This window comes from Kogia breviceps, chromosome 3 (assembly GCF_026419965.1).
Source record: "Kogia breviceps isolate mKogBre1 chromosome 3, mKogBre1 haplotype 1, whole genome shotgun sequence".
Classification (NCBI taxonomy): domain Eukaryota; kingdom Metazoa; phylum Chordata; class Mammalia; order Artiodactyla; family Physeteridae; genus Kogia; species Kogia breviceps.
This window is the reverse complement of record NC_081312.1, coordinates 148,046,960-148,119,048: the sequence shown is the minus strand read 5'-3', so window position 1 is coordinate 148,119,048 and position 72,089 is coordinate 148,046,960. Positions and strand designations below refer to the sequence as shown.

At 45.0% G+C, this 72,089-nt stretch overlaps 1 protein-coding gene across 1 annotated transcript; it reads right to left on the bottom strand.

The window, feature by feature from the left end:
• Nucleotides 1–32,997: 32,997 nt before the first annotated feature.
• On the bottom strand, nucleotides 32,998–66,417 carry ONECUT1 (one cut homeobox 1). The gene is made up of 2 exons (XM_059056272.2): nucleotides 65,313–66,417; nucleotides 32,998–33,287 (listed from the first exon to the last, which is right to left on the bottom strand). Exons 1-2 carry the CDS (start codon nucleotides 66,415–66,417, stop codon nucleotides 32,998–33,000), a joined length of 1,395 nt encoding a protein of 464 aa, XP_058912255.1.
• Nucleotides 66,418–72,089: the final 5,672 nt, after the last annotated feature.

Genomic DNA, 72,089 nt, shown 5'->3' with positions numbered 1-72,089 from the left:
CTGTTGCTAATACTGGTAGAACTGAGGCAAGAGTGCAGAGGCCCTGGGCTTCCCTGGTGGTGCAGTGGTTGGGAGTCCGCCTGCCGATGCAGGGGACACGGGTTCGAGCCCCGGTCCGGGAAGATCCCACATGCCGCGGAGCGGCTGGGCCCGTGAGCCGTGGCCGCTGAGCCTGCGCGTCCGGTGCCTGTGCTCTGCAACGGGAGAGGCCACAACAGTGAGGGGCCCGCGTACCGCAAAAAAAAAAAAAAAAAAAAAGAGTCCAGAGGCCCATACACCATATGTCAAAATATTTAAAAGTTGCAGACAAAACTGATCGATTGTTAAGTAAATTATGTTTTATCTTCTGATCTTGACAAATACACATTCATAACAATCTGAAGAGCCAGGTTCGAATTTTAAATTCTCGGAAACTCACATCAAAATATAGTATCGCAGAGAGAGCTGGCCGTGGCCCCCAGCCCTGCCCCAGCACCCGGTCCCCTTTTCTTCATCTGAGATGCTCCAGCTCTGTGACTGCCACTCCAACATCCAAACTGCACGTCCACACCCCCCTCCAACAGCTACCCTCAGGCCACCCTTTAGATCCAGGGCTGTGCATACTGGTTACAACATTCACGGCTGGGAGGATGGATGCCAGGAAAAAGCCTGCACAGGCTCTGGAAGTAGGCTTAGGACTATTTGGACAAGAAATTCTAGGACAGTAGCATTCCAACAGTGGCCTGGAAGTGGGGGCTTGGACTTGAAGTGGTGTATCCCTCAGCTCTGCAGTATCCTCTTTGTGCAGGAGGGCACAGCCAGAGGAGGGCCAGGGCCAGGGACCCTTTTGCCTAGGTCCAAGAAGGGCACTGCAGTTAGAAGCCTCTTGAAAAAGTCGCAGTGAAGGGTGACAAGGCTGTGACCAAAGGAACGAGAAAGAGACAGCAGTTGAGAAGATCACACAGGGAAGATTTCCAGCTTCTTAAAGACTACCAAGATGTGGGAGAACAAAAAAGAAAGAAGACAACAGAAGATGCCAGATTTTCAGTCCTGGGTTCTCGGTGGAGCTGGGGCGAACCCTCTGACCTAGGAAATCTCGGATGTTTGTGAGCATGTATGATTTTTTAAAAAATATTTGTTAAAATTAATTATTTATTTTTGGCTGCGCTGGGTCTTCGTTACTGCGTGCAGGCTTTCTCTAGTTGGCGTCGAGTGGGGGCTACTCTTTGTTGCGGTGCACGGGCTTCTCATTGCGGTGGCTTCTCTTGTTGCGGAGCACAGGCTCTAGGCGTGAGGGCTTCAGTAGTTGTGGCATACAGACTCTGTATTTGTGGCTCGCGGGCTCAGTAGTTGTGGCTTGCGGGCTCTAGAGTTCAAGGCTCAGTAGTTGTGGTGCATAGGCTTAGTTGCTCCCTGGCATGTAGGATCTTCCTGGACCAGGGCTTGAACCTGTGTCCCCTGCATTGGCAGGTGGGTTCTTAACCACTGTGCCACCAGGGAAATCCAGCATGTATGATTTTTTGTGTGACTGAGCAAAACCCTTCCTCAAAGATTTTCATCCAGAATTTTCACTCATTCATATGTGTTCATAATAGTGCAGAAATTTAAGCATTTGCTCCAACCATCAGATATAAGAATACTTTTGCTTAGAAATGTTTATTAACAGCAATATCTTAGAGCAATAGACTTTAGGAAAATGTGTGCTTTCTATTTAAATATTATGTTACCTCAAAGTATACAAATTAATTTCATTTGATAGTTTTTATGGCTTAGAATTTGATCAGCTGCAAAATAGAGCTATTAAAATTGCTTTATTATTAATTTTTAAAGTCCACTGCCAGAATAGAATGGGGTGGTATTTTACTCAGCCTGAGTCCTCAGAAGTCTGAGACATGACTTTTTCTATTACAGGTCAATCCAAGATGAATTATAGGTGGAAAATATGTAGATGGAATATAATTATTCTAATAGGAAAATGGTCATGACAGCTCGCTAGCCAAGCTTCCAGTCATAAAAACAATGGTTATTTTTTTTTCATTTCATTGCTTTTTATGAGCCATTGCAATAATAGTTTGTGTCAGACAACTCTGACAATGTAATTGAATTCTGGAATTATTGTTCTAAACCTACTTTGTAATATGAGAAACAAAAAGTGTCTTTCTTTAAAAGTAATCCATCAGGGCTTCCCTGGTGGCGCAGTGGTTGAGAGTCCGTCTGCTGATGCAGGGGACACGGGTTCGTGCCCCAGTCCGGGAAGATCCCACATGTCATGGAGTGGCTGGGCCCGTGAGCCATGGCCGCTGAGCCTGCGCGTCCGGAGCCTGTGCTTTGCAACGGGAGAGGCCACGACAGTGGAAGGCCCCATGTACCGCAAAAAAAAAAAAATAAAATAAAATAAAAAATAAAAAAAAATAAAAGTAATCCATCAAATGTTTGCTTGAAAGATAAAAATATTTAGGGTTATGAAAGGTCCCATTGATAAATAATAATGGTATTCCCACAGTGGTTTTTCCTAAAGGATAGTAAGGATTTTTAAAATGGTCCACTCTTTTCTCTTAATATTGATAACTATGCAAGGAAACCATATAGACTTAAGTGTATCTTGGGGTGTGGGCTCTTAGAGCATTTGAAATATCCTGGTGATCCACGGTGTGCCCCAAATCAAAGCCTGTAGGACACTGGAAGGGAGTGGAGCAGGATATAACTTGTGAATGACTAGGTCCTCATCTCCAGCTGTAGGTGTTCTCTGGCCCACAGAATACATTTGACAAACCCCAGGTCCAAATGGGGATGGGGGAAGGTGAAGGCTAGGGGTGGAGGTGAGGGGGGCGGGCAAGATCGCTAAGAAAATGTATCAGAATAGATGCCTGTTCTTCAGGGGGCACTGAGAAGCAAGGGGGTAGAATTCTTTGCCAAGCATGTCTCCTCAAGTTGTCATTGACATCTTAGGGATGCCAGTCAAACGCATGCTTCCTCCCTTCAGGCTCTGAATCAGTTGAGAGATAGGCACACAAATCTAGTGGGAATAAAACCACACCTCTACTAATGCTGAAGCTGGACTAGAGAGCACAGCTTGCACCTGTGGCCTAGGTAGGGCCTTCAGCTCTACCTGTGGGTAGAGGGAAATGCTCTGCAGGAAAGGGAGTTTCTGTCCTCACTCCCTATCAGATTCAGAGAGGAGGCCCGGGAGACACTGGCCTCCAGAAGACAGGCCCCTGCCCAGCTCTGCTTGCCTCATGGGAATAAAGGCAGAGAGGAGAATGTGCAGACAGGTTTCAGCCAGAGAGAGCAAGCAAGTGGTGTGACCTTTACCCCCATCTTCCAGGTCATATCAGTCACTCCTCCCCAAAGGGCAGAGCTGGGAGCAGCTGTCTCGTTTCCCTGAGACGACAAAGTGTGGGCAGAAGTCACTATTTTAGAGGTCAACAATGGAGCATGAGAAGAAGGAGAGACGTGTTCCCTCGGTTGTCATGTGACTCAGTCTTAACCTCTCCGAACAGTTGGTTCCTGAAAGTTATATATATATATATGTTTGTTTGTTTGTTTATTTATTTTTGCGGTACGCGGGCCTCTCACTGTTGTGGCCTCTCCCATTGCGGAGCACAGGCTCCGGACGCGCAGGCTCAGCGGCCACGGCTCACGGGCCCAGCCGCTCCGCAGCATGTGGGATCTTCCCGGACCGGGGCACGAACCCGCGTCCCCTGCATCGGCAGGCAGACTCTCAACCACTGCGCCACCAGGGAAGCCCGAAAGTTATATTTTTAAGTGAGCCCAAGTTTGAATCAGGAGCCGGGGGACATTCACTCGTTGTTGCTCCTGGGTGAGTGAGTCAGGAGCGCAGATGGAATTTGTAGTTGGAGCATTTGCAACTGAAACTCTGAGATCAATCTTGAAAAGGAGCCAAGGAGTTCCTTCTGAGAACCCCACAGGACTTGTTTGAGGGAAGAAAGTCATTTATATTTCTTTTTATTGGAAGCTGCCTCTCCCTTCTGAGGCTGTTTGGGGAGAAAACCCTGCAGTGGGGGTGAGGGGCTGGAAGGGGGAACCTGGATATATGTGCACCGGCAAGGCTGAGGTTTGAAAAATTTTGAAAATTACGTTCATCTTTGTTATCCTCAATCTGCTCTTGAGCCTGCTGCCCTATGATTCCTTCATCTTCCAGATGTCCTTTCCTTCCTTCTAAACTTGTCAAAACAAGCATTCCTTCATTCCTTTAAGTGCAGCTCATAGGTAGACGGTAGGAGAAAAATAAATTAATTAAAATAATTAACAATGAAGTGTGAATCTTAGCCCTCCTTAGCCACCTTGGATGCATTTGAATTTTAAAGGAAAACACTGGTTTACAGGTATAGATGTCTCAGTGGTTTAAATTTCAGGCAGAATTCTGAAGCTCTTTGCCTGGGAATCGGGGATGGAATTGTTCCCAGTGCTGAGCCAGACAATACAGTCTTCAGTGAACACGTGGCATGAGTAAGGACCAGGCACAGATTCGGCAGAGGTCAAGGATGAAGACAAAGAAATGACCCTTGGTTGGCATCGAATGAGGTCATTGGTAACTTAAAGGAGCCAGGGAGCAACAGTGGCAGTGACGATGAAAGATAATACAGGTGGCATGGGTTCAATCCAGCCAGTTAGATTCAGGATACTAATTATCTGCTAAGCCTTGGGCTGGATACAACTAAAGCCACAGGAAAAGAATACACTCACTTGGAAGTACAGGACAGTGCTTGGGAAGGGTAGTAGAATGAGCGTTTTAATTCTCTGGACATGGGAACTGGTAAATATTCTTTGCTTTTTCTAAGCAAACCCCTAGTCTTGAACAATGGAAATGCTGACTTCTCCCCTTCTAGCTGTAGGCCTCATGCTCTACCGTGATGGTAAGGTCTGCCCTGGGTCAGTCTCCTCATCCATCCAAATATGTGTTCTGTTCCTCCCCACGGCAATCCTTCTGTGCAGCCAGGTGGGCACCTGATTGATGCCTCACATCCTTCACATTCTCTCCTTGACTCTGCTCTGCTATTCTTCCCGCCACCCCGAGGTGTTCGTGTCCCTTCTGAATCCTGCACATCCTTCCAGGCTGGCTCAGGTTTCCAGACACTTCCTTCTCTGAGCAGGCTTCGCTGAGTACCAGGACCGCTCCTTTCTCTGATCTCCAAGTATTGTAATCATAATCATAATGGCAATGATCACAGCAATAATAATAAAACCTTACATTAGAATAGTACTAAGAATTTTTCAAAGTGCTGACACATACTGTGTTATATTTGTGCATCCCAGGATCATTCAAAAGATGCTAAGGGATTAATATTATGCTTACCTAAAAACAAAACAAGACAAAAATCAACAAGGAAACTGAGGTCCAAAAAGAGTAAATGCTTCTCCCCAGACCATATACCCCAGGATGCATTATAATTTCTGCCATTTTGGTCTCTCTGATTTAAGTTATGATTTCTGATTAAATGTTATCTCTCACTGTTTTTCAATTCGTTTCCTGTTGCTAGTCTTGGCTCTCTAATAAGATTATGCTTTTCTTCAGGGCAGGAAAAATCTCATGCATTATGGTATTTTTTCAACACCTAGAACACAATTTTGAGTACACAATTTTGGCCTAGAAAATGCTGCATTGATGATGTGGGGGGTCACATGTTTATATTCCTGCACATTGTGTGAGTGTGGACATGGCCCTGTGATTCCATTTGACCTTCCTTTGGGCGTTGGAGATCATGGGGCACACATAGACCACACATAGAGGAGCTCTCTGAGACGGTAGCTACCATAAGTAATCTAAAAGGCCTTCAGTATTGGTATAAAGTTGGGAAGGAATGAAATATCTCTGTTTAATGTGTCACCTCCATAGTTCCTACATTATTAAGCTTAATTTGGAAACATGCATCCTGCCCTCATCTGATCTGAAATTCCTTGCTTCCCTCTCTCCCATCAATAGTGGTATCTGATGAAAACACTAATTCGAAAAGATACATGTACCCCAATGTTCACTGCACCACTATTTACAAGAGCCAAGACATGAAAGCAGCCTAAATGTCCATCGACAGATGAATGGATAAAGAAGATGTGGTACATATATACAATGGAATACTACTCAGCCATAAAAAAGAATGAAATAATACCATTTGCAGCAACATGGATGGGCTAGAGATTATCATACTAAGTGAAGTCAAAGAAAGACAAATATATGATATCACTTATATGTGGAATCTAAGAAAATGATACAAATGAACTTATTCAAGATTTACAAAACAGAAATAGACTCATAGACATAGAAAACAAACTTATGGTTACCGAAGGGGATAGTGGGGGTGTTGGGAGGGATAATTTAGGAGTTTGGGATTAATGGATACACACTACTATGTATAAAATAGACAAACAACAAGGACCTACTGTACACCACAGGGATACAAGGTATAGTCAATATCTTATAGTAACCTATAATGAAAAAGAATCTTAAAAAGAATATATATATATATATAAATCACTTTGCTGTACACCTGAAACTAACACAACATTGTAAATCAACTATACTTCAGTAAAAAAATAGTGGTATCTGACCTGTACCAGGTTCAGTGGGGAAGACGAAAATCTCTGACTTCATGACTGACAGTGATAATGCTGGTGAAGAGAATGAGCTGGGAAGGTTAGTGACTGTTCTGGCAGCTTTGGCTTTCTTAGAGGCAAACTGGGGAGGCACAGGCTGGCTCTCTCTCTCTCCCAGGGCTTTGAGGAGGAAAGATGGTCTATGGGTTACAGCTCTGGCTCAGTGTTTGACCCCTGAGGGAGAGGAAAGAGGAGATCTGCACAAGGTCCAAACCAGATTTCTGGAAGTTGAAGCTACTGAAGATGGTTGCAGGAATACAGTCAGGGCAATTGGGGTTTCAGTTCAGGGATGGGCCAACCCCACCTCCCAGGAGTGATGGATGCACTGGTTGATGTATCTGCTGGCTTGTTGCCACATAGATTTATGTCCCACACTTAGGGTATGCGATCTCAAGATATAATGATATCGGAAGATTTGCTTAAATTTACATCTGAAAAAAATATAGTGGGACATTGTAGTTTCAATACTTGGAGCAAATCCTACCAACTATTGATTACTGTATAAACTGTTAATTTAAAACAGCATTCAAACTCAAGTATGGAAGCATGCCAGTAAGATTTTTGAGGCCAAAAATATCAATGTATGACTTTTGGTTTCTGAGTCAATCTTGTGGATAACTTGTAATAAACACATAACACCTACTTCATCTCTAAGTAATGACATCAAATGTTCCAGGGAGTTTGACCTTCGTCAGAGGGAAATCAATCAAACTATGATAATATAACAAACATCCTGAAACAAACATAAGAGCAAAGGAAATAAAAAGAATATTTATTATAACAATTATTTCTTTTTCTAGAATTATGACCCTCTGATTTATCAGACTAAGAAGCCCTAGAATAGGCTGTGAAATTAAAAACAAAGAATAGTTTTTAAATTCTGAGTAAGAAAATATTCATTTTATTCATATTAAAGTATAAAATCTTATTAGAGAACCAAGACTAGCAACAGGAAATAATTTGAAAATAGTGGAAGATAACATTTAGTCAGAGACTAAGCTTAGAGAGACCAAAATGGCAGATATAATGCACAGATGCTGGTACATAGTTAGAGTTTAACTCATAACTGAAAGTAAAATAGCAAATACTCATGTAGCGTTAATTATATCCCAGGCACTGCTCTAAGTGATTTAAATATATTAATGAATTCAATTCTCATAACAACCCAGCAAGATAGGCTTTATTATACTCATTTTACAGATGAGGAAACTGTGGCACAGATCTGTTAAGTATTTGCCCAAGGTCACACAGCCAGTCAGTGACAGTGCTGAGGATCTGACCTCAGGCAACTTAGTTCCGAAGTCTGTGATCTTAAGCACATGGCTTCTCACACTTCTTCTGCTGTTAGTAGTAATAATCATAGTAATTTAAAATTGTTTTTTCTTATGTTAATACCTTCAGTAAAGCTTCGGGTGTTAAGTGAAATACTTGCCGGCATGTCACTGGCCTTTGCTTTATAAGAAGCCACATCCAGAATATCCCGTCTCCCAGACTGTAATGGATAGACTGTATGAGCGGCTGGCTCACTGCCCAGCTCACTTACACAAAACCTCAAGTTGTTTGTAGGCCCACAGCCCGATGAGTTCCTTTGGTTGCTCCCCAGGAATCTTTTTTTTTTTCGGTACGCGGGCCTCTTACTGTCGTGGCCTCTCCCGTTGCGGAGCACAGGCTCCGGACACACAGGCTCAGCGGCCATGGCTCACGGGCCCAGCCGCTCCGTGGCATGTGGGATCTTCCCGGACCGGGGCACGAACCTGTGTCCCCTGCATCGGCAGGCGGATTCTCAACCACTGCGCCACCAGGGAAGCCCCCCAGGAATCTTGATTGCATAGGTTGCTCTCATTTGTGCCTTGGAGACATGACCTACCACCCCAGGCGCGAACACCTGCTCCAAAGGCAACCATCGAAAGACTGGCCGGTGACCTACGGATGTGGCCTCCCCTGAGACCTTCAGCCAACACTGTGGTGACTGGACCAGTCAGACTCTCTCCCTTCAAGACATTTAATGTGAGGCAGAGCGGGGATGCTGAGGGAGTGAACTGGTGTTGGGTTAGAGAGAGACACAGAGAAACCAGCAGAAGGCAGGAGGCACAGAAACTGACTCTGCAGGAGCCATGAGGTGGGCAGGGAAAGTAGGGGAGTCGGTCGGCTGTGCGGGAGGAGTGAAGAAACAAGAGGAGAACAGGCTCAGCTTGGAGGAACTGAGTCACAAACTTGGCCACTGATAAGGATTTCAGCTGAGCCCTGAATTAATACTGGATCACCAGGGCCACATGGTATCTTGAGATGACATGAGTGACATTTTCATGAAGCCAGAGATGCAGTTATGGAGATGGTTTCTTGTCCCCTTTAGGGTTCCACGTATCCTTATAATCCACCCCCATTCGCAGAGGTGTTTCGATTATATTTTTTCATCTTGCACCCTGAAAGGACCTGACTAGCCCAGGGATTCCAGTCCTAGCTTCTCCTCCGTTTTCCCCCTCCTCCCAAATGCCATTACCAACTCCTGCCACATTTGTCCCCAGGCCCCTCCTCTCCACACCTTCCTGTTGACGAGAGGTCCGTAATCTTCCTATCCACACAGCTGCAGTGACCTCCTGGCAGAGGTGGCTTTCAAAACTCAGAAATATAATTTTCTAATTTGTTTAAAATTTGTTCTGATAAAGATTTTCAGTGGAGTTAAAAGATTTTCATTTGTTAAAAGAAAAAACAAAAAGCAAAAACAAACCTGTAAATCAGCCCCTTCTGATTAGTATGCTATTACCACTGATTGAAATCAGAGAACATGGAAATTTTCTAGCTGAATTTCAACAAAAATGCTTGCATCATGGGTATGTGGGATTGAAAAAAAAATTATCATGATTTATAAGCACGCTTCTTCCTTTGGGTCTGCTTTACTTTGGTGAGGTGTCTTTCATCAGCCATGACAACCACTAAAACCCAATGTCAGAATATACCCATCTTCTGTAAGTCATGATTTCCAAAATAATGAATCATAGCCCATCTTATTGCTCAACCTAAATTATTAATTTTGTTTTTAGGAAAAACAAATATTAAAAATTATTTTTAAAATGCTTAGTTAACTAATCTACTTCATTACAAATTTTTTGAGTGTATGTTTTATAATGTACCTATTAGTAGAGAGTACAAATGTTATACACGGGGCTACAAGCTTAAAACATTTCATTGTGATTTTAAAAAATACCCTGGCGTAAAGAATAAAATGCTAGGTCTTCAAAACTTTTCTCCAGCCATGCTCCCCTCGCCTCACCTCTGAAGCCTTATCATACCACACTTGCTCCACTCCAGTCAAGATTGCCATTTCTGGAAGGTTGTGCTCCTCCAAGTTTCCCTCCAAGCTTCTCTTCCATAAGGCAACCTCAGCTGACATAACTTTATCTGCCTTCCACCAATCCGGATGGTGAAATTTCATTCTTTTAGAAAAACCTTATGGTTCCTAATTTTTAATTCCTTGCCCATAACGCAGACTGTAGTTTAAAAAATGTTATTATCCAATATTGTGGTTACATTCTATTTCATTTTGTGTTGGACTACAAATTGGATATTAACATTATAATGTTACAGTAACAGTGTTTGTTTGGATATACCTACATGGTTGCCGACTTATTGACTCATCATTCTTTATAGCACACCAGACCTTTCCCATCCACAATCATTTTCCAGTTTTCCTGCAGTACATTGGTAGCGGGGCTTTGCCAGTGGCCCTTCATATCCCCTCAACACTTACCACTTCCAAGCTTGGCCAGGCCTACTTCCAACTCTCAGCACCTGTCACTCATCGTGAGGGCTCTGTTTGGCTGCTACAGCCCAGCTACTCCTACCAGGTGCAGGCAAGGAATACATGGGGAGTAATGCCTCCTGGGAGCAGCCCTCCAATGAGGTCTGAAGGGAAATGGTAGATTGCCAGATCTCTTGCCCTTTGGGGAGGAAAACTGAGACACTTTCTACACTGGCCCCAGGGTCCCTCTATGGGATGAAGCTCCCATCCCCCATGGTGGTGACTTGCTTGATGGTGCACCTTTTCTGGCTTGCTTTTCTTTCCTCTCTCACCTCCCCACTTGCCTACAACTATTTCCTAGGGTCACTTTTCAAATAAACTACTTTCACTCCAATCAGAGTATACTCTTGGAACCCAAACGAAGACAAGATCCTTTAGAAGTTCCCTTAATGCAGGTTTATTGGTGGCAAATTCCGTTTTTGTTGATTAAAAACACCTTCATTTCATTCTTGTTCTTGGATAATGGTTTTGCTGGATACACGATCCCAGGTTGTCAATTGTTTTCTCTCAAACTTTGAAGGTATTATTTCACTGTTTATTGTCATTCTAATTACTGTTCTTTTGTAGGTGATCTGCATTTTCGCTCTGAGAAAAGATATCTTCTTTGTTTCTGGTGTTCTGCAGATTTCATTATGATACAATTAGGCTTAGATTTTTAAGAAATTTACCTTGCTTGGCATAGATTGTTCTTACTGCATCTGTGGATTCTGATCTTTCATCATTCTGGAAAATCCTCAGCAATGATCTCTATAAATATGCCTCTCTTGCAGTCTCTCTTACTGCTTCTGCTCTGGTTAGATATATGCTAAACATTGTCCTTTTTTCTATGTCTTTTCTTCTGTGCTACATGCTGGTTAATTTCTCAAGATTTTCTCTTCTAGTTAGCTTATTTTTGCTTCATCTTGCTATTCAATTTCTTCATTGAGTTTTAAAATTTTCTATAGTTATATTTTGTATTTTAACAATTCTATAGAATTCTTTTCCCAAACCCATCATGTTTTATTCTTTTTCCCACTTTTGTGGTTCTAACTTTATTTAGATGCTTTGTATATTATTATTTTATATTGTTTATTTGATAACTCTAGTGATGAAATAAAGTTTATATTTTAAGGCAGGTCAAGAAAAAAATTAGACACAAAATTCTCTCTGTGTGTTTGTTTGGGCCTCCTCCCTCCCTCCCTCCCTAATGTGCAGTGTGCATCTGCATTAACCAGAGCTCCTCAAAAGTGCGAGTGCCTGCTCAGTCAAGAAGAGCAATTCTTTTTCTTTCTTCTGATGCTAGCAAGACAACTTCTTAAAAGAATAGAGTTCTTTCCCAGCTCTGTAGGGGGTCATGTTGACTTGCTGCTTGCTTTGTGCATGCTTATGTGGACTATGTATCCTTGGTCAACTTTCTGTAAAATATAGCTTTCTGTAAAATATAGCTGTATAAAATATAGCAGTATGTCATTTTGATATACGATCCTTTGTCTTGAAAATGTATAAATGCAGAGCTTTCTAAGAATCTGCTTCCCAGGTTATAATCCTCAGTTTGACTTGAACAAAATTCCCTTTTTTTCCTTCTTGATAATTAACTGAATGTTCATGGACACTAGTATTTAAAGTTTGGGGCGGTTCTAATTGTTGTCTGTTGTTTTTGCTGATGCTCACTCATTGTGCCTTTTCTTCTTATTGATCTTTGGTAAGGAGCACATTTGTATTTGCTGTTAACCTACAGGGACCCTTAGGGCCTAAGGTTGGGTTACTTTCTTTCAGGGGAAATTTTCATTTACATCTGCATACAGGGGGCACTACCTACTGGGACCTTTTGGCCCCTTCCAGGATTCTTGGCTTAATCTGGAGTCATGACCCAAAGCGTAGACTCTATTATGGGCTAGATTGTGCCTCCTTGCACCTCCCATTTCCTATGTTGAAGTCCCAATTCTCAGTACCTCAGAGTGTAACCATACTAGGAGATAAGGTCTTTAAAGAGGTGATAGGAACTTCCCTGGCGGTCCAGCAGCTAAGAAGACTCCAAGCTCCCAGTGCAGGGGGCTTGGGTTCGATCCCTGGTCAGGGAACTGGATCCCACATGCCACAACTAAAGATCCTGCATGCCGCAACAAAGATCCTGCATATAGCAACAAAGATCCTGCTTGTTGCAACTAAGACCCAGTACACCCCAATAAATAAATAAATAAATAAAACATTAAAAAAACAAAGAGGTGATAAAGTTAAAATGAGACTGTTAGGATGGGACCTTAATCCAATATGACTGGTGTCCTTATAAGAAGAAAAGATGCTAGGGAGGCCTGAGTACAGGGATAACCATGTGAAAAGGCAGCAAGAGGGAGACAATCTTCAGGCCAAGGAGAGGGGCCTCAGAAGAACCCAATCCTGTCAGCACCTAGATCTTGGACTTCTGACCTCCAGAATTGTGAGAACATAAATTTCTGTGTTTCAGCTCCCTCCCAGTCTGTGGTCTTTTGTTATGGCAGCCTGAGCTGACTGATACAGGCCCCATAGCGCCTTCATTAGGATTTGTCCTTTGGGTAGCTGCAATTTTCCTCCCGTGTGCTTATTATTACTCCCCACTTTGGTTTCAGCCAGCATTTTAATCTCTGCTCCAGGGAAATTTCCCTTACTTCCTAAAAGCTCACAGATGCAAAGGAGAGTATATTTCATTGCAGGTCTAGTTGTTTTGTTGGAGGATCTATTCAGAGCATCTAGTCTGCCGTACTGCCAGCAGTGCCTCAAATTCTATTGTTTTCTTAAGTACCAACTTCCATGTTCTTTCTTCTACATCTTCTTGAGTCATCTCCCACAGTAATCGCTCCCCTCCTTAAACTCTTAGCGTGTATACATACTCTATTCTTTGCCATTTATGCTACCTTAGAATTAGTTGCCAACTATTTCCTTGAAATCAGAGGTCAAATCCTATAGCTTCTTCTCTCCCACAGCTCATAATGCAATCCCAGATACCACAGGCAATGATTTCATGTTTATGAAATGAGTGAATATAAAATGAGAAACAAAGGACCAAAAAGCTGTCAATACTACATTGAACAGACTACATGAGCCACAGAAATGACTGTGGCTATTAAGTGGTCCAAATATGTTTTAACAACAAAAAGATCACATCTGAGGCCTGATTCACAGAGTCTTTGAGGAGTTGATGAACAGACCTTCCGTTATTCCTTAGAAACAACCCTGAAGGAAATGAAAATTGAAGTAAATCAGATCTGTAAACCTAAGCTGTTTTGCAAGTCCTGCTCTTCCTGAGAAACAATAAAAACAATAGAAACGAAATTTATCTCGCACTGCCTCACACCAGAAAGGAAAATACAGTCACCTGTTGTAACTCATGCAGCCTATTTGGCAATGACTTCCAGATTCCTCTTCCAATTAAGAAACAAGAGAGAAGAACCAAGGTTGTTTAGTTAAGTCTGTGTGGCCATAGATATTAGACTGTAACAACATGAAGTCCCTTGCAATATGGGGGCTTACTCTATAAATGAATTCTGGGTTTTAAAGTTACTGAGATTTCAGGCTTCTTTCATCAATTCTGTTATTTCATATTGCTGAAGGAATAAAAAAGAGTTAGGGGAAATATAAAAATTTAAAAGTTATATAGCCACATGGTCAAAATTATTTTATGATTCTAGAGTTAGATTTTTAAAAAGCTAAGAGATAAGACCCAACGTGAAGAAGAGGGAAGAGCAGTTGCAAAGCAGGAATGGAGCTGAGAGATGGAGAGGGGCCACAGCTGAGAACAGTTGGGTACCAAGGCTACCTCTCTGAGGTGACTCAGAAGACTGAAAGTGACCTTCCTCCCTTCCAGCCCTGAGGACTCCTTGAAGGGTTCCAAAGAAGCATTTGGAATCTGGAACAAGACAGAGAGCTAGACAGTATATATTACCCTGCCCTGGCTCAAAACTGGGAGCATTCCATGTCAGTGACATGAGTGCAGCCACTGCTTAGTTTACCATGATCTGAAAGGCTGCTAGGAGCAAGCTTATCCTTAGACCAGTGTGAACCACAAAATCCTGCACTGAATTTGATTTAGATTCTTCAAGGGGTGCCATTTTCTGGAAGGCTGTGGAATTTAAGGATCACATAGCCTTGTAATCGGAATTTTGGTGGTCTCTATAGGTTTATAACTTCCAATTGTTTCTTTTTCAAAACAAACTCACTACCTGCTTAAGTTTACCATCCTTTCTCCTGAGGCAAGGAGTGATAATCTCCAAATGGGCCCAGACAAGTTCCTATCTAGCCCAGCACCTGTGTCACTAGTGGCTTACAGGGATATATATTTACCTAAGTGATCTGTCTGTATCCCTCTTTTGTTAATAAATCTGTAAATCAGTATCGCTTCGCTCTCTCATTTGGTGAGAAAAAAATTCACGATCCTTCAATTTCCTAAGACTCTTTCTGTGTAACACACATGCTTCAACTTTTGTCTTCATCTCATAGACACCACGATCAATTTCCTGTTGACTTGATATTTCTCATGCATGTGCCATTAGATCTTACGACTAGGGCACACCACCTTCGGAAGAGGACCTAAACAGCCTACCTGTGATTCTAGTTCTTCTGTAATAGACCCACATCTGGTTTGTCTTCCAGGTGTAGCTAAGATGATATGGAGGTAATTTTTCCATCCCTTTTCCCATGGGGGTGGGGGTCTGGTGAGCTGCCCATCCCTGCACTTTCTTTTGTCAGAAACAAAAGAAAGACGATATCCAAAGGGTTTTGGGGGGGCAACATAATAAATAGTTTTTACTTATTACAGCTTTTACAGTCCAGTTCTCCAAGGAGCATAAAACCAGCACACTGAGGTAGGGCAAACGAGTCTAAGAGTCGTATCTCAGCTTTCTTGTCTCACAGTACACCCTGGAGAATACCTGAACCGCTGTGTAAGCCAACACCAAGGTTAAAAATACCTCTCTCTGCTCTGGATGGGGGAGAGCAGGGCTTTACTCTGCAGAGGGGCAGTAAAGGCCCAGCCACCCCTGGCTGACCAGGGCATCCTCCTTCTGGAAAGCTGCCCAAATGCAAGCATAACTCCCACCAAGTGTGGTGAGGCCTGTCCTGAGCTGTCGTCATAATTTCAGAAGAGTTGGGACAGACTTTCTTCTGGGTAAAATACTTTCCCTTCCCTGATAACCAGCCACCTGAAATGCTACCGCTGACAGATGCCTTTAGCTGAAGACATGGGGAAAAGCAAATCCTCCTGAGAACGGTTACCCTATGGATCAATGTGTTAAACAAACAACCAACAAAACTGTGGTTGGTGAAAAAGTCATACGTGCACACGGTAAAAAATATTCAAATAGTGCAAAAGGTTATCCAGTAAAATTAGTCTTCCGCCCCGTACCCTCAGTCTTCCTGCAGTTATACCCATCAGACTCTTATCTATCCTTCCAGAAATAGCCCATATATATTCAGGCATACGTAAAATAGGTGTCCCCTTACAGCACCCCACCACCAGTTTTTCACCTGCTTGTGAGCACACAGGTGTGGCTCCTTGCGTCACTCCCACCTTTGTTTAACAGACTGATTTACTCTGAGAGTAACTTAGCACTTGAAGACGGAGCGTATCCTTCCCAGCAGCTGCCCAGTATTCCATGATCACCATCACAGAGGGCACAGCTGACCTGTCTTAAGGAAGATCCAGAGGCTCACATTTCCTAGAACAGAAGAAATGGCTGAGATCACTTTAAGGTGGCTTGTTAATGGAAGACACAAGCTCGTAGAACAAATTATTCCACAAAACATGGGAAATTATTTAGAATTTGGGGTAAATAAAGTTTTGAAATGAGAAGCCCTTGTAAACTGTGAGAACAAGGTAGAATTTCAACCTGGATTCGTTGTCGCTGCTGTTGATCTGTCACCTGTGGGGTTAGGGCTGAGGCAGGGACCGGGCAGAGCAGACATGAAGTGGACAGGGACCAGAGCCTGGAAAAAAACTGGAAACAGATCCATTTCCCAAGACAAAACAGGGGTGTTTCCTGATTTCTTTTATGTTGATATCTTCTAAGTCATATTTGACCACATGTTTGTGACTTACAAGATTTTAAAGGTAGAATTATAAGTAGATTCCCATCCATACAATGGATAAGTAAGTAGGTTTTGTGGTTCATGAGATTAAGATAAAGGTGGCCTAACTGAGCAGTACCACTTCATACACGTGTGATACTTTACGTAATATATGATTGTCATTTATGCCATTCAACTTTTCTGTGGGACACTTTCTCCATTTTATAAAATACATTTAGTTTCAGGTTTCACCTGAATCTCTAATTTTTAGATATAACTTCCAGCTTACAGGAAAGTCGAGGGATAGAGAAACAGGCAAACCACATCTAGAAGAAGTTATCAGACACACCCAGGAGGCAGGCATTCTGCAGGTCATCTGACCCCAGGTCTCCAAACGGTCAGTCAGTAGCATGAGAAAAGGGAATGATGTAGATTAAGAGACAATAGGCACATAAGAGCAGGTGCAACGTAGGATCCTGTTATATTGGATCCTAGTTTAGACAAACCAGCTTTAAATGACATTTTTAAGGACAATTTGAGAAATTTGAATTTTAACTGGGAATTATATATTAAGGAATATAATTATATAATTTAATTTGGCTAAATGTGAAAATGTTCTTTTGACTATAAAAAAATATTATTTTAAAAAGATGTCAGGACTTCCCTGATGGCACAGTGGTTAAGAATCTGCCTGCCAATGCAGGGGACACAGGTTCGAGCCCTGGTCCAGGAAGATGCCACATGCCACGGAACAACTAAGCCCATGCACCACAACTACTGATCCTGCACTCTAGAGCCCACAAGCCACAACTACTGAGCCCATGTGCCACAACTACTGAAGCCTGTGCACCTAAAGCCTGTGTTCTGCAACAAGAGAAGCCACCGCCATGAGTAGCCCTAGCTTGCTGCAAGTAGAGGAAGCCCACAGGCAGCAATGAAGACCCAACGCAGCCCAAAAATAAATAAATAAAATAATTTTAAAAAAATGTGTACTGAAGTTAACAAACTGTTTTTGTTTGTTTGTTTTTTTGTTTCTCCCAGACCTTGAAGCTCTTAAAATGAAGGTTACCAGATCAGGGTAGGGTAATAGGGCTGGGCTACATTTTCACTTTTGTTCTGGTTAAAACAAGTGTCACCACTGGCAACCAGGGCACTGTGGGCTGTGTTTGCAGCCAACCATGACTGTCTTTCTTGAGCTGCCTCTTTGCGGGGGTTGAGTTCTTGTATTAAGTTTTGCACATTCAGCAGAGCGGGCATGTGTTATGTAAAGCCGGGGCTTGTTGCATCACAGTCGTCAAGCCCTCTTACCCACATCCTGTCACATTCAGCTGCAGATGTGGCAAGAGGCTCCCAGGCAGCACAAAAGGCTTGGGGCTGCAACCTGTGCGCTGGGCCTCAGTCTGCTGTAGGTCAAAGTGAACTGTGGGGACTGAGCCGTGTGGGACTTCAGTGTCGCCCAAGCAGACAGACATCAGAATTGTCTGCGCCTTGACATTCTAAGTAAGGAGTCCTTTCTCAGGCAGTGCCAATGAGAAGGACTACCTGTGATCTGGGCCCTCCAGCTCTGTGATGGCTGGTTTGGACTAGACCTTGAGACTCCCGCAGAGACAGCTGCCCCTCAGTGGCCTCTACCTGGACTGGACCAGAAACTCAAGAACAGCTCCTACTGGAACTGATTCCTGAAGCTCATCCTTGTCAGTCCTAATATCTCTGAAACTGAGGTCCCTGCTGGTTCTGGCTGATTCCACACATCCTTCTAACCTTCTGCTTTGCTGAAGAGGCTGGTGGTGGGGCGTGGGGCAGTTGCAGGAGGCCAGGTGGTGAGTGCTCACCGAGCAGGCAGCACGATGTCCATCTGTCCATTAGCAGTAGGCTATGGATTAGGTGTGGTATAAAGGGTATCTTTAAATAGATTTCTCTTTTGTTTGTTTGGTTTCAGGCCTAGTGATTGAGGTCACTCTGGGAGAAGCTTCAGAAGTAGCAGGAAGCCCTGGTCAGAATTTTTGGGTTTTATGTTTCACAACCATCGTCCATCCTCCCACTTCAGTGGGGGAAAGAAAAGGTTAGTGAGGTTAGATAGTGGAATAAGGAAGGAAAGCTCTCAGTCTAGAAAAATCAGAATATAAAGTATTATTAAAATATATATTTTAGGGACTTCCCTGGCAGTCCAGTTGTTAAGACTCCACAATTCCACTGCAGGGCGCGTGGGTTCGAACCCCGGTCGGGGAACTAAGATCCCGCATGCCGTGCAGCCAAAAAAACCAAGACGAAACAACAACAACAAAATATATACATATTTATATGTCTTAACAATTACAGGTAGAGTTCATCTTAGCACAGCTCAGCTTCATCGGGGACTCCTTGGTGCCCAGTACGGGACACCATCCCACCCCTGTCGCCTGGGAGCCCACGCCTTCACACATGAAAGGCAGGGGCTTAGGATGGGTTTCCACCCCATGGAAGGAGGACTGGACTTATCAAAGTCTTGGGTTGAAGTCCTAGTTCTGGCACTTGCTGGCTGTGGTCTCTCCTGACCGCCTGAGGTTCTGAGGTCGGGTGTTAGACTCTGATGGGAGCAGTTCTGGGGTTTGGGAGAGAAGACAGCAGAGAGAAGAAAGAGAATGAGTGGAGTTCCTTCCAGGCCCACCATTCTCAGAAAAACCAAAAAGAAATTTGGTAAACAGTCTTATTTTAAAATGATTAAACTTTTATACTATTAATGATTTATAGTTTCTTTGTAATTCATTCTTTAAAAGTCTCACAAAGTCACCCGTTGTTGTCCTTTCAATAGTGTGGCATTAGCACCTGGTGGAGGCAGTGTGGAGGGCTTCTTCCTGATGCTCCAGGCTGGGGTGGGAGCCCGTGGGGATAGGGTGGGGTGGATGATTTTGCCTCCAAGCCTTACATCACTGTTTACAAGTTCTTTCCTCCATGCCTCATCACTTCAGTGCCCATAAAAATGGATCACGGGCTTCCCTGGTGGCGCAGTGGTTGAGAATCCGCCTGCCGATGCAGGGGACACGGGTTCGTGCCCCGGTCCGGGAGGATCCCACATGCCGCGGAGCGGCTGGGCCCGTGAGCCGTGGCCGCTGAGCCTGCGCATCCGGAGCCTGTGCTCCGCAATGGGAGAGACCACAACAGTGAGAGGCCCGCGTACCACAAAAAAAAAAAAAAAAAAAAAAAAAAAAAAGGATCACCCTAGAGCGACTGTACATCAGATAATGACAATGTCACCTTTACCTCCTGTGTGTGTCCAGGACGTCTCATGTTTCACCCCCCTCGCTTCAATCTCGTCGCTCGTTCTTCCTGGGTTTGGCCGATGAGAAACTGGTCACGTGCTGCCACCTACTGGCCAAAATGTATATAACTAAGGCGCTGTGTCCCGGAAAACGTTAAAACCTAGGGTTTGCAAGACAAGGTGCTTTGTTGTAAGTGACTGGGCTGCTGCTATTCACGTTATTCTGTTAGCAACCTATAAAGCAAAGAAGGGGTCCACAACTGGACTTTCAGGGAAAAATGAATTTGGGCAAAGTTGTTTAAAGCAAAGTTTTTAAACCTTTTATGTTGAAATAATGTTAGACTTACAGAAAAGTTGCACAAATAGTACAGGGAGTTCTGTTTACCCTTTATTCAGCTACGCCTAATAGTCACCTTTTACATAACCATAGTGCAATTATTGAGACCAGGAAACTAACATCGACACAATACTTTTAGCTACTCTAAAGACCTAATTTGAATTTTGACTGTTTTCCTACTAATACCCTTTTTCTTGTCCAGAATCCAGTCCAGGAGCTCTCATTGTCAAGTCTCCTGAGTCTTCTCCAATAGTGACAATTCCTCAGTCTTTCTTGACCTTAACACTTAAAAAAAAAAAAGTTTATTTATTTATTTATTTTTGGCTGCGTTGGGTCTTCGTTGCTGTGTGCGGGCTTCCTCTAGTTGCGGCGAGTGGGGGCTACTCTTCGTAGCAGATCGCGGGCTTCTCATTGCAGTGCCTTCTCTTGTTGCGGAGCATGGGCTCTAGGCACGCAGGCTTCAGTAGCTGTGGCACGCAGGCTCAGTAGTTGTGGCGCACGGGCTTAGTTGCTCTGCGGCATGTGGGATCTTCCCGGACCAGGGCTTGAACCCGTGCCGCCTGCACTGGCAGGCGGATTCTTAATCAGTGTGTCACCAGGGAAGTCCCAACCTTAACACTTTTGAAGAGTACTGGCCAGTTAATTTTGTACAATGTTCCTCCGTTTGTCTGATACTTCCTCATGATTAGATTGAAGAAATATATTTTGGGTGGGGTACTGATGTTGATATGTCTTATTTATAAATAGTGATGCTAACTTTGATCTCTTGGTTAAGGAGCTGTCAGGTTTCTCTGCTGTAAAGTTACTATTTTCCCCTTTGTAATTAGTAAGCATCTTCTGGGAAGATACTTCGAGGTTTTGCATGTATCCAATTTCTCATCATACTTTTACCTACTGATTTTAGCATTCATCAATACTTGTTGCCTGCAGCACTTATTACGGTGGGGTGGTGTTTGCCTAGTGGTGATGATCTATTTCAGTCTCTCCTTCTACATTTTTTTAATTGGAATTCTACTGTAGAGAAAGGCTGTCCCTTCCTCCCATTAATTTATTTATTCAGTTATGTATTTATATTAGTATAAACTCATGGATATTTATTTTATTGTATGGGTTAAAATCCAATACTCTCATTATTTATTTTGTAGTTCAGATTGTTCAAACTGAAGCCTTTGGGAGCTCTTCTGAAGTCTGCTCCTGTACCCTTCGACGTGCCTCATTATTTTAGAAATAACAGAATTATTAAGATATAATTCACATAAAATTTACCCTTTTATAGTGTACAATTCAGTGGTTTTTCATATATTCACAAGATTGTGCAACCATCACCACTGTCTAATTCTAGAACATTCTAATCACCCCCCCAAAGAAACCCCATACCCATTAGCGGTCACTCCCCATTTCCCCTTTTTCTCAGGCCCTCGCAACCACGAATCCACTTTCTTTTTCTTTTTTTTTTAAATTTTATTTTATTTATTTCGCGGTACACGGGCCTCTCACTATTGTGGCCTCTCCCGTTGCGGAGCACAGGCTCCAGACACGCAGGCTCAGCGGCCATGGCTCACGGGCCCAGCTGCTCTGTGGCATGTGGGATCTTCCCAGACCGGGGCACGAACCCGCGTCCCCTGCATCGGCAGGCGGACTCTCAACCACTGCGCCACCAGGGAAGCCCTACTTTCTTTTGCTATGGACTTGCCTATTCTGGACATTTCATATAAATGGAATCATACAATATTTGGTCTTTGGTGTCTGACTTCTTTCACTTAGCATAACATTTTTGAAGTCCATCCATGTTGTAGCATGTATCAGTTCTTTTTATAGCTGAATAACAGTTCAATACATGGACGTACCACATAGTTTATCCATCTATCCAGTTAATGAACATTTGGGTTGTTCCCACTTTTTAGCTGTTATGATTAATGCTGCTATGAGCATTTGTGTACAGGTTTTTGTGTGAACATATGTTTTCAGTTGTTCTGGTTATATACCTACTAGTAGAATTGCTGGATCAAATGGTAACTCTAAGATTTACAGTTTGAGGAACTGACAATTTGTTTTCTGAAGTGGCTGTACCTTACATCCCCATTGGTAATGCAGGAGGGTTCCAATTTCTCTCATCTTTTGCCAACACTTATTATCTTTTTTAATATAGTCAGTCTAGTAGGCATGAAGTAATATTTCCTTGTGGGTTGGATTTGCATTTTCCTTATGACTAATGATGCTGAGCATCTTTTCCTGTGCTCATCTTCCCTGCCATTTATCATGTTTAATTTACTTAGATCATATTTTTCTTTCAATGATGTGTTGCAGTTTTCAGTGTACAAGTCTTATACTTTCATGAAATTTATTGCTAAGTATATTATTCTTTTTGTTGTTAATGTAAATAGAACTCTTTTCTTAACTTCATTTTTAGATCGTTCATTGCCAGTGTATACAAATACAATTGATTTTTGTATAATGATTTGTATCCTGCAAGCTTGCTGAATTTACTTATTAGTTCTACTAATTTTTTGTAGATCCCTTAGGATTTTCTAAATACAAGACCATGTCATCTGTGAACAGAGATAGTTTTACCTCTTCCTTTCCAGTCTAGATGCCTTTTTCTTTTTCATGCCTAATTGCCCTAGCTAGAAACTCCAGTACAATATTGAATAGAAGTGATGATCCTATGCATTCTTGTTTTGTTCCTGATCTTAGGAGGAAAGCATTCAGTCTTTTGCCATTAAGTACGATGTTAGCCGTGAGTTTTTCATAGATGTGTTTTACCAGGTTGAGGAAGTTCCCTTCTACTTCTACTTTGTTGGGAGTTTTCATCATGAGAAGGTGTTGAATTTTGTCAAATGCCTTTTCTGCATTCCATTAATATGATCATGTGGGTTTTGTTCCTTACTGTATTAATGTGGTATATTACATTAATTGATACTCAGGTGTTAAATTAATCTTGCATTTTCAGGATAAACCCCCCTCAATCATGGTGTATCATCCTTTTTATAGGTTGCTGAATTCGGCTTGCTGGTGTTGCCGTGGAGAGCAAAATCATGCCTGGTTGAAAATCACTGCTGGAGGAAGGACTAAATTATCTTTCTATTCTTTTTATAGTGAACATTTATGTAAGGAGGAAATCTAAGAGTATGTAGCCAATGCCTTGGCCTGATGGAAGTAGACTTTATATGAAGAAAAAGACTTCCCAGCCCCTCCTTCCAGTGGGCACAGCTGTATATGGCAGCCATAGATGCTATGGCACTGAGGACAGATCGGGCAATCCTTGAGTCAGGCATAGGCTGAGGAGGCAATCAAATGTGTGTATCACCCGGGAGCTGGAAATGTTAAATCTCAGATCCTGCTTCAGAGGTTCAATCAGAATATGCAGGCTCCGGGCGCGCAGCCTCAGCAGCCATGGCTCACAGACCCAGCCGCTCCACAGCATGTGGGATCTTCCCGGACCGGGGAACCAACCCATGTCCCCTGCATCGGCAGGCGGACTCTCAACCACTGCGCCACCAGGGAAGCCCCAGACTATGCATTTTTAACAAGAACCCCAGGTGATGTGTGTGCACGTTAGTCTGAGAAGCACCAAGCTGAGACACTTGTTGAAGATCGTAGAGTCAAAAAAGCCAAAAGTGGGACCCATATCTCCTGACTCCTGCCTATTGTGTATTTATGTGTGTGTGTATTTGTGTGTGTGTGTTGTTTGTGAGTAGCCATCGTGGATTTAATTAAATCCACAAAAGTGTATTAAAAGCCTCCCATGTACCAGTTAGCATGCTGGTGCTGATGAAAACTCCATTTACAGGGCATTTTTTTTTTTTTTTTAAATTTCACCTGACTCAGAGTTCACTCAATTTCAATAACCTTTTCTCTGGGGCATTTGTCAAAACCAGTCAAGTACAATTGTTTAACATTGCAGCTGCTTGAGGTAGTGACAGTCTTTTGTAGCAACAATTGAAATGACCTTGATTAGTGAAGGCAGGTGAAATGGATTGGACTAAAGATTACCCACGGTTTCAGTAACAGGTCAGAGGGTTGGAGGTTGGGTAAAGTTTAAACACCTGAGAAAAGAACAAGGCACATTCTCTCCCATCACCTCCTTCAAGCCCCTGAACACATTTACTGAGTGCATCATGCTCTTCACAAGTGTAATCACTGGAAGTGAGGACCCTGCCCAGGAGTGGAGAAATAGGAAAAACTGCTTTGGAAGGAATTGAAATCAATTAAAATTTATAAATATTTGTTTGCCATCTGCAAGCGGTATGTACACACACTATTTTCAGCACTTCAGTGAAATAGAAGAGAAATACCCCATCTGGAGACTTCCATATTTCTTCTGGCTTCCCTCCCCTGGCCCTTATTTATAACCCTTCCTTAGGGACTTTTAATCCCCCTAGGTCCTCCCTGTGGAGCTTTCTAAATCTACCCAAATTAACTCCACTCTTTTATGGACTCTAGCTGAAGCCTTTAGGGGCTGGTGTTTGGGATGCCTCCAGAAGTCTCCCCCTCCTTTGTAAGGCTCAAAGTCACCTGCTCTTCAAAAACTTCCACCCAACAGATAATTCTTTTTTCCTTTCTAGTATCCTGGTACATAGACATTAAGATGGAGACCTCTTCAGGGTCAACCCACTGGACCACTTGAGAGGGCCACATTCACATCTTATTCTACAGCTTTCCCCACCTACCTTTGGAGAATATGATGTAATTACTGGGATTATGTCAATAAAGTAGCCCTGCTCTTATATTTAAAAAATGAAAAAACCTGACTTAGAAAGTAGTGTTTTTCTTAAACTGGAAAAAATCTGCATTTTAAGATGTTTACCAATAATAATACAAATAGCTAAGATTTATTGAAGATTTGTCATATGCCAGACACTGTGCTAAGCTTAACTCACTTCAAATTTCTAATCCTCACAGCAACCCTGTAATATAGATATTTATTCCCATTTTACAGATGACGAAACTGAGATTTAGGGATGTTAAATAATTAAATTATTTGCCCAAAGTCACATAGCTAGTAATCAGTACAGCAGGAATTCCAAACCCAGTTTCTCTTTTCCCTGAGCTAGGCCTCTTACTCAGTCAGTATATACTCTATTAAAATACAAGAGGATCCTAATTTCTCAGCCCTCTCCTAGCTCCACACACATACAACACACACATGCGCGAGTTATTTTATTGGAGAGGATTTTAAAGGCCATCCTCTCTAATAATAATTTTCATTTCTTCCAAGGGTCAATCAGGTTAATATAAAAGGCTAACATCTACAAATAGAACGTCCCACTTCCATTTAAAAACGTCCTCCTGCTCCACTAGAGAACACCTCTTTCTTTTTCTCCCCCTTAATTAATCTTTCTTTAAATCATGGCACTGGCTTGAGTTCTCAAGCCTGTTGTCCTCTTAACTTCACCCTTCCTCCAAAGAAAACCCACAAGCCACTCACTGAGGATTGCAGAGAGAATAAAAACAAAAGAAGGCAGGAACTGTCTAAATTTAAAGTGCTGGAAAATCCAACATTTTATTTACTACATTTTGGTGACTACATAAATGCTGAAACATTTTAACACTGAAAAGCATGATGGCATCATCACTTGCTTTTTTTTCGTTTTTTCTTTTTTGCTTAGCAAACACAGCTGATGATATTGCACGGCATAAAGTGAGAACAGTAGCGAAGCTTAAAACAAATGAAAGAAACCTTAATGCAGTACAGGAGATACTCATAAACCAGAATAACGCCTAATGCATTACACTTTTTGTTGCTACACACAAAAATACAGAAGAAGCATTGGACAGAGAGAAAGAGAGATAAAATATCAGCAAACAACCATAACTGGGTACAATAATCATTTAGTCTGAAATGTAGATGCAACGTAGAAACTACCACTGCTTTCTAATTGACAAAGAAAATGACAGCAACATTTGTCTTTTATCAAAAATCTTCTAAGCCCCTCATGGTTAGGTTTTAAAATTATTATTTAATTATGTATTTACCTTTTTTTTTTTTTTTTTTCTTTTTTTCATTGCTAAGGAAGAACCTCCCTCTGCTCTTGGAAGATTTTCTACTCTACTGATCTTTTTTTTTAATTTAATTTTTTTTTTTTTTTTTTTTTACCTGATGATTGTCTTAGGCACCCTCCTTACATAATAAACCATCAAGCTAACTTGAACAGGGAAACTGAGTCACACTCAAACAATAGCTAAGGTCAAAGGTACTGAAAATAGAAGAGGGGGAAAGGACAGGTCTAAGTGAGTGACAGATGGGCTGACTTCAGAAGGGACAGGAAACACAGGGAGATATGAAGACAACTACCGAAGCAAGTGGAAGACAATGTTTTAAAGTTTATTTTTTTGTTAAAAAATATTTGTCACTTGGTTCAGACGGCAAATGTAAAATGAACCCACAATGATTATGTAATAAATGCAGAACATACCACGAAAAAATCAAGACTCACACAGAAACAGAAAATACGACCTTGTGAATATAACTCTGTTCAGCGTTTCATTGCCGATGGTAAAAGTCTACTCCCTCAACCATTATCCTGGGCTTTCTATAATTCACTGCACAGCATTTGTATTAAAAACAAGTAATTAATCAATGCTTACCAACAGAGCACTGAATGATCCTGCAACTCAGAGCAGATTTATTGCCCTATTAAAATACATAACGAGTATAAAAATGTTTCTAAGAAAATGTAACATTTGACCCAAAGTCTAAACCCTCCCTTTCCTTCCCCACCCCAAACACCCCTGCAAAAGAAAATAAGGTAAAATTCTTATATTGGGAGAAAAAGTATTTACATCTATGGATTTATGCCATGTAGTTGAAGCAACTTATTTTAGCAAAATAAAACAAAGTAGTGGGCACCGGGTGTTCTGAGGATGCCCTAGTCAGCTGAGAATTCTTCGTGTGTGCTGATCTGAAGCAGGACCAAGTACCTGAACAGCCTCAATTAAGGGGGCCTGGGGCAGGGACCATCTTTAGTGTGGACAAGAAAACTAGTGCAAAGATGAAGAGTGAGAAGAGACAAACTGAAAGAAGTCTGAAGTTCATTCACCCCTGGGACTCTGACATTTGAGAATTCTTCTAATTCTGGTTGTGGGGAGGCGGTTTGGGGTAAGAAGGGAGTAACTGTGGGTAGTTGATTCCAAGAAAAAAACGTGGGGAGGAATACATAGCTTTGAAACATCTTTCTTAAACTTGATTGCTTATTGGGGCTCAGCAATCGTGTTTTGCTTCTTCCGTGGGTTGGCTAGACAGGCAGGGGCCAGGTCAGCTGCCCCTCACCCTTGACTTTCTCTGTACGATATGGAACCGTGATACTCTCTTAGCTCTGTGAAAGGAACTGTGTCTCCATGCCCTGTCCCCTGCCTTGAAGCAGTTCAGAAACTTGGTGAAACTTAAGAGGATTTCCAAATTCAAGTTAGCTTGTCTCTTTGGGTTTTTACTTCTCACACCCGGGGGAATGGTTAAAAAAAAAAAAAAGTAGCAAAGTTTCTCACAAATGCCGATGCTTTGAAACATTAAACAAGTCTTAAATTCTTTGGAATTTCAGGTCTAACCTGCAAAGTAATCTTTTCTTAAAAAAAAAACTTAATAAATTAAAGGAAGAACAAGAATAATGCCTTTCTTCTAAGTGACAAAAAAAAAAAGACTACCTCGAAACACCTATTTTGGCATGTACAGATTTTTTGAGGGGGGGCATGGCAGTGTTCACAACACACATTGAAGAGCCTTCTAAGAAAAGCTAAAGATACTCCCTGCAGTTAAGAGAAGCTCTTGCCTTCAGCTTATCTTAGCATCGAGAACAGAAAGATTGTAAAGTAAAGCTTTGGCCATTTCCATTCTACTATATACATTTTAAAAACAACACAGTCATAAATTAATGCAGTGATTAAATAAGCTCATATAAAGTGTAATTTAAATTAAAAAAAATCACAGCACATTATAGAGAAAAATAGGAACCAGTTTCACAAAAAAGAGATTATACATACTTTTTTTACCCTGTGGAAACAAATTTACTACGAAACACCAAAACTTCATAAGTAACCATCAAAATGAAAATTATTTCTTATTCCATTCTTGCATTTTTATACAACCCTTAACCCACCTGGGGAACATTTCCAGAAATTAAGTCTTCCTTGAGCAACAGAGCAGTTCTTCTGAGAAAATAAACCCCAAACCGAAGTGGGGGGCAGGGGACATCCCCAACATACAAACTACAAAATAAATAAGAATTATAAAGTTTTTTTAAAAGTAACCTTAACAGTTATCAAACTAGTAAGTTCTGCCTTATCACATAGACTCTCTATACAACATAACCCTAAAACTTTCTTACTATGAGGTATTTGGAGGAATTGGTAAAAGTGATGCACGGCCTGCCTGGTGAAGGGACTCGGTGAAGTGGGGGAAACTTTGAGAAGGAGCAAGGAGGAGGAGCTTTGGTCTATCAGCAAGAAATTGGGGGAAAAAAAAGTCATCCTTTGGTATCAAAGAAAGTTTCATTGCATGGTTGCACGGAAAAAGCACCACGGTGAATAATTATTCCTTTTTTTTTTTTTTTCATTAGTGGCCTTTCTAAGAGGCTGAGGTATTCAAAGAGTATAAGGTGAGAGAGGTCAACAGCGGTTTAACACTTTGGTTCAAGCAAGGCACTCGTCCTAGGAGTTTACAAAGGTTGCAACATGTTTGCCTAGAGATTTACAAGTAGAGCTACCAGTAATAAGAGTAGTATCTCCTAATGTTGTTGTCATCATTATCGTATTATTATTATTAAGAATGAAGACAAGATTACACACTGAGTGAAAAGTGAGGCGGGGAGAAGAGGCGGGGGAGGGGAAGGGGCGGAGTTCCCTCTGCAGACCAAGGCCGTGCATGAAAATATCTTTGGTATTCTTTGGTATCATCAATGTGATTAAAATCACCAATGGAAATCGAGTGAGGTAGCGTCTTTGGTTCATACTATAAATAGTAGATCTTTACACTTTTTTTTTTTTTTTTTTAAATACACGTGGAAGTAGCTATTTCTTACCTTCTGCTTCTGTGTCCTTACTATTTAGGAAATAGTTACCAAATGTACTGTAAAGCTAACCACACCACAAGAATAATCCAGAAGGCCAATCGCATCTCAAAGCGGCCTCTGGTGTTTGAACGCACCCTAAACAACTAGATAGGAAAGGGAGAAGTGCTTTCTCTTTGTTTGCTAAATGCATAGTTTTCATCCTTTATGTACAAAGAAGGGAGGACCTTTCTTAGGGAAAATGCTTTATAGCTCATGTGAAAATGTCCTAGGACTCTTTGGTATAGCAAAGTTTGCATTTAACCTGCAAAGACCGGTCGTTCACCTGGGGTAGCAATGGGAGTGGCGTGAATCCAAAAACAGCACAGAGCTTTTACTTTTTTTCCTGGAAAATTATGCTTCTGAGGGGCTGAGTGAGTGACATGTTCAGTTAGAACTTCTAAATTTCCCCACACATTTTCTTTGGTTTTGGGGGTCTGTTCCAGCTGCACCCAGGAACTGGTATACTGTCTGGCATGCAGAATTCTTTTACCTGAATATTTACTGATGTCTGGACTTTTGGGGTGTCCAGACATCACAACTCCCACTCTTTCTCTTGGCCCCCTTTCAGGGAAGCTTCCGGTCATGAGAGGACCTGAATGATTTATGGCCCAAACCAGTCTAACTTCCATTCTACCAAAAAAAACCCAAAATGTGTTATTTGGAGTGCAGTTTTGGAATAAACAGGCATACAAAGAAAAGAGTGAGATATCTTTTTAGGTGAATTTTGCTAAAGGATTGAGAAATGATGCGTGAACAAATGGCACGGGATCTGCTCTGTAGAGTGTGGTAGGTGAAGAAACCTGAGTCATAAATTAACGCTAGACTAAACAAGAATAGAAGCATTTTCTATGTGCCAAGTCAGAAGCAATAATCAGTCATACATGATGTAATACATGTATTGCTTGTGAGAAGCTGAGTTTGCCCACTAGGATTTCTAAAAAGCAAAGGTTGTGGGTATGCTTAAACAGTCAAGTAAAAAAAAACTGCTTTTCAGGTTCTGATTTGTGCATCTGTTTATGAGAAAATATATCTCTAGGCCCTGAAATTGCATAATGGGTGCAAATTCAATGCTGGTATGAAAATTATCTTTGGTGTTAGCAAATAGGATCACTGGTTATTTTTCAAAAAGAAAAAAAAAAACATTATGGGGACTTCCCTGGTGGTCCAGTGGTTAGGATTCCATGCTTCCACTGCAGGGGGCATGGGTTTGATCCCTGGTTGGGGAACTAAGATCCTGAATGCTGGGAGGCACAGCAAAAAAACCCCCAAAACATTATGGTGGGAATATTAAAAATGTAGCAATGTTCTTTGAGATTGTGTCTACACAGTACCAAAATAATTGGTTGAAAATGTAAATCACAGTCAGATTAATCTGAGGGGGTTATATAGGAAAAACAAAGCAAAAGACATGGTTGTCTGAATTCAACTTTTGTTTTTCCTGGGGTATTGAATTTGGTAAGATTGTGTGTAGACACAACTTGAATTTCCCTGCATTTAAAATGCTCATGTTTTAAATAAATAAGGCTTTCCTCCCTCCTAAATGATAAATACATTATACAGCTGTACCCTGGCCCCTTCCTTTCCTGGAGAGGGAGAAAAAGCTCATCAGTTTTTTTCTTTTTCATTTATGTCATTGACAAGATTATATTTTTAGCAAATCTCCAAGGGTGGCCATTTAAATGATCTCTTTTAATAGCTGAACTATAATTGTGCCATATTTAGAAGGGAAAATTTAAAGATGGAATTTGGGGCGAGATTAAAAAAAATACTAAGACAAAATGTGTCAAGGCATATGCACTATTTTGTCAAAGGAGAAGTATGTCTTGGTTGCCTTTTCTCATCCCACAACAGACATGAAGGAGACACAGATGGCTTGTGGGTTTAGCCTCATCTCTCCAGGTGCCTGCTGCTTCTAGACCTGGACAAGATGCTGAGATTTGATCCTAAGGAGTTAGGTTTTGTGTCAAAATAGTTTAATTTTTTCTTTAGCATTTTAACAAATCTCAATAAACAGCTTATTGTTGAGATAATATTTAATTTTATATTTCTAGTTAGGTGTGGTGATTAAGAGTACCCAATTCTTTACCTATTAGTACAAAAGGCATCTACTTACGTGAGTTACAGTTCAACTGAATTCAGAGAGAATTTTCCTGGGAATCAAGCAATTCACTTGGGTACTACCAGAACAACTGTACTACTACTATCATTATTATTTTTATTTTTTTTGCCTTGATTTCTATAGCCCTGGTTAAGTGATTTGGAAAAATAGAAATTTAAAATTTTGTATTTGTAAGTTCAGGTCTAGTTTTTAATCTGTCCCTGTTAGAGAGTGGAATCTATGTTATAAAATTTCCAGCTTAATGTAGTAGCAAGAAAGAATGTAGTATTCTTTAGAGGCTATGCTTACTGAAATAAATAGCTTAATACCTATGGAACCCAAGGTCTTGTCTTCCACTAGAACTCTTGCTTTTTCTATGCAGTTCCACAACTTCTCCGTTGCACTTGCTATTTTTATTGGTGTCCAAGTCACAAAATGTCTGGGGTTGGCAATAACATCAGTTGATTATATTTTCAGGATATAATGAACTGCATAGTTCATTTTAATAATAATGTTGGTCTGCTTATTTTGTGTGTTTGTAAAGTATTTTTAATAGGTATTTGGTGTCAAATGCATAAGCAAAGTTTAAGTCGAATTAACCTAAGCATGGGGTCCTTTATTCAGTGGTCTTTTACTAAAAAGCATTACTTTGAACAAATTTTCTAATTTAGTTACCTGTCCTGTTAAACTTAGTTTTCTAAGTTTACAAATCGGTCCTACTTCAGAAGAATCCCCAGGTTTTCTCAGCTATGAACAGACCATGGAATCATGTCTATATGTTTACTTAAGTGACATTTATGGATCCCGAAAGGGAGGGTGCCATCTGGATGTATATGTATACTGCATTGACCTCTCTGTTACGATATTGCTTCCCTGAAGCTACATTCTTTCTTGCCAGTTCTGAAAACTAATATTTCAAATGCTTCAAGAGTCATAAATAATAGTCATGATTCTACGTGGTATGTGTATTACAGCTAGATCAGTTCATACGTATAACTTTACATAGTATCTTGTGTAAAAATAGCTTTGGTTATTAAAATCATTGCAATAAAATACCTGCACTATAATATTGTGTTCTTTGGTACCTAGGTGATTTTCTTTTTTAATGGATGGACTCTTGTTTCATTTCTTAAAAAATATCTGAACAGTCCTTAACAAACAAAGAGAATGCACTGGTTTAGGTGTCATTCAAATTTCTTTGCTGGGTTTGAATCTGCATTTAGGTCGCGGGCCTGCAGGTTCAAACACTAGGCTAGACGAGCAAAATCACACTCCTAAGCCAATGAACTCAGACAACCCCACACTATGTTGGTTGCACTCCTACAGCACAACCCTTCCTGAAGACCAGCCCTGCCTAAGTCCCTAACCACTGGTGGTGGTGGAGGTGGTGGTGGTGATGGTGGTGGTGGTGGAGGTGGTGGTAGTGTGTGTGTGTGTGTATGTGTGTATATTCATGCACATACCCACACACAGTACTGAGACACCATACACCTTCGTGGCGCAGTGGAGTGGATGAGAAAGTCTGATCTTAAAGATGTCCACTCAATGGCTCAAAATCACTATGCTCCAAACCACGAAACAGCCAAGCACAGCAAGGATGATCATGGACTGAAGCTGTAAGATCCAGTGGTGTCTTCCCGCTAGTAATTTTTCTTGCCAAGTCATCACCTGGCTGAAGTGTGTGTCTCCAAACAAAGTCCGAATGCAGGTGAGCTAAGTCTTTGGTTTCTTTGGACTATAAATAACACTTTTTTTTTTCTTCAAATATTTCTAAGTATAAACCTGCTATCTTGAGTTCCTGGTCTTTAAAAAAAAATTTTTTTTTTTTCATTTAAAGCTTTTCCACCGAGGTTTCAGTTCGTGGTTATTCCTTCATGCTTTGGTACAAGTGCTTGATGAAGATGAGTTGCCCGAATTGGAGCTGCCCTCGTCCTGCCACTTGTCCAGACTCCTCCTCCTCGCGTTCATGAAGAAGTTGCTGACGGTGCTCAGCTCCAACCCCAGCTGCTGGGAAATGGTGATTTGCAATTCTTTGGATGGACGCTTATTTTCCTTGAATATTGCGTGTAGAGTTCGACGCTGGACATCTGTGAAGACCAACCTGGGCTTTTTGGGTGTGTTGCCTCTATCTTTCCCGTGTTCTTGCTCTTTCCTTTTGCATGCTGCAAAGAAGCACAGAGGGTGTTAGAAGAGACTGCCTGGGAGAATCGAGAGTAGAAAGGCACAGCCCATAAAATCTGTCAGGCACTCCTCATGGCCACGTTCTGTCTGCTGACCTCTGATTTTAGCACCATCGTGGGCTGTGAGGGAAGTGTAACAAAAGCATGGAGAATGAAGAGGAGGTGGAGTTCTGTGAGTCCTGGGCATGGGTACTGGCTTTGATGAGTATCTGTATTTTGTTGGTGGTAAATCAATTAACCGCCACCTGGGCCTCGATTTCTCATCTGCAGAATGTTGGGTTTTAGACAAATGAACTTATTGTTCGAATTTTTATATCACTATCTGTAAAGTGGATATAAGAACATCTACCTTGCTGGGTGTGGTAAGCATATATGAAATAATATGTAAAAGATAATGTTAACGAAAGTGCTTTACAAATGCAAAGTTTTATCACCTAGAAGTGGCTGTAGCCCTCAAAGGATTTACGGTCTGCTGCCAGTGGAATACTAAGAGCCTATGTGAGGGTCTAAAAACCAAATAAGGGCTTCCCTGGTGGCGCAGTGGTTGAGAGTCCGCCTGCCGATGCAGGGGACGCGGGTTCGTGCCCCGGTCCGGGAAGATCCCACATGCCGCAGAGCGGCTGGGCCCGTGAGCCATGGCCGCTGAGCCTGCGCGTCCGGAGCCTGCGCTCCGCAATGGGAGAGGCCACAACAGTGAGAGGCCCGCGTACCACAAAAAAAAAAAAAAAAAAAAAAAAAAAACCCAAATAAAAAGGAATTGCATTTGCTCCCCTTCTGACCTTTTGTGTTTCCTAGGAAACTGTATGTAAGAAAACTCTGTACAGAGTGTCCTACCATGCCCATCAAACAGTTTTCCACTGATTCTTCAGTGGCACCAGGACTTGGGGAGCTGTGGTGAAACCCACTTCCTCGACACTGGGGCTAAACCTGTGACATTAGCCTCGTTCACCTTTGGGGTCTCCCTGTGCCTCTTTTGTTCTTCACGAGAGTCTTACTCTTGGAGTCCCCCTCTTCCCTTACCTCATCTCCACTGAGAAGGCCCATTCCCTGCACATGCCTTTTGGTCCTGTATCATGAAGCTGCCTCTAGGCTGCTAGAGCTATTCTGGTGCATCATCCCAATGTGGTCCTCAGGTCCGCAGGGTTTGGTGCTGGATCAGGGTCTCCTCACCTCAGATGCTGTACTCCTCTTTCTCGCCTAAGGTAGCTCACTAGCTTCCACCTGCCAAAGGGGCACTGAATTGCTAATGACTCCCTCCCCCTGCCCGCCCCCAACCTCCACCATCAATGAATCCCTGCAAGCCATCCCCAAATAACCACACAACTCAAGTAAAAGTGCTCTGGTTAGCTCCTATGCCCTAACTCCAATCAGCTTCCTGTCCCTCAGCTCCCCTGCGTAGGGGTTCTGGAGCAGCCATGGCTATCTTCACACCTGGCTGGCTACACTCTGATGTGCGCTCCAACCACAGCGAAAGGCAGACCGGGCAGGGCGTCTTCCTGGTGGAGGTAGGGACTGTCACTCTTTCATGTCGCCTCCAGCTGGCTGCCCTGCCTACCGCTCTCTCCTGCTCGCTCCCCCGCCCCCGTCCTTTTGTATTCCAGGTTCTCAGTTCCTTCTTAGATGGTTCACCAGCTCTGGCTAGATGCAGCCTCTGTACTCTCCTCAGGTAGCCCTGCTCTACAGCATGCCCCTACCTTTCTTTCCCAGCTGTTCCACATCGTGGATTCCCCTAAGGCCTTAGACGCCCGTTAGCACAAATTAGCTAGGCAATCAGAGCAGCTAAAAAGCTAATGGGTAAAGGTTGAAGAAGCCTCCAGTCTTTGGAGTACAATCTAGGAGTCTCCAAGTTTTTTTAATCATGTGCTATTTAGTAAAAAATGTTTTGAGTATTACATTCCCTTACATTATTTCTTTATAAATGATATGCATGTGTTACTATACTACTGTATTATTATACAGTAGTATAATTAAAAAGCATACCCAAAATACAGAAAATTTTAATGGGGTAAAATAACATATATAGACATAGAAATTCTCTTCTACAGGTGCATCAGCTTGCCCAGGCCCCAGAGTGCATTTGCCTCACTCCAGGGACCACAGGTCCAATATATCAGGAAATATAAGAGTAAGAATTTCAGAATGGACATGAGGGGAGACTTCAGTCATAAAAGAGAGATTTTTAGGCTAGTCAGGTCTTCTGGTACATTTTATAACACATTCCATAGATCACTGGCTATGCCCTTTGCCCACTATGATGGAAAGCATCAACATAATGGGAAAGATTTATTAAACACCCAGCTCCCTCAGAGCATTGAGCTATATATACGAAACTAGGTGAGAGTCCCCAAATATAGCCCCTCCCCACCAGGAACCCATAGCCTTCACTGGGCAACTAGATTAAGTCCCTGAAAAAAAAAGCTGACTAGGCTGAAGTCAAGCCTAGTTAGTTAGAGTCAGCCCATGTAGACACAGCTTTATATAATACTGATACACATGGCTGGTCGATTCATTCACTTACATTCAAAGATGAATATAACACAAGCCTTTCTCTTAAGGAGGTCAGTCTAGTGGTTATGTAAGCAAATAACTGCAAGAGCATGAAAAGAGTATACGGGATATTATCTCTGCTTGAGGATATTAAGGAAGGCATCACGCAAGAGGGGTGCTTATGCTAGGCGCTAAAGGAGGAATAGGAGTTTGCTAGTGAGAAAAGTGGGAAAAACTCATTCCCAGCAGGGGGAGCAGCATTCGTGAAGGACTGATAAGTAGTAGTATATTGGTAGTGGGGCAAGAGTACATGCAAGTACATACATACTTCACAGGTAGACAGAGATCAAAATTGAACTATCTTGTAGGTAAGGTTTTTTTCTCCCGTTGCGGAGCACAGGCTCCGGACGCGCAGGCTCAGCGGCCACGGCTCACGGGCCCAGCCGCTCCGCGGCATGTGGGAATCTTCCCGGACCGGGGCACGAACACGTGTCCCCTGCATCGGCAGGCGGACTCTCAACCACTGCGCCACCAGGGAAGCCCAATAGGTAAGGTTTTGAGTAAGAGTGTCGTGTGATTAAATTTGGGTTTAGAAAAACCCCTCTGGTGGTGGTGTGGGGCATGAATTGGAAAGCATCAAGATTCAGGACCAGTATGCTGTGTATGCCACTCTGACCCCCTTCAGGACTAAGGCACTCACTCATTCTTGCACCTGTTGGAAGAGGCTGGTGGCTCTCAGCTGAGGTCCATACTGGGAATTGTCCTTGGCCAAAGGTTATGCCACCCTGGGGTGCAGATGGGGGACTAGCCACACCCAGTGGGGGATGGGGGGAGTAGGGGATGGGAGTATGGATGGTGGAGGTTGAAGACAGTAGGAATGTATTGGTTTAAGGCTCCCCCACCCCAAACCCTTGCATCAAGTAGGGACAACTCTGAAGGGTTATCTAGTTCCAGAGCACCGTGTAGGATTGGTTGAGGCTATTTTTGCAGCTACATCAAAGTTCAACTCCATCTGCCTGGTCTTACTTCCTCCACTCCCCCGACAGGGGTTAATCTCCATAGCCCTCTTCGATAACCTTCCTGCATGCAAGTCTCAGAGTCTGTTTCTCAGAAAACCTGACCTAAGACAGAAGCCAATTAGAAAATCAGTGTAACGAGGACCTCAAGATAGACAATGGCAGCTGAAGATGGAAAATAGGAAGCAAATTTAAGAGCTTCTTGGAAGGTAGAATCAAGAGGAATCAGTATTAACAACCTGGCTGGGAGGCAGGAGTTCGGAACATCTCCCAGGTTTCTGACTGGATGGTAGTAATAAGGCCATTAGGGAATGCAGATGGAGAACTGAGTTTTATGAGAGCAGTAATCACTTCTATGTGGGACAAATCCATTTGAAATGCGTGTTGGACATCCTGTTAAAGATCTCCAGTAGGTGGTTGTCCAGCAGACGGCAGGATATATGGGGCCTGGAGCTCAGGGAAGAGATCTGGGTTAGGAATACAGACTGGGAAGTCATTAGGGACCTAGAGGGTGAATTGCACAGAACACATACCTATGGAAAAATAAATAACTGAGCATCCGGTGCAAACTCAACTTATTTATCATGCAAAAGGCAGAATAGGGACTTCCCTGGTGGTCCAGTGGTTAAGACTTCGCTTTCCAATGCAAGGGGTGAGGGTTCGATCCCTGGTTGGGGGGGCTAAGATCCCACACGCCTCGCAGCCAAAAAACCAAAAACCATAAAACAGAAGCAATATTGTAACAATTTCAACAAAGACTTTAAAAATGGTCCACATAAAAATAAATCTTAAAAAAAGGCAGAACATGGGCTTCCCTGGTGGCACAGTGGTTGAGAGTCCGCCTGCTGATTCAGGGGACACGGGTTCGTGCCCCGGTCCGGGAAGATCCCACATGCCGTGGAGCAGCTGGGCCCGTGAGCCATGGCCACTGAGCCTGCGTGTCTGGAGCCTGTGCTCCGCAACGGGAGAGGCCACAGCAGTGAGAGGCCCGCGTACCACCAAAAAAAAAAAAAAAAAAAAAAGGCAGAACTAAGGGAAATCACAAAGATATATCTATTTTCTACATAACTAGGGTATCTGAATGACTTCAATGTGGTCCTTAGTTAGCATTTGGCAGGACTGAGTGGGTTGAAGCTACTCCAGAGCCACACTTTCCCAAATGGATCAGAGGCATGATATTGCCTCAAATAGGAGTTACTTGAAAAGATGGTTTGCAGGCCAAATACATTTAGAAAAACCTACTATATAGCCTCTTCCTCAAAATGCATAATACGTGTTTAGCAAATATAATTTTGCTTCCCAAATTTATTTAATTCTAGAACCTTGTTTGGTAGAGACTGTCTATCAGTGTCTCATATAATACTAATGTTGGGGAAATGCAGTTTGGAAATTCCTGACCTGAGCTCTCAACGTTAGAACCTGGGACGTGGGATTCTCCTGGAGCAAGGAGCCTGGCAGACTCATTATGTCTCTCCAGGGCAGGCTGGCATAGTGCCTGGCTATAAGGGGAGCTCAGTACCCATATGGGTACTGGATGGGGTGTCTGTGACTAAATGTGTGTGGTTTTACCTGGAAAGAACTTTGTGCAGAAATTGGAGTGGCTGAATAAGGAAGCAGAGATATCTGTAGAATGGAGAGTGGACTAAAGCTTGTTGACAGTCAGTGGGTAACCTCAACAAGGCGCCCAGGAGAAGCAACCCACAGGAATAAAATCATGCTTCTAGAAGCTTGTACAGAATTATAGTTGTGAGACCTGTTAAGAGAATACAAATGAGAGCAGTGCTTTGGCATTCCCATGGAATTCATTTCAAGGTAGAGATTACCCATTATAAGGTAGGAAATCAGCAATTGGTCCACACAAGTGTGCAGTGGAGAGAGAGAGAGAGAGAGTAGGAGCAAAGTCTGACAACAGGAACTGCTGCTTAGGGAACAGCATTGCATGTGTTTTATGGGAAAGTTATGCTTTTTTGTGTCGGTGTACAATTTTCATTAAAGATAGAATAGTTATTGTAGAACTGGATTCAAGGGAAGATGATTCCTGTTGCACGTGTAAGGTAGTACTGAAGAGGGAGAAGACCCATCATGAGTCACCTCCACGAAGGTGAGCAAGCAGATATGTTTGCAGGATGCAGTGGCAAAGTGTAGTGGGGCTGTCTCAGGTGACTTTGATCTTCTCTGGGAATGAGGTCACCTACAGTCAGTACTATATGGGAGACAGAAGCAGACGTGGAAGACGGTAAAAGGCAGAGAATGATTTTGTGCACCACAAGAATAAAAGATTATAAAGAAGTTTTTTTTTTTTTTTTTTTTTTTTTTTAAAGCAATGCATGAGGCTGTAGGCAAAGGACAAGCTTTCATCTCAGGCATGACTGGGGCCTATGCTTTGCCCATAGTTGGCAGGACAGAGCCAAGGGTATTTCAAGAAATATGAATTCTGCAGGATGTTGAAAGGCATTCCATGAATATTGAGTTTCGAGGCCAGGCAGTTTGGGAAATGCTGAGTTAATTAATGATTAAGCAAGCTTCTTTAGTGCAGGACTTCTCAGAGCCTTTAATATGCTAATGTGCACTGATACTTTCTAGCATATGGGGTCTCACAAACTTATTTGATTAAGCAACTCTTTATTCAGGGAATTTCTCTCAGGAATGGTGTTGCTTAGAACAGTGTCTCTCAAAATGTGGTTGCCAGACCTATGCTGTTCTGTAAACTGTTACTGACCTGCAGCAAGATCAGAAAATTGAGAATAAGCAATTAGTTTTGTGGCAGTTTGACATTGCTCCAACATTCTGTGATTATTGTTCTAGTAATACATTTTTTATTGTATTATCAAAACTATTGGTCCAGAACAGATGGAAATTAGAAACAAACAACTAGTCCTTCACTGTTTAAGAAGCCCTGTCTTAGAATACACTTTATAAAACATGATATACAGTAACATCTTAGAATTGGCTGTCAGCCAAGCATTTGTATATCAACTTATGTCCATTTTCCTGATTTAACATCACATAGGACATTACAATATCTAAACTGCTGATTGAACTATGCAAAAGTCTGCCAAGAATTTGTCTGGGAATAAGCAGGCACATTGCTGTACACCTGAAAACAACACAACGTTGTACATCAACTATAGTTCAATAACAATTACAAAAAAAAGATCTGTTGTACCAAATTAAAAAAAATAAGTAGGCACAGACATGTGGGCCTGGGAGACATTTATAAAGCCAGAAGGACTTACAATACAACTTCTTAGATGAACCTGGGCTCACAGGACACAAGCTCAAGGCCCAGCTCTGCGGCCACTGATAGATGTGTGATCTTGGGCAAGTCCCTCGCCTTCTGGAGCCTTAGTTTACCCAGCTGCAAAATAGAGGACAATGGCCTTCTTTCCTCACAGGATTATAATAAGCATTAAATAAGATAAGCTATGCTGAAGTGATTGTTAAAACTATAAACGCTTAAGAAGTGTTCTAGATGTTTGCAAATTAACTTTCAGATCCTTCCTTTTTTCTTTGGTCAAGATGCAAGTATAAACATTGAATTTACACAGCAGGCTCAGGTCTTTGCTCTGTCTCTAGCCTGTGGTATAAACTTGGACACATGACTTGATCTCTTTTTCTGCATCCTTTCAATAAGCAGGCAGTATTCTAAGGCCCCTGCAGGCTTGAAAGCCCTGTGAGTCAATGAATACACCCCTGCAGTGTCTTTCCTGGTTTCCAAAGTCTAATATTATCTCAGTTAAAAAATTTCCAAGGTAACCTTACTCTGTCTTTTAGAATATATAGCTACTGTGTTGACTATTCCATTTCACCTTCTCCATCCTTATGGCTTCTCAAAAAGAGCAGGTAATGGCTCTGCAGGGACACCAGCCAGTCCTGCAAATAATCCAGATCCACATTCACCTGAATGAAGGCGATCAAACACAAACTCACATTCCTCACAGTTGCTACGACCTCATAAGCTTTAGAGATTAAAGCAATAACAACAGCAGCTACTACAGACCCTGCGAACAGTTATGCATTTGCCCTTCTAGGACTCTGAGCCATTAAACAATAGGTACTCTATATATTTTTACTAGTTTCTACTTTTTCATTAAAAATGTAGGAAAATTTGCTTAACTTGCTTCCTGAGGTTCTTGGCATGTTTGTCCCAGAGTTGGCTGCTTCACATAGGATGGAATTGTGGATTAGAGGAGGCTGTCTTCTTGGGGGCAGTAGTGTATGTTTCAATGTGCCCTTATGGAAGGAATGCCAAGGGTCCAGGTAGAATGAGGGTGTATGTTATATTCCCAGTCTATGAGGGAGGAAGGTTCTGTAAAAGCACTGCTCTAGTTGTCAAAAGTTTTGGGTTCTGGCTCTGTCATTCATTAGTTGAATGGCTGGGTTAAACCCCTTAACCAGGCTGGGTCCAGCTTCCTTAACTGTATAGTGAAGGGACTTGACTAAATAACTCACAACCCCTTCTAGGTGCAGCTCTATGACTTGACGTGTGTAAAGTCAACATCACTCCAGAGGGAAGATGTACAGTTCAGATTTCTATGTCATAAAAACTATGTCATAAGAAGACTTTGGGGGCGGAGCACTTGTAGATGAGGTAGGAAAGGGAACAAGACCTGTGTGCTTAGTAAACAATACTACCCGGTAAAACCCGAAAATTGAACTTCATAAACTGTACTCACAATTTGTAAAGGTCCTTTAGAAAATTTTCACTGATCTTAGTTATACTGAAGAGGAATATGGAGAAATGTGTGTGTGTGGTGGATGCACAGACAAGTGACCAGGGAGCCATAGTATCTGCTAGAATAAGATGGGAATGTGATGCAGCCAGATGAATGGTAAGCCAGGGGTCTGTCACTTTAGAGACGTTATTTAATTTTAGCAACAGCTCTGTGAGGCATCGAATTTAATAGGAAATTTGGGAATTTAACCTGAGGAGAGGACAGTTTTGGCCTCAAGGTCTGGATGGTGAATCCTAGAGAGGCAGGATGAAAGGCCTGTGCGGGCAGGGCTGAAAAAGAGCCAGGCGTGGGTGATTCAAATCACATTTATTTGGTGGTCTGACTCTAAGGGACTGAGGAAGGAGACTGTATGCCTGCAGCTTCCCCAATCACATGTGGCTTCTACCCTTAGAGTCCTTGCACTATGGCTGTGTAGTTCCTCCATACAACTGCTCCAGGGTCTGCTGTCCTAATGTGATTGAGGCGAGGTGGGTCAGGGAGCAGTAAGGCAAAGGGCTGGGATTCCAGGGCACCGTGAAAGTGCCCTGTCATCTATCTCAAGGGGCCTGCTAGAGACGCAGTGTCTTCCCCCTGAAGGCCGGTGCCAGTGCTGAAAACTGCAACCTGCAGGGCCAAGGGCTCTTGAATAGGTAAGCCTGCGATGTCCCAAGTCACTCAGGGGAGGTCTGGCCTGGATTTGGAGGAGGCGGGTCCAGGTAGCTGCTAGGGCCCTCAGCTCCTTTGCTGCTCCAGTGCCTCCAGGGAAGGTAGGGTGCACTGGGAAGGCAAAAAGCACACTCTGAAATTCTACCCAGATTCCTGACCGACTTGGTAGTAACATTCTGCACACCCTGCTCAGGGGAGCTTGGAGCTTTGGGAACAGAGAAAAAGAATAAAAAAGCAGCGGGAGGGGGAAGGGTAAGCTGTGACAAAGTGAGAGAGTGGCATGGACATATATACACTACCAAACATAGGGTGGATAGCTAGTGGGAAGCAGCCGCATAGCACAGGGAGATCATCTCGGTGCTTTGTGACCATCTAGAGGGGTGGGATGGGGAGGGTGGGAGGGAGGGAGACGCAAGAGGGAAGAGATATGGGGACATATGTATATGTATAACTGATTCACTTTGTTGTAAAGCAGAAACTAACACACCATTGTAAAACAGTTATACTCCAATAAAGATGTTTAAAAAAATTAATTTAAAAAACAAAACAAAACAAAAACCAAACACAAACATTGAATTATATATGCTTAAAAAGGGTGAATTTTGTGTTATGTCACCTCAATAAAATGGTTAAAAAAATAAATGCAGCGGAGCCAGAATAGGCAAATCCATAGGGACAGAAAGAAGTTGGTGGTTGCCCATGGCTAAGTACGTAGTGGGGGGAAAGGGGTGGCTAATGGGTATGGGGTTTCTTTCTGGGGAGGTGATAAAGAGGTTCTAAAATTGGTGACGGTTGCACAGCTCTGTGAGTATATTAAAAACCAGTGACTTATACTCTTTAAATGCGTAAATTGTATGGTATGTAAATTACTTCTTAGCAAAGCTATTTAAGAAAGAAGTAGCTGGGCATGCATACAGGGTGAGCCCCCTACTCTCACTCCTCACTTGCCACCTAGAGGAAACCTCTTCTGGACTGTGACAGGGACAAGGGGGGTTGCTGTTCATGTCTACTGAGCCCCCAAACACTGTCTCTTGACAGCTGAAACTGCTTTTCAAAGTAAACTCTACAAGACAATACATGTTTGTGGAGGAACAAGCATGCAAATAAAACAGATTTCAGGAAAACAAGAATGGAGGAACCATGGAAGTGAACGTGGCGGGTTCCCAAGCCCATTTTGCAGGCCAGTACCCATCCTGTGGAGATCAAAGAGCCAGTGGGTGGGCTGCCACAGCTTCAGGATTAGAACTCAGACTCCAGGAGTGCTGGGTCATAGTGTTATCTGCTTTGCCTTGAGTTATTTTGCTGTCCTGTGCATATTTTTATAAGTCAGGCCCCCAGTTGTTTTGTCAGCTCTTTAGCAGAAAATTTGGAGAACACAGTATAAAGTACAATTTGAAAAGCTACTCCAATGAGTTCTAACTGATCTGGCCACGGGCAGCCTTTACACGGGAAGGGAACTCCTGCACAGACTATCTGGAAACAGTGATACCCAGGAGAGGGAGGTGGGGCTGATAAGAACCTGCTGGACACAAGCTAGCTTTTCTGGTATCTATGACTTTGTGGGTAGTTCAAGCACCTATGGAAACTTTTCTGGGCATGAGTGTGAAAGACCTAATAAAAACATGCAAAGAGGGCTTCCCTGGTGGCGCAGTGGTTGAGAGTCCGCCTGCCGATGCAGGGGACATGGGTTCGTGCCCTGGTCCAGGAAGATCCCACATGCCGCGGAGCGGCTGGGCCCGTGAGCCATGGCCACTGAGCCTGCGCGTCCGGAGCCTGTGCTCCGCAACGGGAGAGGCCACAACAGTGAGAGGCCTGCGTACAGCATAAAAAAAAAAAAAAAAAAAAAAAAAAATCCACGCGAAGAGCAGACGTTCTTAGTCAAGAATGGTCACTATAACTCACCCTTGTACCTTGCTTTATGGTACTTAAATCACCTCCATTAAACCTTCCCATGTGATCCCACAAAACTCAGGTGAGGTAGAAATGGGTATTATGTCTTTTTCTGTATGTGAAGAAACAATGTCAGAGGTGAGGAGACTCGCCTGTGGGCATGCAGCTGGTTCACTGGGCGACCTCCAACTCCACTGTGCCCCGGAGGCAGATGCCAGCATGGTGGACACATCATGAAAACTTTCCCCAGGATGGTTACACAGGCCAGAGCAGCTGGTGAGGGGAGCCCGGGAACCCAGAGCCATGGTGTGTGGAGTAGGGGCAGCTAACCAGCCAGGCGGCAGGCCTGTTGTCAGCCAGACGGGTCTGGCTCTGGCTGAAAGGATTGCAGTTGGCCCATCCAGGAAATCGGGCTGCATGGAAGTTGAGATGAAGGGAGCTCAGGCAGTGAAGGGCACGGAAGACCGACGCTGGCCTGGGAGAGGGACCAGGTGAGTCTAGTTTCAGTAGCGGGACAGAGGAGCACTAGATGCTGTCTCCGTGTGGATATCGGCTCTGAGAGGAAGCAAAAGAAAACTGAGCTGACCCAAAGGAGAAGGAAAGATGGGGAGCAGCTAAAGCCAAGAGAGGTCTGCTGCATCAAACTCAGGTTGGAAAAGTCACCCGAACCTCTCACAGTCCCACCCTATTTGCTTCTATAACTGAGCTGACCAGGACAGAGACCTGCCTTCCCACCCATCTGCTGCCTGGAGTCGTTCTGAAGACAACATATAACATATTTCCATCAATCTCTCTTCTCTAGGGACAGCTCCACAGCTGTAGCCCAAGAGGTAGGGCTATTGGACTTTATGATCAAAAGAGGGCAGAGGCTGCCTGGGCCTGGGAAGGATGGAACAGGATCAGCTGAAATGTACAGCTGCTTCCCCTGTGCTAAGCCACACACATGTATCACCTTATGATGTCACTCAACAACTGTGGGAAGCAGGTGCTATTACAGCTGCAGCCTGCTTCCCTGGGCAGCCCCACTGCTCACAGGTGCCCACAATCTGCACTTCTTCTGATCTCCACCCACCTGTCTGCCTAACCTGGCTTTAGACTGAGCATTTATTTAAGAATAAAATCGTGGTGGTGGTTGAAAAAAAAAAGTTTATATTTGTTTACAAATGCATGGCCTGAGGCTCAGAGGTTAAGGGCTTGGCCCAAGGTCACCCTGATAGTAAATGGTGGATCTGGGATCAGAGCCAGGGCAGGGTCCAGTGACGGTGTGGAGGTGATGGTGTGGAGGAGCTGATGGTGTGGAGGTGATGGTGCAGAGGAGGTGATGGTGTGAAGGAGGTGATGGTGCGGAGGAGGTGACGGTGCGGAGGAGGTGATGGTATGGAGGAGGCGATGGTATGGAGGAGTTGATGGTGTGGAGGAGGTGATGGTGCAGAGGAGGTGATGGTGTGGAGGAGGTGATGATGCAGAGGAGGTGATGGTGTGGAGGAGCTGGGGCTCAGGTATTCCTCAGGCACAGACTGGGAGGACATAGAGAATCACACCAGCTTTCACTTTCCATGGCTCCTGAAACAGCCCTTTTTGTGTGATTCTAGATTATCTTAGTTCTTCTCCTCGAAAGCTTTGTCTTCTCTCATTTTTTCTGTGTTCCCTCTGGTACAGATTGAACATGAGACGGAAAGGTGAACTGAGAATCCTGTTGAATGAATGCATTTTCATACCCCTGTGATACTTGCATCCATCCTCTTGCTGGCCATTCACTGTCACATGCACACATTTTCCTGAGCACAGGCCCAAGCTTTCTGAGACTTGCCAGAAGAGACACGACCACCTGACCCTTCCCTCCTGGAAGCTCTTTCCCTGCATTGCAGCTTCAAAAGAACCAGTGGGAAGAAAAGCTGCTGCCTCGCACCTCCTCCTTCAGTCAGTAACAAAAGGTAATATGGCTCTTTAATGAAAGGTTGGCTCAGGAATTCTGATTTTTAAATTCCTAAACTTCTGTTAATGCCTGATCCACTGGGGTTTTTATTACATCAGTCTCCCTCATCTTAAAGAGCCCCTCAATAGTTTGGGCTATAATAATAATAATTGGAAATATGTGATATCGATGCCCTAGTTATGATGTTGATTCTGCAAAACAGTCAAAACAAATGGCAGACCTGATGAATTACATGCTTATTATGCATTATTATCTCATGCAGGCCTATTGTGAATTGTAAGTCTTAGCTTATTGATCCCATTTCTTTAATTAATAGCCATATATAACACTTTATAATATTCACAGCAATTGGAAGTTATAAAATGGAATTCCTTAAAAAATAACCTACAATTTTGACTTTTCGCCAAGTCATCAGACGTTTTTCACAGTTAATTTCAAATTAGTGGTTTTCCTTGTTTGCATTTCTGGAAAGTCATCTGTAGAGTCAATTGTAAATGCTGTTCTCCCAATGACACATGTATTATACAACTGGCTTCACAAGGGTCTCCAGTAAGCTTCAGAGGAAAGCTCTTCTTGGCGGCTCCATCAAGATATTCAAGGACCTTGACCCTCTGACCCCAATCACCTTTTCCATTTCACTTCCCACAACTGCCCACCCACCATCCACACTGAGCCACACTGTTCAGAAGTCAGTCCTAAATACATTATGAATGTTCACACGTCTATTCCTTTGCTCAAGCTGTTCCCTCACCCAGAATGTCCTTCCTTCTCTTTCTTGTCCCTATGTAACCAAGGCCCAGCTCAAGCATTTCATTTTCTATTAAGGTTTCTCCATCCCCTCTCTCATCTTGGGTGAATTGTGGTCTCCTGTGCCCATAGAGCTCCCCAGATAATAGTTATTACCTATCCATCTCTCTCACTAGGAACCCACGAGTTCTGTAAGAGTAGACCGTGGATTATTTCTTTGGCCTACTCAGTATCCTTGTTGGGTAAATAAGCCAGATGTGGCCCCAGAGAAAATGGGGAGACATCTGAGACCCAGTCCTTTTAAAGTCCCCAGGTGATCCTAACACATAGGCTAGGCTGAGAACCACTATTTTAAATTAGTGCTTCTCAAACTTGAGTGTACAAACTTGAGTCATTTGGACATTTTGTTAAGATGAAGATTCTGATCCAGCAGGTCTGGGCAGAGCCTGAGATTCTGCACATCTAACAAGCTCCCAGTTGCTCACTGCTCAGTTGCTGGTCCAGGATGGCACTCTGAGTAAACAGGGTCTAGAGTCCAGAGCCGATGTAAGGCGTGGGTCAAATACATCAACATCACCTGGGAGCATGAAAGGGAGGCTTGTTCAAAATGTATATTCCGGAACCCTATATTATCCCTACTGAATTAGATTCTCTGAGAGAATGGGATTCAGAAACACACATTTTAAACAGTTTCCCAGGTAATTTAGAATAAAGTTGGAGGAGATTCTGTCATTAACTGATAGAACTTCCTAATGCCAAGGGGCAGAGGGGCAGCTGCTGTGGAGCTGGAGAGCACCCCCTCTGGCAAATGAGGGTACTTCACACCCATGCCTCCCTCTCTCTCCTGATTATTCACGCGGCTGGCAACCCAACAGAAACAAATAACTGGGGTCTTATCTTCTTTTACATCACACTTCCACACGCATGCTTACAAAAGGACTGTGATTAGCCTGAACTGCACCTGTTTTATGGTTGCTACATTTAGGATCTTTTTTTTTTTTTTTTTTTTTTTTTTGCTGTACGCGGGCCTCTCACTGTTGTCGCTTCTCCCGTTGCGGGAGCACAGGCCCCGGACGCGCAAGCTCAGCGGCCACGGCTCACGGGCCCAGCCGCTCCACGGCATGTGGGATCTTCCCGGGCCGGGGCACGAACCCGTGTCCCCTGCATCGGCAGGCGGACTCCCAACCGCTGCGCCACCAGGGAAGCCCTAGGATCTTTTAAAGTATTATTTTACATAACAACATGTTGGCACAAAGGCACCCCCACACACAAACATATCACAAACCTATTCTGCATATTTCAGGCTGTGCTTCTCAAACTTTAGTATGCTTTAGAATAATTTAGAGAGCCTGTAAGAAGACAGATTACTGTGTTGTTCTCCTGAGTTTCTGAATCAGCAGGATTTCTAGCAAGTTCCCAAGTGATGCTGGGGCATATGAATGGGGGAAGAATTGAAAATGAATGTTACAGAAAAATTTTTTAGCAGGTTTGTTTATTTTACGGGGATGGGTGAAGCAATTTTGAAATTATTTTAGATGTATTTCAGGATTGAGCAAATGAGTAAGCGTGCGTGTGTGCTGGGGGGTGGATATGTTATTGAGTGCCAGGCTTCTCACTGTAGAGGAAGGGACACACAATTATGGAATGAGGGTAGGCAAGAAGAAATCCTATGGGGACATATTACAATTAGATGTGGAGGTACTTGTGCAAACTCATGATTTTAAAAATATGTATGTAAGCATGTTTATGTACACGTGTATATTTTATATGTATGAGTGCTTATGTATATTTGTGGTGTGTGTGTGTGTGTGTGTAAATATACATGCATATTTTTCCTGGATTTTTCTGAGGGGGCCACAAAACAAAGTCATGCTACTAGCCACGAGCACACCTAGTGACCAGGCCTTCTTGGTCTCTAATACCGTTCCCCACCAGAATAAACCAGGGCTCATCAAAGAAAGGGCAGATTCTAGGGCTGGGAGAGGGTAGGTAACAGATGAGCTCGGAACATCTTATTATGATGCCAGAAAGTAAAAGAAAAAAAAAATGGCGGAGAAGGAGGAGGAGGAGGAAAAGAAAGATGGAAACAAGTCACAAGAACACAGGAGCCAGATTAAAGGGGCCCCCACTGTCAAATCTGAGACAGCTTGAGCACCAAAATAGGTAAGTACAGAATTGAATTAGAAACCATTGGGAAAAGAGGAATGTGTGAATCTTATCCAATAACAAATGGATAAGTAAATGAGAGAGAAGGGGCTATTGCTCACAGAAGAAAGCTGAGAGCTGACTGTCAAACAAGGCAGGAGTGCTGGAGATGGAAAATCATTTTGAAGCCGTTGTGATAAACAGGTCAGGCAAGAATCAATAGATGTTAAATCTGTGGGGAATTTTGATGAGGAGTAGGATATCTGCATAATCTTAAAGTATCTCCCCATAGACTGCTTATTAGTTGTAAGAGAGAAAGAGAAAAAAATGTGATTATACAGTGGAGAAATTAGGCAACACCTCGAGCAAGTGATCAAAATTAATTCTCCAGTTAAGTGGGAGACATACAGACTTCATGGGCCTCCAGATGTAATCCCCTGAGAAGAACACACCTCACCCATGCAGCTTTCTGGGCAAGAAAGCACCACCTCAATCTAATCACGAGGAAACATCAGATAAACATAAAACGAGAAATATCTTTTTTTTTTTTAAGTGGGGACTATATTCTTCAAACATTTCGATGTTATAAAAGGTTAAAAAAGGCTGTGGAAATGTTTAAGATTAAAGAAAAGAAGAGATATGAAACTTAATCCCAGACTGGATCCTCTCCTGGAGAATAATGCTGTGAAGGACATTACTGGGTCAACAGACAAAAGTGAACTGTGGCTACAGAAAGGAAGGTTCATACTCATGGAAATACATTCTAAAGTATGTAGGGATGAGGGGCCATGATGTATGTAACGTACTCTGAAACGGTTCATGAAAAAAATTCTGTGCATTTGCGAGCGAGAGAGAAAGAGAGTTTGAGAGAGAGAGAGAGAGCACGCACGTGTGCACAAATGATAAAGCAAATGGGGCAAAATGTTAACAACTGGTCAACTGGTGGGTAAATGGTTTATGTTCTTATTTTATTTTTGCACCTTTTGAAAAATTTGAAATAAACTTCCAAATAAAATTTTCTTAAATCATGCTTTTGAATATTTAATAACACTGAGATAAGTTTGACTGTAAATTCTTTATGAGCTCAATTTTGTAAAAAATAAAAATTAAAAATGTATCTTATTTATGTACTTTAAAAAAGCTAGAAGGAAACAAACCGACACATAAACAGGTATCATCTCTGGGTTATGGGATTATGGATGATTTGATCCGTTGTATTGTTTATAGTGTTTCATATTTTCCAAAGTTATGAGAGAAAAATTATTTTTGAAAGAGGAAAACAAATATTCAGAAAAATTCTGCATATGTTGCTGACTGCTGTGCCATTGACTGGCACTAGCAAAAACAAAACAAAACCAAAAACTTGAAACCATTGAAATGTCCAATGAAAGGTTGTTGGAGAGGTTATGTAAATTATGATGCTTCTAAAATATTATATAGTCATAAAATTTATGTTTGCCCAATCAATTTATGGACCAACCTAAGCATCCAAAAATAGGGGATTGGTTAAATTATAGCATAGCTGTAAAACATAAAATGTGCAGAAAGCTTTTTGATCCAGAGCGCTCCAGGAGCAGAGGGAGGGCTTTTTGACCTCTTTGCTATCTTGCAAACTGTAAACACCCTATCTATACATATCTGCTAAATGAATAAGTGCTAGTCGTGAGGCATTTGGGAGGGGGCAGGAATGGTGGAATTACCAGGGGGTTTTATTGTCTCCATTTTTCTTTTATGTATTTTCAAATATTCTATCATAAATTTAATGACATGGGATTTTTAATTTAAAAAGTTATAGGGCTTCCCTGGTGGTGCAGTGGTTGAGAGTCCACCTGCTGATGCAGGGGACACGGGTTCGTGCCCCGGTCCGGGGGGATCCCACGTGCCGCGGAGCGGCTGGGCCCCGTGAGCCATGGCCGCTGAGCATGCGCGTCCGGAGCCTGTGCTCTGCAATGGGAGAGGCCACAACAGTGAGAGGCCCGCGTACCGCAAAAAAAAAAAAAAAAAAAGTTATAGTATGTATGGATCATCTCATTGAGGAGAGATTGGAAAGATATTTACAAAAAGGGGGTTATTTCTGTTTGGGGGTGTTATGGGTGATTCTTGTCACCTTTTTTCGTGATTAGTAGTAATAATTTACAAAGAAGTTATTTTTAAAAGACACTGGACCATCATTAAAAAGTCTACAAGTAATAAATGCTGGAGAGGGTGTGGAGAAAAAGGAACCTTCTTGCACTGTTGGTGGGAATGTAAATTGGTGCAGCCAGTATGGAGAACAGATGGAGGTTCCTTAAAAAACTAAAAATACAATTATCATATAATCCTGCAATTCACTCCTAGGCATATATCTGGAGAAAACTCTAATTTGAAAAGATACATGAACCCTATGTTAATTGTAGCACTATTTACAATAGCCAAGACATGGAAGCAACCTAAATGTCCATTGACAGATGAATGGATAAAGAAAATGTGGTGTAGATATACAGTGGAATATTATTCAGCCATAAAGAAGAATGAAATAATGCCATTTGCAGCGACATGGATGAACCTAGAGATTATCATATGAAGTGAAGTAAGTCAGACAGAGAAAGACAATATCATGTGTGGAATCTAAAAAATGATACAAATAAACTTATTTACAAAACAGAAATAGACTCACAGACATGGCAAACAAATTTGTGACTACCAAAGGGGATAATGGGGTGGGAGCGGGAGATAAATTAGGAGTTTGGGATTAACAGATACACACTACAAAATATAAAATAGATGAACAGCAAGGAACTGTTGTATGGCATGGGGATCTATATTCCATGTCTTGTAGTAACCTATAATGGACAAGAATCTGAAAAAGAATATATACTTTAGGGCTTCCCTGGTGGCTCAGTGGTTGAGAGTTTGCCTGCCGATGGAGGGGACACAGGTTCGTGCCCCGGTCCGGGAAGATCCCACATTCCGCAGAGCGGCTGGGCCCGTGAGCCATGGCCGCTGAGCCTGTGTGTCCGGAGCCTGTGCTCCGCAAAGGGAGAGGCTGCAACAGGGAGAGGCCTGCGTACCGCAAAAAAAAAAAAAAAGAATATATACTTCCTCCATCTCTGCTGACAATGGCTTGCAATCTGACCCTCATCATCTATTGCCACCCTCCTAGCTAGTTCCCTGCTGCTGCTACTTCTCCTATTGGCTCACACTGTGCTGCCTTTCAAAAGCGCAAGCCTGACAACTTCACTCTACTGGAGGCCACAACTTCCTTTAGCTCCTGCTGTCACAGACCCAAGTCCCTTGGATGGCACAGGCATACAAGATCCTATATACTCTCTTTTCAGTCTTCTTTCCAGTTTCCTCCCTGCTCCCACATAACTGTTTTCCTGCCTATCCCAGCACTCATCAAGGACATTTAAGTATTTGTTTCCCCCCACACGTCCTCCCGTGAGCTCCTCCAGGATACAGCACATTGTGCCTCTTTTGAGCCCCAGTACTTAGCCCAGCGCCCTTCACATAGGAGCTACTCCATCAGCCTGAGGGCAAATGAAGGAAAATGGACCTTCTAAATGATGTAATATGACCCTCAGTGACTTGAATGTGCACATGAATCTCCTAGGGACCTTGTCAAGGTGCACGTTCAGATTCGGTAGGTCTGGGGTGGAACCTGAGAGTCTGCATTTCTTACATGTTCTGCTGCTGGTTTGGGGACCACACTAAGTAGTAAGGACCCAGAGAACAGTAAGAGTTTTTCAGATGGAGGAGAGTATGGACACAATCATTCTTATAGGAATATTGAATTTTTTTAACATCTTTATTGGAGTATAATTGCTTTACAATGGTGTGTTAGTTTCTGCTGTATAACAAAGTGAATCAGCTATACATATACATATATCCCCATATCTCTTCCCTCTTGCGTCTCCCTCCCTCCCACCCTCCCTATCCCATCCCTCTAGATGGTCACAAAGCACAGAGCTCATCTCCCTGTGCTATGCGGCTGCTTCCCACTAGCTATCTATTTTACATTTGGTAGTGTGTATATGTCCATGCCACTCTCTCACTTCGTCCCAGTTTACCCTTCCCCTTCCGTGTCCTCAAGTCCGTTCTCTACGTCTGTGTCTTTATTCCTGTCCTGCAACCAGGCTCTTCAGAATCATTTTTTTTTTAGATTCCATATATATGTGTTAGCATACGATATTTGTTTTTCTCTTTCTGACTTACTTCACTCTGTATGACAGACTCTAGGTCCATCCACCTCACTACAAATAATTCAATTTCGTTTCTTTTTATGGCTGAGTAATTAGGAATATTGAATTTTTGTTTGTTTGTTTGTTTTTGTGGTACGCGGGCCTCTCACTGTTGTGGCCTCTCCTGTTGCGGAGCACAGGCTCCGGACGCGCAGGCTCAGCGGCCATGGCTCACGGGCCCAGCCGCTCTGCGGAATGTGGTATCTTCCCGGACCGGGGCACGAACCCGTGTCCCCTGCATCAGCAGGTGGACTCTCAACCACTGCACCACCAGGGAAGCCCAGAAATATTGAATTTTTGAGTGAACTTTTAACCTCAAAAGAGATAAAAGAAGTAAAATATTATATAATGATATAATATTTATATATATTATATATCATTTAAAAATATACATAAAGCTATGGAACTATAGGTTATTCTAGAAAAAGGGTAAAATAAATAACAAAGGGGCAAAAATATAAGTCATTTGCTCTTAAATTCTCAATATCAATATTCTTTTTTTAATAGAAGTATAGTTGATTTACAATGTTGTGTTAGTTCCTGGTGTACAGGAAAGTGATTCATTTATACATGTATATATATATATATATATATATATATATATATAGTTTTTCAGCTTCTTTTCCATTACAGGTTATTACAATATATTGAATACAGTTCCCTGTGCTATACAGTAGGTCCTTGTTGTTTATTTTATACATAGTAGGGCTCAATATCAATATTCTAATTATCAACTTGGAGGTATAGTAGAATCACCTGGGAGGCTTTTTAATCAGCATATATTTTCTTGCCACCTCTCTGCCACCAATCTGATTTGAGGAATATGAAACTCTCCTCCCACCCCTCCCCACTACAAAAAACTACAGCCTTGGAGAACGCTTTTGTTACTGATGGGAAGGCATCGTTTCACTCAGCTGTGCTGGGGAAGAAACAAGCTTCCAGCTATACAATAATTCGGCTCCAAGAAATCTTCTGCAAAGGGGTTTTACCCACGTGTCTGCACATGCTAGTGTTTCCTCTGCCTGAAAACCTTTCCCCATTTCTGACCAAGTCCTGTTTTTTTTTTCCAGATCTTCAAAACTATTCCTTCATCACACCCTAAACTGTTCCTACTTGGCACAAAAAAGCAACCAAGCTATCTGTCTCTCTTCCCCACTAGACTATGAGCTCCAGAAGACTTGTTTGTGCTCAATACATCCCCAGTGCTGAGCACAGCACTGTCATAGCTGTACTCAGATGAATAAAGAAAAAAACACTCTTTCCATATCTAATGAAATTTCCTCTTTCACATCTTATGCTCTGTCCACAGTTGGCCAGATACAGTTCCTAAGAGAGATGACATTTAGCACAGGGCTAAGAACTGTGTAAATGACAACTCAAATGTCCTGGGGTTTATTTGGTCCAAGTTGTTCGGGTTGGGGAATCAGACAGAAACAATCTTTTTCCTCCCCAAAGTTAAAATTAAATAATATTTAACTCTTACAAAACATGTATATTTAAGATAGGAAGCACAGGAACAAAATGAACACTGGTGAAGGCAGCACCTGACAAAAGAACTAGAACATCTGCTGTCTGTGAAGCTACAAGGGTGTTCTCTCCTTTGATCGCTAGCCTTTCCCTACTGGAGGTACCACTCTTAGGAACTTGAGTTTATTATTAAATTTATTATTATTATTTTTTTTTATTATTAATGTTTGTTTTTTCCACATACTTACGTATCTCTAAACAATAAGCTGTTTAGCATTTCTTGCTTTTAAAAGAAATTCAACACTGTTCCTAAGACTCAACTATGCTGTTGTGTATAGCTGTGGCTCATTCATTTTCATCACTCCAATATACTCCTGCATTATATGAATACATCACAGTCTATTCCTGCATTCCTCGTCAGTGGGCATTTGGGATGTTTCTGGTTATTTGTTCTTAGAAGCAACGCTGTTACAGACCATCCTTGTACTCATCTTCAGGAGCACCTGTGAGCTTATCTAGGGTATATACCAAGGGGTAGACTTCATTCAGCTGTGGGTTCAGGTTTTTGTGGGGTTTTTTGCGGTACGTGGGCCTCTCACTGTTGTGGCCTCTCCGGTTGCGGAGCACAGGCTCCGGACGCGCAGGCTCAGCGGCCATGGCTCACGGGCCCAGCCGCTCCGCGGCATGTGGGATCTTCCCGGACCAGGGCACGAACCCATGTCCCTTGCATCGGCAGGCGGACTCTCAACCACTGCGCCACCAGGGAAGCCCTGGGTTCAGGTTTATAGGCCAAATTATCTTTTGAAGCAACGGTGGCAACTTACATCCCCACCAACAGTGCATGAATTCCTGATAATCCATAGCCTCACCAACACAGGTATTGTAACCTCAAGCTGAAATATTTTTGTGCCAGAAGGCAGTGCTCCTGACTGGAAAGGCTGTTTCCTTCTGGCCATCTGATAGGAGAGCCTGATCTGAGACTCTGCCCAAGAGATGGGCCCCAGGGACTTACACCTCATTGAATCCTGACTTTGGGACAGAGCATTAAATTGAGAAAAGAGACTGTCATGGATACACAGTCATCATAGAAGGCAATCATTCATAGAATGTGGGATCTGGAAGGACCCTAAGGCCAAATCCTTCATTCTACATTTAAGGAGACTGAGACCCAGAAAGGTTAAATGACAAGTTCTCAGAGCTAATTAGTACAAGAACCTGTCTCTGGGGCTCTCATTTCTTAGTCTAGGGTTTAAAAAAATATATGTTTATTTGGTTTAGTAATTTAAGATAACACAATCTAGTAAATTAAAAATGACTCCGTAAATATTCAAATAACTGCCGATTTATCTTTAAAAGGTAGTTGTTTGACTTCCGTGACTGATGAGTTTGAGAACTTCAGCTTCTTGTGAAGTAAACAGTAATCCTGAATTTCAATGGGATAAACAGGGGAAAGATGCAATCTCCATAGTAATGGTTTTCAATAGGCAAATTTAACAGTATTAAAAGACACTGATCCCCTGGCGCAATTAATTCCCAATTTTTTGACGGATCATCTTTATCCTTGGATCATTCCCCCAGGCAAATGATAGGCATGGGCTTAAGAAGCCATTTTATGAGGAAGGCCAACTTCAAATGCAGTGAAATTTCAATTCATCCTCCTCTTCTGAGTACTCAAAATTAACCTATCGTAGGAGGCTGGGAACTGTTTGTGGATATTATGGCAAATTAGCCTCAGTAATCCGATGGTATATAATCTTAGATGGCTTTACTTGTGAATGTTGGAAAACTCTAAAAAGAGACCAGTTTGCAGCTGAGCTACTTAGTGCTCTTCAGAACGTGCATAAGAAGCATGATGTGTACAAAGGAATCTGTCCCCACATATGAAGCAGTAAAAATGCAACTGGGGAGGGGAGGAAGACTGCCTAATAGGAAGGGTGTCTGTGTGAAGGAGAGTGGCTTCAAAAGCCTGCAGTGGAAATCTTCATCCTGGAGCTGTTTCCTACAGGGACCCCTCCCTCCACCTCCCCTGCCCAAATGTCTTGCTCCTCTCTACCCCAAGAATCCATTTACCATTTGAAAATATCTTTGGTTTAACAATGTCGGCAGGCTGGCAATAAAAGCTTTCCAAGAGGCATCCCTCTTTTAATATCAGGATAAGACTCAGGAGCTGCTTATTGCTTTGGGGCAGGGGGCGGGCTTGGAGGGAAAGGACACCAAGTAATTTTGCTAGGAATGCTGACCAGACGGTACTGAGGTACTACTCCTGGTTCAGGTTTTCCTCCCAGCAGTCATTTTAATCAGCACTTCCCCTATTTAATGAGCTTGTAGTGCCATTACATAATCACCCAGCTCACTGGATTAATGATGAAAAGAGGAACCGACTTTTCCAGTTGCAGCATTTGAAGTAAATGTTAACTTTCTTTCTGAGTCCTTAGTTAACCGCATTAGTGTGACAAATATGTCTTTGCCTAGCATAAGTAATTAGAATTTAATCACTTTAACTGCATCTTAATTACCCTAAATGAATTGAAAGGACATTTAATAGTAAAGATTAAATTGCCTTAATGAACGATTTTTGTGACTCCATCAATACTTGAATCGCGTTAGCCACTCCTCTCACGCACTCCATCTGCAGTGAGCACACGGGTCACTAGGTGGCGCGCTTCGCTCGTTTATTTATTTAATTTCCCCCATTGATCTGTTTTAGAAGACATCAGGAAAGAAAGCGAAAAGCATAGAGTTTATTATGTTCCTTTGATAACCTCTCTTTGGGACTACGAGGTCATCACCAGATGCAAAATGAAAGCAGCGATTTCAGAAACTGTCGATTCTGCGTATGCTATGGCATATGCAAAGGGAGATGAGAAACGCATGGGTAACTGGAAACTTGCGGTGCTTGAGGGAAATTGTAAGTTGCCCTCTGGATGATTGCCAACATATATACAGAGTTTAAGTCAATTTATTATTTTTTAGTGCAGAGTCCTAAAACATGTATAACAGGCAAGCTTGGAATAGCAAGACAGGCACTGATGTGAAGCCAAGAAATATAATTTCTGTGCAAGTGCAGATCAGAACACCAATGACTGAAAGAATGGGAGGTTTGGGCCTTTGTGCCCTCCTCCAGACTGGCTTCCAATGGACCAGTCCTACCCACAGAACACATCTAATGAGATGGGTCTTGCCTGTGAATAATTGTTTAAGTGAACAAATGGATAGAGAGACTTGGGTTCCATGTCTAGCTCTGTGACTGCCTCACATTCCTTCTGGCTGCTTCCTCAAAAGAGAGCAATAAAAAGTCTCTCTTATAAGTCTTGAGTAAAAAAGAAATAAGTTTCCACAAGTAACTCTCTTTGAGAGTCCCAGAGGGAAGACACACATTCTCCAATTTCAAGACCTTATTATGCAGAGACTTTCCAGATTGGTGTTTATGACAGTGGATCAGACATTTCCACATTCTGGGTCCACTGACCTAGTGGACTTGCACTCATAATCGAGGCACAGGGTGGAGGGTAAGGGTGTTCTGGGCTTTGAGCTGGGAAAGCTGAGTTTAGGGTCTCAGTGATTTCCAGCTGTGTTACCACAGTTAAGTTATTCAACCTCATTGAACAGAGAAGCAGGAAAAATAATGGTAATTTCCCTGTAAACCAGCAGCTCCCAAACTTTGCTGCACATTAAAATCACCTCAGAGCTCTGAAATATCCTAGTGCCCAGGTCATGCCTTATACTACTAATGCCAGAATATTTGAGGTTTTAGCCAGGAATCATTTTTTTAAAAAGATCCTTAAATGATTCCAATGCATAGCAAGATTTGGGAGCCACTGGCACAGACAGTGAGTATTAAATGAGAACATCTATGTGCTTAGCACAGTACCTGACTAATAAAATGTACACAATGGACACAAACTCCTTCCATATCAATTGACATCCTTATCACTTGCCAAGACAAATGTGAGGGTTGTACTTCAAGGTCTGGTTCTGTTCAGCTGTTATCTTATCAAATTGTCTCACCTAAAGGAGAAGAAAATTTCTAGAAGCTAATTTCTTCCAACTTTATGATAATGTAACATCTTTTGGGAGGAACATAATGTGGATGATTCTATAGCAAGACCCTGTGATAAGACATAAATTTATATGTTTGTATCAATATAATAAGATTGCCCTGTGATTGGTCTGGTCATCTAAGCCAATCCTACAATTTCAGAAGAAAATTAAGCTTCATTAGTATTAACATACTTGTATTAAAAGAAAAGTCTGTGCAAATCTGTTGATAGAAGACAGTAATTTATGATTATGCACTAAATTCATTCACATTAGAAATCAGTTTTTTTCTTTTTACTAAACTCTGTGAGGCTGACACTTTTCACGTAAAAATAATGTGGCTTTCTTCTCCCAAAGGTGCTTACCCATCTTATTTAAATTCACACAAAATGAAAATAGTATTTAATTAATACTTGTTGAATCCTTTATCCAAGATGATAGGAAATCTATCCTCTAACTACTATGACTTCAATAGGACTCTCCTGTTGCTACTCTAGGTTGGGGACCATTCAATTTTGCCAAGAATGTGGAAACTGCTGTTTTCAAGGGGACTGAAATGAGACTAGTCACTTCTCATCCAATCTGTCAAGGCTCCTTGGTTGACTTAAAATAGTAAATTGGTGTTTAACTATCCCAATCTATGGAATTTACAAAGAGCACTGAGCACTCTTACTTAAAGTGCGAGGCTTCTAACTATGGATTTTGAGGAGCAAGACACCTGAGAACCTGCTTTTTAATTACCCACCTTCATTAGACTTGAGGATTTTCTTTCTTACAAGGAAAGCAAGAATAAATGTTACCGATATACTCTGTAAGAACTATTTCTTTTGAGAACTTTGGGTAGCAGCGTCTGTTTGATTAGCTGAATCTGCCATGAATGTGGAAATGATGACATCAAAACAGCTCATGTAACAACCTCCTCAAAGACCTTGTAGATTAGAGATGACTATAGATTTTCCCCAGCACGGATCAAAGGGACTGAATTGAACGTTTTAGCTTAATGATCCAACCCCTGTCACACCCATAGGGACTCGAATTCCAATTGTATAAGCAGGTGTGCCCGTGGACTCAGACGCACACAGAAAGCTGCTGGGGTGGGAGGAAAAAGATCAACCACCCGATCGACAAGGATAGGTTTGATCTTTTCCATTACTTGACTGTGCCCGTGTATACTACTGGTGGGGCCTCACGATTTCTCGTAAACTTCGAAATATTAGCTGTTAGTTTTTGTTTCCTCATCACGACTGTTCAAAGCCATCCTAGCCACCCTCCAGGGGCAAGAGAAACCCAGGCAACAGGCCTGGCTAGGCCCTGTCCAGGGTCCTGACGCTGCACCAGGGCTCCAGGCCGCTAGGCCTCCCAGAGCCCTTTCACCCAGCCCACCAGACAGCAAACAAAGACCTTCAAGCTCAAAGCCTCAGGGCAGCCTTCTAACTCCCATCAGTTAGCTGGAAGGGGAAACAACAAAGGGAACACTAATCCACCTTCCCTTCACTACACCCCAAGCCCCAACCTCCCATTTCAGACTGCCAGGGTCACCTTCTCTACTGTGACCCTGAGAGTCTCAAACAAAAACATGCCAGCAAAAGTATAATTTGGATATAATTTCCAAACATGCATCTTGAGAGGTTAGAGTTGGGGTATAATTTGGGGGGACCCCAAATTATGCCCGCTGGTAATTTTGTCTCATCAGTGGGGTAATACCCAGGAATTGTTTAGGAGCAAGACAGATCCACTAGGTATCCTTTTCTCCCTCCACTACGCTCTCTACCTGTCAAAATAGTTTTCACTCTGAAAATCACTAAGATATCAATGTTCTAAAAACAAAGCCTCTCCTCTCCACAGCGGGTTGAACCACAGAGGCTTGCTGGGTGCCTGGCCTTGCGGCCCGCAGGGGGCATGCGCAGCTACTGGGGAAGATGAGTCCACAAGGAGGGCATCAGTGAGGGCAAGAGTTTAGCTTCCTGTGGTGCGCTGAGCACTTGAAGATAAAGAAAGATGCAGCCTGGGCTTTGAGTTGCTTTGCTGCTACATCACAACCGTGCTATTGTTGGCACAGACCGTCCCAAGTGCCAGCAGCAAAACAGCGAAGGCAGGACTGGGTCTCTACTGACCCCGATCGCCCTCTGGGTGCTTCCAGAGGGCCTGGGGCTGCACCCGCTGGCGGGGGGAGCCAACCACCCTCGGGACAGGCCTCAGGGTTTATTGTCTCAGGCAGCCATGCTCGATGTTCTGACACCAGGTCACCACAAAATAACCATCAGGCCTCCTCAAGCCACAGCAGCAGGTCTCCTCCACTCTAGTCAAACTCTGCTCCAACCTTCACCACATTCACACTTCTTAACTCCATGCGCCCCCTTCCTCTCCTCCCTGGGGTTGGTGCTCCCCAGTGGGGGCCGCAAGAGAGAACTAGTGTTCCACACCCTCCAGGGGTCGGACATGGGCTGTGAGAAAGGCCCACGCAGAGCCTTCTGGGGATTGTCCCCAAGAGCCAGACCTGTTCGGCTGGCGGTTGTGTGTATGTGTGGGCGGGGGCCCCTAGCCAACTCTCCGGGAGCACGGGCGACCCTTAGGCCCGAGTTGGTGAGGGGACTCCGGAACTCCTCGGCCTCTGCCTGACAACTGGCTGGCCCCCAGGACACGCTGGGAGGAGTCTACCATAAAGCTTCGGAGGTGGCTCTCGTCCGGGGCAGCCAGCCCCCATCGCCCCTAGGCTGCTAGGCGGACAATGTCGGCAGCGCCCCGCGGGCCCTTTGTTCGGGCCGCAGCCGGCTGAGAGCAGCTGCACTGCCCGAGAACCGCCCCGCAGAGACGCCCGGGCGTGGCGGGGAACCAGTCCACTTGGCACCTTCTCCTCCGACTCTTGGGCCCAGGAACCCTTCCAGTTCCTGCATCCCACACGCGCAGTTGTGGCTTTTCTCCCGGCCCAGAGTCTTCGAGGATTGGAGAAGTGGAGTTCCCAGGGCCTAGCATCGAACTCCTTATGCTTCGCTCCCATGGCCCAGAGAAGTGAGGGGACAGTTGAAACGTCACCCGTTGGTATAAATATTAACAAAAAGCAAATGGACTTGCGCGGGAGCCAGTTAGTTATCAATCAACCAGGCAGCAAGGCCACTTACGGCAAACATGGCCCATGTTGGTCCGGGAGAGACTTTCTCATGGCCACCTCCTGGTCAGACTGGCCCCCCTCCCCACGACCCCCGGTCCCCGGGTGGTTCTGGGGGCAAATCCCGTCCAGGAAACAGGCGCAGTCCCGGGTGCTGGAGACCCGTCTGGCTCCCTGGCACCGCCGTTGGGAGGTTTCTTCGCCTCCAGGTACTGCAGGGTCGAAGCAGCGCAGCACCCACCCCTGCCCGACCCCGGGCCTCGCCTGCTGGGTCTCTGCAGCACCCGCTGGTGGGTGTGCAGTGGCAGCCTCTTCCTGCGCCGGCAGCTCCCCTACCGAGGCCGGAGCCTTCTGGAATCTTTAATTGGAAGCTAATCTCCCCGCGTCTTAATAGGCGCCCACGTCAGAGGCGGGGCACCCACCCACCGGCACAGCCCAGCCCCCCCTCCCCACCTGGGATGAGACGCAGCGTGAGCCCGGTTGCGCTGCACTTTAATGGGGGAAGCAGCAAGTGTTACACTGAGGGAACATATATTGATTTTTTAAAGGTAGTTAATTTGGTGAGAATTTCCTCCTGTCTCCCGTCGTCCGCCAGCCGATGTAATTTCGTGAAGAGAAAGCTCCTCTCCACACACGCTGCCGCGGGCGAGCGGAGGGTTTTGACCCTCCACACCGGGCTCTACGGAAACTGGGGTACCAGGAGGGGCATGAAGAAGCCACTCTCCCGCTACCTAGCGAAGGAGCCAAGCTCGACGGGCCTTGCCTCGCATGGGGTAGACACGAGTTTGAGGGGTCTCTGAGTGCAACGGCGAGCAAGAGCTGCAAGTGGCACCTCCCTCCGTGCACGGGAGCTGGCAGTGGGGAGGAGGGGGCAATGTCTCACAGCTGCATCCAACATGCCCTGCAATCCGTTTTTAGTCACCTGCAGTCAGGGCCTACCAGAGATCATTTGAACGGTTCAGGAAACAGTCTCGCTTACCCCCCCCCCCCAAATTAAAATGTTAACGGGACGTCTCGTTGTTCTTCGGTGACTTAAAAACAAGTCTTAGCTCTTGCTGCGTAATGGGATTGATCCCGGCTGGCTCCGCACGCGCGCCCATCCCAGCCCGCCCCACCCCTTTAATGAAGTTAAAGAAAGGAAAATGGGAGAGACGACCCCGCATCCGGGTCTTAGAATAAAGAGTTCGCTGGGGGTTTGGCGCCAAATTCACGTCCCGCCAGAGTCTCCGATTTTTCTTATTTTTTTTTTTTCCGAGGAAAAGGCCACGCGCCTCCGTCCAAAGGCTGGGCATGACTCTCTACGCGCTGCTGGGTGCCAGGCAGCGGCCCCTTCGATAACCTCCTGGGTCCCGTGAGCCCGGGCGGGTACGCCCACCGCACTTTCCGTGTGCAGGTAGCAGTACTAGGGCTGCCCAGGCGAGGAGGTGAGAGGGCGCTCGTACAGGGCAGGGCGCTAAGGCGGGTTTCCAGGGCTCCGGGGTCGTCCCTGAACCTAATCTATCAGTCTGTCTTTCCAGGGGGACGATAGGAGGCAGTGGGGAAGGAGAGTCATTTAAGTCCTGAGCAAGCGCCTTCAGGAGGTGGCGGGTTTGGAAAGAGCTTCCCTGGGGGCGGGGGTGGGGGGAACGGCTCTCCACTTGCATCCCCTCCCTCCATTCCCCCAGCCCCACTAACCTGCTTGTGTGTGCACTGCCTCGGTAAAAAGTCCTGAAGCCGGGCTCGAGGCTGGCGTGTGCGTGTGAAAAGGCACTGACTACCTTGGACGCCGGCATAGGCCTTATCAGTCTGGGAGAGGAATAGCGTTTTCGGCCGTCCCTTTCACAACTTCAGCTGCCCTCGGGTCTCGGTCTACCCATGGGATGGGGGCGATCTGGTGGCTGCACACAAAGCTAGAGAGTGGAATTGCGGGAGCCCCAGAGGGTACCCTGTCAACCTCTTTCTTCCCCCTCCCGTCCCCTTACCCCAGCCTCTCCTGGCTTCTGGGCTCAGGCTGCAAGAGTCCTCGTAGGGACTCTGGAGCCAGCGAGAGCGGGGTTGGACTGGAAAAGGCTCAGACGGTGCGGAGCTCCAGCAGGGAGGCCACAAGAACCCAGACCCCAGGACTGCTTTGGGTCGCATCCGGCTGGAGTCGCAGGCTCGCGGGGACACCGGCACCTGCTTCCCTCTAGCTTCTCATTGGCCCGCACGATGTGGGGGAGGGGGCCGTGGCCTCTTGCTTTGATTTTAGACTGTGAAACGGCTCAGTGCCCCCGGCTCTGCGCGGATTGACTGTCTCTCGTTCTCCAGGGACGAATTAATGGAGAACGATCAGTTAATTAACACACCCTCATTCCGGCTTTTACCTTTTTCTTCGCCAGGACTCAGGCTAGGGCGCCGGGCTGAGATTGGGTGGGGAAGTGGTAGCATGTACCCCAGGAGTCAATCAACTCAGCCCGGGTCTCATCAAACGGAGTCCACCCTCGGCTGCCCTTGGGTCTACCTCTCCGCTTGTCCTCCGCCCTAGGGGGTCGCTGAATCTGCTTGAAATCCCCCGTGTGATTCAGGCTGGGGTCAGTAGTCCCCTCCGCCGGTCGGCCGGCCAGAGCCTTCCCCTTACCTTGGCTTAGAGAGACTGGGCGAACTGGGCGCTGTGTCTATGCAGCGCCGCCAAGACTTTCCCGCTCAACTCGGAAACACCAGGCCCTCGGGGTCTTTGGGCCCGGAGACCTCTGCTCAAAGACTTGGTTTTTTCCCCTCACACTCCCACCCCCTGCATGGGGATTCAGACGAAAATTCATGCAGCGGAATAAAACAAAATGCGAAGCCCTAAGCGAGTCTGGCAGCGAAATCGGTCTCTAGGCTAAGCTAGAAGCTCCCCTGTTGCTCGGCCGCCCTCACCTGGACCTTGGCACGATCTGCCTCCCTCTCTACAGCCGGTCACAAGCGCAGAGTACGTCTTAAATCTTACGGAGCGTCTGCGCCACACACCCACCGCCGCGCGGCTTCGAAACCTTTGCTGGAACTCCCAGAGTGCGCTCCCCACCCTCCAGCCCCCTACCCCGCCCCGCGCCACTAAAGTGAGCGCGGGAGCGGGGTCAGCGCAGCGAGTTCAGCTAAACATTGGCAAGCAGCTCCCGCACGCTCCAGCACAGCGCCCGGGTATGTGCCAGGGATACTGGCTGGCAGCACCTGCGCGCAGTTCCACGCACGCGTCGCCTCTCTCGCCCCACAAACCTGTAGTGCCAAACCCAGAAGCGATGCACAGACCGTATCCAGCCAGGTGCTGGGATTTCTTTCCTCCTACGGTCGTGCGAGCTTCCTGCGCTGTCTCCCAGCACAAATGCTCCTCTGCAATCACCCAGGCCGCGCTGCTCAGTTCCCGGAGCCTTCCACAGCCCAATGCACTGAGTTCTGGAAGAGGCTGTCTGCTCCCGGGAGCCACGCTCTGGCTCTTCCAGGCCTAGGGACCCTCCTCTCGGTGAAAGGAGCACGGAATGAAGCGTGCACAGATCTCTCTCCTTCCCTGCCTCCTTGGGTCCCTTCAGCTTCCCCAATACTTTATCTCCCCGCGCGCCCAGCTCCTTGGCCCGCTCACCTGCTAAGCGGAGCGCAGACATGCGCTGGAACTCCGGCTCCTGCAGCCACTTCCACATCCTCCGGAAGGTCTCCCGGCCGGATTTGAGTTTGCTCCAGGGTTTGGGGTTGCGCAGCAGGTCCGAGAGGGTCCCTTGGGAGCGACAGAGCACCCTCTGCGCGAAGATGGCCTGTGGTATGCTGTAGCGCTTAAGCTCGGTGGTGATACGCTGCGCCACCTCTTTGGTATTGATCTCTTCCATCTGCCCTGAATTACTTCCATTGCTGACCTGCGCACCGGTTACCGAAGGGTTGGGCTCCCGGGCCGTGCCCAGGAGTTGCCCGTGGCCCTGGGCGTTCAGGTGGGCGTGTGGGTGGTGTGGAGGAAGGCCGTTTATGGGAACCATGCCGGCCGAGGTGGGCGTGAGGTGCTGCTCCCCGTGACGGCCGAGCATGGCCGGGTGGTGGGATTCGAAGCCATTAGGGGTGAGCATCTTGTCGGTGGGCATGGCGGCGCCCGGGTGGGCATAGTGGGGGAGCCCTTGCTGGGAGTTGTGGATGCCGCCCAGACCGGAGCCGGAGAGGGGAGAGAGGCTCTGGCCCATGCCGGCCACGTCCTTGTGATAGGGGGTATAGAGGTTATTCATGGAGGCCAGCCCGCGCTCGTCCCGCATGAGCGTGAAGCTACCGCTCACGTTGCCTGCCAGGCGCTGGTGGTGGTGCGGGTGGTGGTGGTGGTGGTGGTGGTGGTGATGGTGGGGGAACTTGTCCGAGACGGTGGAGATGGGCGGCAGCGGCTGCAGAGGGGTTAAGGTGGTGTAGGTGGTGGGCATGCTCATACCTGGGGGAGTCTCGCAGGCCATGGTCATGGTGGGGTGCAGGGGGCCGGCCAGGCTGTGCTCGGGGGCCCGGTGGTGGTGGTGGTAATCGCCGCTGCCGCTGCCGCCGTCCAGCAAGGACGCCATGCCCATCGAGCGCGGGTGCGCGGGGGGCAGGTGGCTGCCGCGGTGCGCCACGGAGCTTCGCGCGTGGGGGCTACCGCCCAGCAAGTCGGCAGGGGCAGGCACCGGCTCATGGCTCACCCCGTGCAGCTCCCCGATCGCCTCCATGGTCAGCTGCGCGTTCATCGTGATATGGGAGAGCGGGCGGCGGACACAACATCGATGAGGCCGGGCAGAGGCGGCGAAGGGCGCACGCAGTCCGGTCTTCACATCGGCTGCTGGCGACTGCTGCCTTCCTTCCTTCCTTCCTCTCAGTGTGGGGCTCTGTCTCCCTCTCAGTGTGTCTCGCCTTCCCTCTTGCCCCCACCTTCCCCTCTGCGTCCTCGGCTTTTTTTTTTTTAATATTAATTTCCAAAAAGGATCCACGCCGTTGGGCGAGCGCGGTGCCCCCAGCCCGCCCGCCCCCGGCCCCCTCACGTCCCTCTCCTTCTTAGAATTGTGAGGCCCCCGGCTCCCCTGACGCACCCCTTGCGCCTTCCGCGGCTGCTGCCTGCCCGCGCCGCTGGCCAGCTCCAGCCATGGCTCGGTTACTGTTGCAGACTCTGTGGCCGCTGTTCCGCCGCCGCCGCCGCGGCCCGCCCTCACGCCCGCCGGGCGCAGCGCGCAGGCGCGCGAATCAGCCCCGCCCCTCAGTCCCCGCGCGCGCGGCCCGTGACGTCCCCGTACAAATGAAGGTGGGGGGTCCCAGCGCCGCTCGTAAGGCGCTGGGCGGCGGGGGAGCTGCGCGCACGTGCGAGTGTCTAACGTAGAGCGCGATCCGGGGCTGCTACCGCAACCCTGGGAAACTTGGGCCCCTCTCGGTTCCCTGGCTCGGGTGGGCTCTCTTCCCAACCCCCGGCCGCACTTGCTGGGTTCGCCTCCCGGGTGGCTCAGTATGCCTAGAGAGCCATCGCCCCTCTCTCCAGTTGCTGCCTCCCGGTGCAGGTTTCCCGGGGAGCCTCAGCTGGTGTCATCACTCCTTCCACCCTGGCTTGTTTCCCGGGAGGGCCTCTGGGAGTTCACGCTCTCCCCATCTTCAGGTGCTTGGCCTTTTGGGGTGGGGGAGGGGAGCAAATATTTTAAAGGCCTTGGTCAACCTGGTGGCTGTTGACCCGACAACCTCTGTCCTCCCTGATAATTCTCTGCCCACCCTGACTCTTCCATGCTCTGCGAAGAGGTGAGCTTAGTGCCAAGAGTCCCAGCCCCGGCCATACCTCGCTGTCCTCCTCCGCCTGGGTCCTTCTCCGGCTCAGCTGATAATTAAGGCGGCGCGCCGCTTCGTGAATGACTCGGCGTGTGTGTGTGTGTTTTGTGAGTGCCCTGGTGGGTTCCTATGTTAACTCGTAGGTTCTGGTGGGGCCGCCGAAGCTTGGGCTGTTCCTGCGGTTTTTTCACGGCCCTCCTGGTAAAACACCAAGAGGCCGCTGCTTGAGGGAAGGACTGACGCCGGCAGGGTGGACCAGGCGCGCCGGTCTCTTCTTGGCCCGTAGGGACGCCCTCTTCCCGGCGTCCCTGCGAGAAGCCTCCAGATTTGAAAATCAATTCAGCTTCGGGCGTAATTGTTTGCTTCCCACAATCACGGTCCAATCCGGAATCGAACCTGGTCCTTGGGCCTGGTGGGGACGCGTGGGGAGGCCCCCAGTGTGGGACATATACCCGGCCGCCACATGCCGCGGCTTTCTTTCATTTACAAAAGAAAGGGAAATAAAACCGTAACAAAAGGCAGAGCGTGTCCACTTAGGTGCTTTCATCCCTCAGAGAAAGGACAGATGTGCCCATTGTCCAGCCCTTGGCAGTTATGACCCGGTCAGCGCCGAGCCTCATCCCCGGGCGAGTGGTGGTGACAATGGGGGACAGCTTCTCAGAACCTGGGTATATGGGTTCAGATATGGAACAAAGTGTGTGTGTCCAAACTCAGACTGTATGTTCCTTTCCTGAGGCACCGGGTCGGAACCCACCACCGGTGTCTCTGCTGGAAATGTTCCCAGACCCTAGGAGAGGTCAGGGTGGTGGAATGGTAGTAGTAGTGGTGGCTGAGTCCCTTAGGCAAAAGCTTGGGCCATTTTATCCTGGGGGAAAACTTCTCACCAGCTAAGGCATGAGCAGGCCAATCTCTGCCCAGGTCTCTACCACCGCCTGGGCAACATCAAGATAAAGGTAGATCAAGGCCAGTAGGTTACTCTACCTGCCTTCCTTGAAAGTGGTCATGTCCTGAGATCGGTTAACCTTTTTGGTTTCATCGCCACGGACACTCCGGTTTTGTCCCAACAGTGCCTATGCAGATCCTGGAGATGGGGGTCCATCTCAGTGGACTTAGCATCAGCTTGCACAATGAATATTTAGGAATTTAAAACCTCCAGAGAGTAGAAGTTCTTTGGGAAAAATACAGTGACAAAAAGGAACTCAGAAAACAAAATTACTCTATTTAAAGTTACTATTGTATCTACATCTCTCTAGTTATACATACATATATGCAAGCTTAAAACATATTTTCTGCCTAGTGGGTCACAATATGTTGGTGGGAAGCTGAATTCTTGGCTCCTTATTGTTTCTGTTCTCATTTCTTACAACATAGAGCATGTAGCTCTTATATGAGACCAAACAATGGGTTAATGTAGAAGGCAGACTTTGAGCTAAACCGTTTGCCCCCCCCCATATTTTAATCCCTTTGAAGTGATCGATTTGCCCTTATGACAACTCTCTTTCCCAAAGGCAGTTTGTTAAAAGAAAGAAGTAAATACCACCAAATGCACAAATTGTTCATGGTTTTCTCTTTGTGTAACTAATTAGGGACTTGATCCTGGAAACGCTCCTTCATGTGAGGCTCTTGGCTGAGCCCCTGGAGTCTACCTGAAGAGGGCTGGGATGAGGTGAGCTTAACTCTCTCCACCCCCCGGCCCCACCCCCCATGAAAAGGGGACCTGGTTCAGTGCTGGTCCCTAAAGGAGGAGCCAAAGTAAAAATCTGGATAAGTATTGTATATGGTGGACTAATGTGAGTGCAGGACTTGCTTGGGGAGTTTGCAAATCTCCCTAATCTTTCTTGGCTGTTCGTTCCTTTCATTTAACCTTTGTTTTCTTGTAGTTGACTGAATTGCAGTAATTTCTCAGAAACATTTTATTCTTACTCAATGTCTTGGAAAACTTTCCTATTACTAAGAATGTATGATGGGTGGGATGGATGCTCTTAGGCCTAGTTAGGGTGAATGCACATGTGTGTGTGTGTGTGTGTGTGAAGGACAGGAGGGCTAGGATAGCTTTTTGTCATTTTGTCCCTCTCTTCCCATCCCTCTTCCACTGCCCAGCATAAGATCAAGTGCACTATGGAGGATTAAAGAGGCCAGGGAGGGGTCTCTTGAAATTACTCAGTGGGTCTAGTGTATGTGATTACAGGATACTGTACAGTTCTTTATCACAGCCAAGAAGCTTGAGGGGAGGGCTCATTGTCAGCTGGTTAGATTTTGAGTAGCTGCAGGGAACTTAAAGAAAAAAATAATGTCAGTCACCACCCCATTTCATAAATGTATATATTTAAGAAAAAGGGAAATAAGACTATGGACTGGATGCTTGTGGCTGGCAATGTTTTCAGTGTGGAAACAAAGATTTTAGACTACTTATTTTGTAGATGTTGGGGTGCTGCTGGTGGTGGTGAGGCAGGTGCAATCCTTCCTATGCTGGATGGGCTTGAGCTTGCTTGCCAGGTGACCCCACTAGGCTTAAAAGAGAATGAGAATAAGGTCTTTCCTCCAAATGCTGGCCACGCAAGTTTCTTTGAGAACCTTCCATCAGTTTCAGAGTTACTGCTTTAGTGCTCATTGTGAGTAACAGAGATGTAACATATGGCCCAGTCCCAGTTTTCGGGACCGTTCCAAAAAACTGTTTCTAGCCCCTCTGAGCCATTAAGTGTTAACTTCCTGTTTGTTGACCGCACAAACAGCAAAGCTGGGTGTCAGGGAAGATTCCTTCACCCAGGGCTCCACGGAGAGTCTGACACCTTGGCCAGGGCCTCAGGATGTAACTCACCAGCATTTCTTTCTTTTTAAAAAAATTAATTAATTTATTTATTTTTGGCTGCATTGGGTCTTCGTTGCTGCGCGCAGGCTTTCTCAAGTTGCAGCGAGTGAGGGCTACTCTTAGTTACGGTGCGTGGGCTTCTCATTGTGGTGGCTTCTCTTGTTGTGGACCAGGGGCTCTAGGCGCGTGGGCTTCAGTAGTTGTGGCACGTGGCCTCAGTAGTTGTGGCTCGCAGGCTTTAGAGTACAGGCTCAGTAGCTGTGGTGCACGGGCTTAGTTGCTCCGCGGCATGTAGGATCTTCCCGGGCCAGGGCTCAAACCCGTGTCCCCTGAATTGGCAGGCGGATTCTTAACCACCTCTCCACCAGGGAAGTCCGCTCACCAGCATTTCTGATGCCTGTAGCAAGTCTAGAATTAAACTCTCGGTGAGGAACCATTTCTTTGGTGTCTGGTACAGTAGGGCACTTAATAACTGTGGGTGAAGGATTTGGTCCTGGTTGCTTCTGGCCAGGTACTCCTGTCTTCTTCCCACCTCCGCAGATGTTTTTTTCTCCCCAGAAAATTGCTATTGGCTTACAATGGAACACTAAAAAATTCAGAAGAGGGTGGCCTGATGATTCATTATTGACAACCGTTAAAAAAATTAGTCAATGGCTTCTCTCCACTTTATGGGGGCCAAGGAAGCGGTAATCAATTATTCTAGCCCTCTTCATCAACCTTTGACCTTCATATACTTTTTATTCATCTGTTCGGTTTCCTTTTTAATGTAAATTACGGTTTTGCTCATAACAATATATTTTTTTATTCTGTGTTTTGCAGTCTCCTTTGTTCCATCTCCTAACCACACCCTCTACATCCCAGAGAAGACACTCTGGTGAAGAGCTCTTTGACAGCTGGTGCCAACCCCAGCGGACTTTAGGTTCTAGGAGGTGCACAGGGCGGTCGGGGCAGCGCTGTTAGGACCTCAGACCCCTCTGGGAGCATCTCCAGTTACATCCATTCTTGGGGCATCCGATAAGCTAGAGGCGGCTTCTCTTGGGCTTAGATTCATTCCAACGGTCGCCCACTTCGGCGAGGGCTTTTCAAGGTCTCAAGCTGAGAGCGCTGAAGGGATAAGGGGTGTCCTGATGCCGTGGGGCTTCGGGTGGGGTCCAAGGCTCCCAGGTGGGACACGCTGGCTTCAGGACCCCGCTGCGGACGAAGCCAGCTAGATGCTGGGGTAGGGGCAGGTGACTTACGGCCAAACCTTCAGTGGATTTTCTTTCTTGGTCTTATCTTTGTACTGTTGAAGTATATTACAAAGGAGACATATCCGGGCTGCGGGGTGGGGTAGGGGCAAAGAATTTACTAGATTTGGGGCGGTGGTTAATGCTCTTCCAGTGCCTCCCTTCTGGGGCTCTACTCTGGGTTAGCCGCGCGCCGCCGAGGTAGAGAATGCCAGGGCTGGAGGCTGGGGAGGCCAGAGGCAAGGGAGAGGGGGGCCCTTTGTCTGGAGCAGATCAAAGCGACCCAAAGTGTGGACAACTCAGAGCAAAAGGGGCGGGCAGAAGGCACAGTGGGCTCCCGAAGGTCCCCAGGTGCAGCAAGCTCCGGACCTGGAGGACAGGAAGGGCGGAGGTAGCGGAGTGCGGGCCAGCCGGGAGCCTGAGGCGGAAGGGGCGTGGACCCGCGCCGACAGCCGCGGGCCGACTGCGGCCTCTGCGGCCTGGCGCGCGGCGCGTTGGCCGCTCTCTTCCGCAGCCTCTTAGGATAACGCCGACCCGGGCCCGAGAGCAGCTGCCCTTGGGAAGGAAAACTCTTTAAACA

Coding starts and splice junctions, on each gene's coding strand:
- ONECUT1 (XM_059056272.2), bottom strand. CDS start 66,417: ATGAACGCGCAGCTGACCATGGAGGCGATCGGGGAGCTGCACGGGGTG. Junction 33,288..65,312: donor GTCTGCGCTCCGCTTAGCAG/GTGAGCGGGCCA, acceptor GCTTCTTTGCAG/CATGCAAAAGGAAAGAGCAA.